Below are 72,089 nucleotides of genomic sequence, written 5' to 3' on the forward strand. Positions count from 1 at the left end.
TTCTGTTGTGACTTGTGGTTTCAAAGATTCTGCAGAGAGGTTTTGATCTCCACTACATGGATTAGAAAAGTTTTCTGTAAATAAATAATTCTTTGTAGACGGAGTCCTTTCAATTCAATCTATACAGCCAATGTATACTGAGGGTGGGCCTGACTTCTCCTCTGGCTGGACTAGGCTCCTTCTCAAAATTAAATGTTGATGAGATAGTTTCTTGAAGATACAGATTGTCCAGTACAAGCATTTGGCAAATAAAATAATGTGAAGGACCTGGCAGAAGAGCAGAAGAGAGAAACCCCTGAGTCAGATCACCTGCCACCACCTCCGCCCATCATATCTGCAGCAGGTGGATACATTAAAGCTCATAGTTTGTCTTAAAATTTCCTTTACATTGGCAGACGTTACAAAAAGGCAAAATAGGAAGTGAACATATTGTCAATACTCAAAGCTTCCTTGATATTACAGAATTTCTAGAATGGAAATCTCACAGTCTTATTTATAACTTTCCAATGGAAAGATAATTTCAAAAATCACCGACTAAAAGAAGAAAGATTTTGGAAGGAAAAAATCACTAAGTTTTAGTGTTTCCTTCAGTTGTAATGAAAGGGAGAGAAATAGTACACAAATAAAAAGTAATTATTTAATTTAAAATAGTAATGTTTCCCAGTATGTTACACAAAAAATTGTTTAATTGAAAATGAATTATTTTATTGTTTTAATTTCAGATTGAAACTTGTGTTACAAGTCTTGTTGTTAAAATAAATATTCATTTTTTAGTAAGAGATATTTTCCAAGGAAAATATATCCACAACAAACGTCATGCAAGTAAAGAACACAAGTGTGTTACCATATTCTTTGAAGCATCCCATCACTGGACGTAGCTATCTTTAATGTTTGCTTGCAGCCATGGAAACAACACGTTTCTCCTTTTGGCACTGTAATGACTTTATCAAGACTCTAAAATCAGGGAACTTCAGTGTTTAAAAAAACAAAAAGGAATTCAGCAGCTCTTGTGAGTCTTTTGTGTTATCTCTGAAACTAACTCTCTTCAGAGAGGTTAAAGCATTGACATCTTTCCAATAATCCCTGAAATGTAGTGAGTTCATGGAGACACAGGTATCACCCATGTTGCAGGAGAGGCGATGGAGATGGAGATAGATGGAGATGGAGATGGAGATGGAGATGGATGGCAATAAGGACAAGGGAGTAGTGAGAGATCCCATATTTTCTTAGACTTGCTTGTACACATGGAAAGAAACCAAAAATTCCCCATCTAGGTTTTGAAGCGCTCAGAACCAAAAAGAAGAAAATACCAGTACTGACAAGCCTCATCTCACAGGTGGACCCTGCTTTGGTAAGTGTGGGAAATACCTGAGCATTTGCAAAGCGGCTGGAAGCCTGAGTTGGCCAAAGCCTGCATAAGTGGGAGAGAAGTTTCTAATAGGAGAGAGATGACTGAGAGAAAACATCTCATCTTTTGCTAAAAGAAAGGACGGAGAGGTTTTTGTATTTTCTTTCTGGGTTGTGCACCACAAAATGACATTCCACATTTTGGACATAAATCCAGATTAGCAGGATTTAAGTTGGTTGTTGTTAATCTCCCTCTGAGATGATTCATCTCAGTGGATAGCTGTTTTTTGAACTTCATGAAAGGGCAGTTGCTTTGACTGACACTTAGAGAGGGGCTGGACGATTTCTTGTTGAAGTTGTTAGAGGGTTAACATCAATAAAGAAAATGTCAGCATTACGATTAAGATCCAGATTCCATAATTGAGGCTTCCAATTGCCATTTTTGTGATACCAGCTTCCATCCAGCAGCTACTACCAAGATCAGTTTGCCTTGGGCTTTTGCTGCAGTCAGATCACCAGTAATTTTGTCAGTGTGAGCAATCCTGATAATACAGCATTGCAACCTGTTGCAGCAGGTACTGGAAAATTCAGATGTGGAAACAGAAATCCGCAGTCCTTGTGCCATTGTGCCATACCAGCTCCTGCCTTTGGTGCACACAGCTGCTCCCAAACCCACCCAGAGGAAATAGATTGCCTGTGTGGCAGCTTCCCAGCTGCATCCTGATTATTCCATCCTCTCAGGACCTTCATCCAAGGGCAGTGCAAAGATACTGGTGCTGATGCAGTGGCAGGCAGCTGAAGCAAAGCTACAAAGCCCATTTCATCCATCAGGGGTTGTGCCAGCTCCTGGTGTACAGCACTCTTCCTAGCACGGAAAGCAGGGAGCAGTACCCCCCTGCTGCCCTTCATCCTGCTTTTTCAGGCAGAGCTGAACAGTCAGCAATGTGACATGTCCAAGGCCACCCAGAACGAGCATAGCATAGAGCTTGGAATAGGATCCATGTCTCCTCACTCCCAAGCTCAAGGGGGGCGATTTTGGCTTTTTTTTTTTTTTTTTTTTTTTTTTTTTTGAGAACAAGACCTTCCTTCCTGTAGGTTGCTGAGCTCCCTGGCACCGGCCATTGCAAACAGCCCCAGCTTCAGCTCTGTACAAGAATGGAGTGGGCACAACTTCCAAGTGATCCAAAGTCTGTCTGCTGGGACACAGGGAGAGAGCCTTCCAATCCAAACAATGCAGGGAAAGAGTTATGCAAAATCGCTTCTCCATCCCCTTCCTTCCCACTCTTTCTCTTTGCATCTTGTTGACAGAGGATGTTTCTCCTGGCTGTGGCCTGGCTTCTGCTGCACTCTCTGTGTGGAACTCTGCAGCCCCCCGGGGGAGACGTGCTGTTTCATAGAAAGGTTCAACATTTCATAAATTGCCCTAATTTCCCATAGGTGTGAAACCCAGCCTTCTCTTAAATGTTCCATAAAGGAATCTTGCCCAGCCCATGAAAATAGATAGAGAAAGAAACAGGGAATTAATTAAATAAATATTTTTTTTCTTTGGCAATTCCAAGTTAGTTTGCTTCAAGGAAATGGCTTTTGTTTTTCTCTCAGATATTGAGTGCTTTTACAGGATCTGGGTGTGGGTGACAGAGTTGGAGGGAAATACCCACCTGCTCCAGCACTACTCCACCAGCTGTGTGGTGGGGATGCCACAGTCAGCTTGATAACAAAGTGTGTGGCACAGGAAGAGAAAATTTAAATCCAAAGTTACATTCGAAATAAAAACCAAAAAAATATTTCAATATGTCAAAATAGCATATTTTGACACTGTCAGAACTTTGCTTTGCTTTTTCATATGGTTGAGAAAAAGTTTTCAGTTAAGGTGACATTTTAATATCTGAGATGGCCTCCCTCAAAGCTTTTTCAAATAGTCCCAGAGGACATGATTCATTTTCTAATGAAATCCATTTTCTAATGGATTAAATACTATTCTCTCAGTTTTTAAAACACAGGAGGAGAACTAAGGAAAATAAACAACTCCAAGTGCACACAGGCCTGAATCTTGGTAACAGCTTTGCCACTTGGTCTGTTGTACTTGAAAATGTTCCTTGGCACAGCCACTTTTTCCTGTTAAAAACAACAGAAAAACCTTTTGCAAGAACCTGTTTATGGCGCTGACAGGAAGCACCAGGTTAACCAAAAATACATGTGTGCTGAATGGGATCAGTGCACCTCAACCCTTTGCTGCGTCTGCAGTTGTGCTTGGCAGAGCGTGGTCAAAGGCTTCGCTCTGCTTTTCTACCACGTTTATTTTTTCTAAATCAGAGAGCATTATGACTAGGCATACTAGGGTCTTGAGATGCACAAAAGATATTTGACTTTTTGCAAGTGCTGTGCACCTGATCTCAAAAATCAGGCCCTCCTCCAGGGTTTGAAATTTGGTATTGAAAGAGCAGACCACCGTAAATCATTAGTCACTTCTGGAAGTCTCAGCCAATTCTTCACAAAATGAGAAAACCTTCCGCTGAAAGTTAAAAGAACAGTCCATAAGTGGTTTTAGCAGCTACTGTGCGTCCCTGCTGTACTAAGTTATTTAACCTGAGAATAAGTTTCTTCCCAGGCTCCTAGCCCAACATGGCATGTTTTCTCTGCTGGAGATTCAGTTCTTGTACATCATCTAGTAAATATAAAAAAGGAGGTTTACAGCCCAGTGAATAGAGAAATCTCTTTCCAGGTCAATGCAAGAAATTACAGAGCATTGGAAAGCCCTAGTTTTATCTCCTGCCAAAGGAGGGATTAAGCTACAATGATTCCCAGGCCCATGGTCTTTTTTTTTTTTCCTTTGCCTCTGCCTTCTTTGAGTGCAAATTGACAGAGACGAGTTTTCACTCCAAACAGCTGTCTGTTATTTGAATGGAGTCAGTTCCTAATCCCACACATGACTGCCATCAGAGGCTGCTGTAGTGGAAATGTTTCTAGTATCAAAACAAAGCCTCTGGCACAAAGATCTGTTTGAGAGGGCTCTGTGTGTAACCTCTGCTTTCAAATGCTATCTTTTCTCTGAAGGCACTTCTCTGCTGGCTACCAGACCAGTCATTACCCATTTAATGGGTAGACTGTGGGGCAGTTCGTGCAGGAGGGTGTGCAGGGAAGTGCTGGAGCCCTGCCAGCTCCACAGGGAGCCATGGAACCCACCGGGCAGCAAGCACTGCACCCATCAGGACAACTGAGGCAGCTGCTTAGGCAGAGCTCTGGTGGGGACACGGTGTCACCAGGGAGCTGGGCTGCAGGGAGGGCCAGCAGCAGCGGGCACACCTGGGGGAGGAACTCCTCCACTCAGTGAAAGAGTAAGAAACAGAGTGTTCATGCTCTCTGGGCAGACTTTAGTAAAGCCTTTGGCATTGTTTCCCACATTATTCTCCTGGAATAATGGCTGCTCATGGCTTGGACAGGTGCACTGCTCACTGGGCAGAAAACTGGCTGGATGGCTGAGCCCAGAGAGTGGTGGGGAATGGAGTTACATTCAGCTGGGGCCATCACCAGTGATGTCCCCCAGGGCTCAGTGTTTGGGCCAGCCCTGTTTAATATCTTTATTGGTGATCTGGACATGGGGATTGAGTGCATACTCAATCATTGAGTGCATACTCAGTTCACAGATGACACCAGAGGGATCTGGACAGGCTGGATCAATGGGCCAAGGCCAGTGCTGTGAGGTTCACCAAGGCCAAGTGCCAGGTCCTGCCCCTGGGTCACAACAACCCCCGCAGTGCCACAGGCTGGGGCAGAGTGGCTGCAAAACTCCCAGCAGAAAAGGACCTGGGGGTGCTGGTTGACAGTGGCTGAACACGAGCCAGGTGTGCCCAGGTGGCCAAGAAGGCCAATGGCACCTGGCCTGGATCAGCAGTGGTGTGGCCAGCAGGACCTGGGCACTGATCAACCCTCTGCACTTGGTGCTGGAGAGGCCTCACCTTGAATCCTGTGTTCAGTTCTGGGCCCCTCACTCTAAGAAAGACATTGAGGGGCTGGATTGCATCCAGAGAAGGACAGTGGAGCTGATGAAAGGTCTGGAGCATAAGTCAGATAAGTCAGAGGAGCAGCTGAGGGAGCCTGGAGGAAAAGAGGCTCAGAGGAGACCTTATCGTTCTCTACAGCACACTGAGAGGAGGTTGCAGTCAGCTCGGAGTCGGCCTCTTCCCACAAGCAACAAATGACAAAACATGAGGAAATGGCCCCAAATTGTGCCAGGGGAGGTTTAGATTGGATTTTAGGAAAAAACTTATTTGTGGAATGGGCTGTCAAACATTGGGACAGGTTTTCAAAGGCAGAAGTGGAGCCACCAAACCTGGAGGTTTTTAAAAGATGTAGATGTTGCACTTGGGGACATAGTCTAGGAGAGAACTTGGCAGTGCTGGGTTAATGTTTGGAGTCAATGAGATTCTATGACTCTATGAATTAAGGAAAGATACACTCTATATTGCATAATTATAAAGGAGAAAAATCAATATAAGATGCTCAAATGAAAATCAGTTGTTGGAATCCTTCTATTTACTTTTTCTTTTAATGTGTGTTTTTCCTCTTTCAATTTTCATTTGGAAATTGGAGCTTCAAGTGAAGTGGGCTGAAATAATGAATGGGATTGTTCTGAGAATTGTAATTCCCAAAGATCAGTTGCTGGAAATGCTCATACCAACCATTAATACTAAAATGTCTAGGAGTTTAGGTAAAATAAACACTCTTGGTATTTCTCTAGTTACTTGCCAATCCATACTTGTTTTTCAAAAATTCAAAATATTGAATTGAAAATGCTGATCTACACAGCATTCGATTCCAAAATATTGTTGCCTTTGCTTGCCTCAAGTTAGGCAGGAATATCCCAGATGATGACTCTTGCTCTAAGATGTCATGAAAGAGCTACGTTCTCTTTACTGCTCGTGATGACAATTTCCTTCCTGAATTTTGGCAAAAGACTTCCTGTTTGCCTCATGCCCTATTTGTTAGACCATGGTAGCAACACTTCAGCTGTTAAAAATTCTGTCCACTGATTCCATCAGGACCTGCTTCTCAGTATGTGCTCACACAGCAGCGAGGACACTGCACCTTGTCTTGGTCACACTGATAAAAAAAAAGACTTGTCATTGAGTTAAAAAGACACAGAAGGAGACTGACCTTTCATTGGTGCTGCAGAAGACCAGCATGCCATGTGCCTTAATAGATGCTGAAAGCGAGACTGAACTAGGTCAAATTTAAGTATTCGAAACTGTACATTTTTGGCTAGGAGAGAGGATGAAAATTGCATCACAACATCACAGATCAGGGCTCAGGGAACTCAAGTGACTCGCTAAGAGCTGCACTGAAACTACAGATCAGAAGTAGGGACATGCCTGGACTCCAAATATGAGGCTGTCATTTCTGCTAGAAAGCACAGAAAGAGGAGATGCATCCTCCAATGCCAGAACGACTCTGCTGGGCTGCAGTGCCTTCTCCTTCCTCAGAACATCCTTCACATCAAATACAGTAGCATGACTCCCACCTCTCCCACAGCCAGACTTGCTTTGGTTCAGAGTGGATCAGGAAAATATTCACTGTAGCCTCAGCCATACTCTTTGAACGATCAAGATATTTCCCAGTCCTTGCTGGGGTTGTTGGAATTAAATGATCTTCAAGGTCCTTCCAACCCAAACCATTTTAGAATTCTATGCAAGCAAGAATGCTAGATAGGCACTGCAAGGGAAAAGAGACCAGTGTGGGGAAAATGGTACCTGAATTGGCAAAGCAGACACAGTGGGAAGGGCTGGAGCTTGATGGGCCTTGACAGTGCTAGCACAAAGGCATGTCGAGCGCTTTAGATAATGAAAAGCTCAGTGCTGAAGCATGTCTCTCTAATTAATTACTGTGTTTGGCAGAGTAATCCCTCTCAAATTGACTTAATGCTCAGTTCAAGAAGCTTTGGAAATTCTGGCAGGGTCGTCTCGCCCCGCTGGTGGCTGCTTTTGGGACTCTCCAAGGTGCCTGGCTGGCTGTCCCTGCCTCCTGAGGGCACACGGTGGCTGGGGCCAGTTGTACTTCCATGGTGGAAGGGAGGGCCTGCCAAAGCAAAAAAGCATGGAGAGGCAGCTTGGAGAGGCTGGTAAATAGACACTGGCTTGCTGCTGTGGAGCACCCTTGGTTAAAAGGAACAATCCCTCCCCTCCTTCATCTGCAGCTCTCAAACACACTGAACTCCTATTGGTAATAACATATCCCTTGTGGGGAAGCACCAACTAGAAACACTTTTCAATCCAAGCTGAAAAGCTGCTGTCAGGAGCCCTACAACAGCTAATGAGGAGCAATCTGGACGAACCCCTTGGCAGGGGTCCTGCAGGAGGTTGCAGCTGGATCAGAACCACAGCTCCTGGGAGCTGCTGTGCCGAGGGAAGGGCAGCAGTGTGAGGGTAGATGGAGATGAGGGGCTCCAGAGTCTGTCCTGGGGCCAAGCCCTCAGTTGCACCAATCCAATGATCTGTGACACAAATCCAAGGAGAAAAGCCTTTCAGGGTTGGTGGAACACAAAGGTGAGATGGAGGGATGAGGAGGGCTGTCTTCCGCACAGTCAGCACAGTCTTTCCTTTGGCTTTGTGCAGAGGCAGAGAGGCAACAAAACCAGAAATGTATGTTTGGATGTTTGTTCTTGTAGGCAAATGGAAATTTCCCTTTTTTGTTGCTGAAATAACCAGCCACCTGGAGACATGATCCATGCTGCTTTCAAAACCAGCGAGGTGACTTCAGTCCAAAAACCATCAAGTCCTTTGTATGGGAGAAAGAAAATTTTGCTCAGATCTCTGTCCTGCATGACCTGAAGCATCTGTCCTGACACACGAGGAGCAATGCTTAATGGTAGCACATGGGCAAGAACAAGTGGGATTTCTGGAAAATAGGGACATCTCAAGCCAACCTCTCCACCACACCCAGGATTTTTTAAAACCATCCTTTAGCTATTTTTTAGTTTAGGGGATTCTTCAACTTCCTGTGTAAAGTGCAAATTAAACCCTTCTGCATGTGGCAGATTCTGTCTGAAGGGAGGTATTGATGTCTACTGATCAATTCAATTGCCTCAGCAGGTCACACCATCTGGAAAAGATTATTTACATCTTCATTTTCTCACAGTTTGGGACAAGGTGATAGTTATGGGAGAGCATCCATGGAAGTCAATGGAAACTTCAGACTTTACTCACTATCACAACAGTAGAAGTGGGACATTATCTCGAACAAATGCTTTTTTAATTGACAGGAAGTTCTTCTTCCCAAGTAAGCAGCAATGTTCACTATGATGGCTTACTTGGGAGGAACGTTTCGGCAATTTTAATTTTTAACATTTTTCAGAATTTTATAGAGACATTTTATTTAACATGGCAAAAATGTTTGAAGAAATAATATAAATGAAAAATCACTTCTGGACGATACTCCAGCTCCTCTAGCAGAGGAGATCTATCCACTCTGTTTCCATGTCAGAAATTGATTGTCCTTTTGTATCACTTAAAATAAGAGAAAATAGTCAAAGGCTCTTTGTAGAGTGGGTAGGAAGAGAAAAACTGATCTATACTGTTTGGAATCTAAATTTCACTGTTGTAAGACAGGGAAGAAACTTGTCCTATTCATCCTAGTGGTAGACTGAAAGATTGGCTTATATTTTTATCTCCTTCCCAAGCAGCTTTGCTGGTCTGTAAACCTTTACAAATCATGTTCAAAATTGCTGTAACTGATATGCAGTTTGTGAGGCATCCCACAGGCTGACTACACTGCCATTATTTTGGGGCCATTTGCCTTTCCTGGGCCTTGCCAGGAACAGATAAGTGGTGATGGAGGGGATAGCATGAAATGCTTTAAACAAATGCTTGCACTAATGCACATCCCACAAGCCACAAATGCTCCAGGGGACCTTTGCCAAGGGTTGCTTAAAAGTTTTTTTTCTAAGAAACAACTCATTTTCACCAGCATCCTGGCCCCTCACAGCCCAGCAGAGGGTTTAGGGTGGCCTGGAAGGGACTGTGCTCTTGAGGGCATTGGACAAGAGGAAAATAAGGGATGGGTGGTCATGCATGACCACAGAGAGGTGGGAAGACCCCTGCCCTCTCTGGGTGTGTTGTGTGTGCACACAGAGAGGGAAATGTGTGGGGCTTCCAGAAGGGACATGCAGGAAAAAAACAGGTTGCTGCAAGTAGGAACCTTCAGATAAGGATGTCCCAGCTCTGTTTTCATCCATGACCATCAACCCACTTCTCATCTGTGAGCCTCTCCCTTGCTTTCCCTGCCACAAAACAAAAGGTCTGTTCAAGAAATGCCAAAGTGCAAGTGGATAAAAATGAAAAAAAACCCCATCATGTTTCCCTCTGCTCCTCTTAGGTTGTCTGGAAGGGCATGCTCAACATGCAAAAAAAAACCTGCTGACTTCACACTCTGCTGGAGAAAGTGATTTGAAACCAACAAAAATAATTGTCACTGTGTTTAGCCAGAGTCAATAAAAGCACTAAGGGCCTGGCAGCGTCAAACCTAGGAGAAAATAAATTGCCAGTTCATGAGCACTCCCTACAATGTATCCTGAAAAGAAGTTTTCTTTTCTTTCTCCTCAGAAGAAAAGGGAGGGAGAGAAGTGATTTGGGAGAGGGCCTGGCAACGTATATTTCATGTCTAATGATATTGTTTTAGTGGTGAGCAATAAAATGTGGGGTCTTGAATGATGGCATAGGAAAGAATGAATAAAAATCCTGCTCACACTGATTGCCTGTTGGATCACATAGTAAATCTGAGGTAAGGTGTCTTATTTCTAGGGACGGGCAAAAAAGTTGCAAAAGCAAAGCAGTGACACGATCTGTATTTTCTAAAATATCTATAGTTTTGGATGCCCACCCTGAGACACAGTCAGGCCTGACTTCAGAAGGGGGAAGACCTCAGCAAATTCTCCAAATTGCAAACATGTCTTAGCCCTGAAAAATGAAGGTGCCTAGTGCTACACCTAGAGGGGATCAGACCTGGGGGAATCAGACTCTGTCTCCATAATCATGCCTGGCTTTACTCCCTAGCTCCACCAATCTCTCTAATAACCTTGGCCCCCACCTACAGAAATGTTGCCTCATCTAAAGCCACCAGCCACTTTTAAAAACCAAAGCCAAAACCAGAGTTCTAATAGTTTCCAGAGATCATAAAAGCATGAGGAAAAGCCGTGTTCAAGAGATTTTTTTTACTGAATGTTTTAACAAAATCAAACAGATTATGGTAGAATGTAGAGATTAAAAAGTCAGGTGGAAAATACAGTGCTATTTGTGCTTCCTTTTCTGTGTTGTTTACCCTGACAATGGTAACCTCCTGACTGAGCCCTGTTTGTCTCAGCACTGTTAGGTGCACAAAATGAGGGACTTCATTTTCACCTCAAAGCTGTGCCTTGGGTGTTGTTAGACATCCATGCAGACCTTAAACATCTGTGGTATTTATGGGCCCACAACTGCTCAGTGTACAAAAACATCTTCTCTATGAAGAAGGACACACTGCCCCAGTGCTATTTACATGTCATATTTTAATTGTTTTAAGCAAAAAAAAATGTTCATTCAGTGAGTTCAGAGTGATCTGATGAGCATGAAGGCAGCAGTTAACCCAGACAGATGAGGAAAATTGGCAACACACAGGAGTGAGGATGGGGTTGAAATGATCAGCCAGTGATCACTTTTTCTTTGGAAATATCCAAATGGATGAAAGAGCTAGCTAGCAAGCATGGAGGGGAGAAGGGTTTATGTGTCTCTGTGGCCCACCTACCACAGAGACCTGGGAAGGGAGAAATGTCCCCACTAAACAGACAGAAGTAGAAAGCAAACTTTTCTCTCCCAGGGTAAGAAGCTTAGACAAGGTGACCACCATTTTCACCCTTGAGGCTGGACATGTCCTGAAGATTGAATCAAAAAGCAGGTTGTTTTTTTCCTGTTCATGCCTGCCATCCCTTGGCTGCAAACCCAGCTGGATTTCACAATGGCAAAATGAGTTTTCATAGAGAAAGGCAGAGTGCTGAACATACAGCTGCCCATCACTGGAAAATACTCGCTGCTGCATGCAAAACCTCGCATCACATTTTTAATTAGATGTGACAGCTCGTGGCTCAAGCATGTGAGGAATTCCAGGCTGGATGAAAAGGGACCAGGCAGAGATCAATAGGGATAAAGAAGCAGCGATAAGGAGAAGGACCTGCTTAATCTTGTTTTTATCTCTGTTTATTTATTGTCTGTCAGTGGTGCTCTCCTGATCAAACACCCAGGCATGTAGAACCCAGTGCACTTACTCCTTACGACATGACAATAACAACAGAGCTGGCGCTCACATCCCCATCCCCTCCATGCCTTGGCAAGGAGGGTTGTCTGCTGGCTGACACAGCCCTCACTGCCGTGCTTGCTGCCCGGCACTTATCGCCTCGCCAAGGCACTCAGCTCCAGCCTGGCTCCTTTCCCTGCCCTCCCAGTGATAACGAGTGTCGCTGCTCTCCCACACCTTCCCTCTTGACAACTTGGGGAGTGCCTGGGCTGGAGATCAGCGAGGCTGATCCGGGAGGTGTCAGAGAACAGAGGTGTTTGGGCCCCGTCTCCTATTTTTACTCTGCAACTCATTTAATAATTTTAAGGTGTATAAATAATAGTTTTCATTGCCCTTCAAAAAAAGTCTCTCTGCAGTTGAGAGGGTGAGGTCCTGGTGGAGCTCAACAGGGGAGCGCTGCATTGCAAGTCAAGACAGGGCTGGGCACTTATTCATTAGACGTCATTGTCAGGGTTAAGTGGGGATTTCATCTCTGATTTACACTCTTTCTGATGGCTCTGCTCTATTTCAACTCCAAATTTGGACCCAAAATATATTTCTCTGCTCTTGGGGTTTCACCAGCCTATTTATACAAAGCAGGGTTGCTGGGCAGCCTCTTCAGTGGACAGACATGCAGGAAAACATGGCTGGGATTTTCGTGGGAAGTGGGGCCCAATATCGTTGTCTGTACCAGTGCCCTTTTCACTGTCTGAGTACATAAGCAAACCAAGCCCCAGGGTAATTGCTTGATTTAGAGCAGCTGAGGGTAGAGCTGGATTTTTGGAGAGCACACATGCTGTGATTTCAGAGGAGAAATAAGTCTGTAAAGAACAGAATATATGGCTGCCCATATGTAGCCATATATCCTCTGAGCTATCCCCAACCCTCCAGGCTTGTTGAATAAACCTAAATCAAGCAAGGCTATTTTAAATATCATTGTATCTATTTCCAGGATGATTTCTCTGCCAAAAGTGTGATATGCCTTGCTTTCCATTCAAGGGTTTTCCTACTTCAACATTGCACAAGGTAAAATATTTCTAGTATTGTCCTAATTCCCATCGATCCCTACCTGCAAATTAGCTATTCCTGGTAAGGCACTAGGAGACATTAATCATCATAAACACTGGCACATCACAGTTTTAGCTTCCAGTCTAGGTCAAAGTAAAGTGAAGATTTTGATGACATATTTAAGCACTTGCATTGGCAGTGACATTGCCAAAAAGTGAATACAGCAGTTTCACAAACCCAGATTAATTTCTTCCATACCTAGATATTTCATTGGAATACCCAAGCTGAACTTACTCAGTTTAGGCTGCTGCTGTAGTGTGCAGAGGCTGCCCAGACTGAGCCAGTCTGCCTCGCATCTGTTGGTGGTGCCTCATTCTTTCTGCTATCTAAGGAGAAGACCTTGAGTGATTGTGTCCCTTGTTTAAATAGCAGCATTGGCAACATATAAATCAGGCCAAGGCATTTTTACAAATTACTTTTAACTTCCCTGGCATCTTTGAGATAAGTAAAGGTTTCACAGGTGTTCCATAGCAAGAGAGAAATGCTGTTTACTTTACAGTCTCCCAGTGCTCTGGGGACAGTCAGAATTTTGGTCATCCATTCAAAATGGATCAAAAAATCTCCTATCAGGATCACCAGCCAACAAACAGCAACATGTTTAAAATATATAGAACTTCTAGGGCTGCTTTCATAGATGAGGCTTGCAGTGGATTATGAACTTCCTGTGGTCTGGATGCACTGGGAAGGAGCTGGGGGATTTATGCCTGGACTGTTCCTTACCAACCTACCTCTCCTATCCCTCCAAAAATTCAAATTAAGTGACTTTTAGCATTATTTAGCCCTTGTCAGATGAGAAATACAAGAATCAGATCTGACATTTAACCCCAGCATACAGGTTGAAATCTGGCCTGTGCTCTCCCACAGTCTGAGCACGTTGTCATTCAGAGTCCCCTGCTCAAAAAACAGAAGCAAGTGGTGAAATATGGATTGGAATTCAGGTTCAGATCCAGAACTCTTGGTGTATTCAAAATCCAGGAGATGCAGATACTAGGGGAAGAAGAAAACAGAGTGAGGGAAAATGATGAAAAGTAAAGTGAAGACAAAAAAGTAGGGGAAAAAGTCTTTTCTACTTCCTGAAGTAGAAAAGTACTTTATTAAAAATTAGTTTTGGTTGAATGTTTCTTTTGGCTTTATCTTCTAACACCTATTCCTGTGATATCCCTTTGTTCAATCTAGCAATCTCTTAATCTGCTAAAGAAATACAGCTTCACAATAGTCTTTACATCTAATGTACAGCAAGAAATGCCTGCCAACTCTTTTTGCCCTCCCCAGGGGCTGCAGTCTGGGTTCCTGTTGGCATGTTCTCCTCTTGGGTGTTCATCCATGGCTGATATCTGTGAATGTGCCAAGTGAGAGAAAAGTGTATTTTTGGTTGCCCTCATACAGTGGCACTTCTTGTCCCAGACACTCTGTGGCCACTTCTATTTTCTGATCTGGCATCTCTTCTCATCCTCTGGCCAGTGTGGAGCAGGCAACAGCTTTTCATTACAAGTGAGTGGTGGTACAACATGTTCAGTGCAGACCAAAGCTGTACTGACAGAACAGGCAAGGGTGTACACGATCATCTCTCCTGCAGAACTGGAGCCAGACAGGGACTGAGAAGGTCTTTTAATAAGTATGTTTGTATTACTGATGACCTTTTAGAAGAAATGCCTCTCCTGTCCCATTTCTTCAACCAAATTTGGCCTGCCTTGATGAGTGTGCAGCTGGGGTGATTGCTTTGCATCCAACGGCAAGAGAAGCCTGACTCCACAGTGGAATATGGTATTTGGAGAACTAATTTCCTTCTTTTCCTGAGAGGTCATTTTCTTTCCAATTCTGCCTGTGCAAAAGGAGGAAGGATTTTTTTTTTTTTTAAGTCTGCTCTACTCACCTGATGCCCTCAATGAACTCAAAGTTTTATCAGCTGGTTTCTGAAAATCAGACCTACTGATTTCCCATCAAGACTGAATTCACCTGCAGCAAGCAAAATGCCTCTAAGCACTATTTCCATACTAGAAAGGGACTGTCCAACTTCACACTTGTGTGGATGATGCACAGGTGGTCCCACATGGGAAAGGTGAGGAGTTTGTGTGTAAACGTGGTATTTTCATTTTAACACCCACCAGAAGAAGCATCCTAAAGAAAGTTTATATTAATATTTTGATGTTTGTCCTAGATAAAGCAGAGCTGAAAGAAGGAGCTTTCATTCCTAGTCTTATGGGTGCTCTGAATATCGACCCTGTTGCAGAGCACCTTAAATTAAACTGGTTTGGGGTTTAAAAGACCTGATTCTTCACTTTTCACGACCTTCCCACTATGTACATCTGGGAGTGTTGCCCCAAGACAGCCCCCTCAAGCCCAGCTCCTGGACATGCCAGTGTACTGTCTGGTGCTTCTTGCACAGAGATATGACCCTATGGCAGAAGTCTTTCATGAGAAGAAAAAATAATACCTCAATGAGCATGGTTCACCTGCTGTCATGTGAGCATTTTTAAAAAATGCTCCAGAGCTCTTCAAAAACCATATATCAAGCCAAAGATGGGTAAGTGCTAATTAGGTGCAGGTATTTCTAATGCAGATGTCTAAGGGAAAGTGAGATTTTTTTGCCTCCTGAGCCCATCATTGTTACTCTGATTAACTACCTGATAATATCCAGATTTAAAATTTTCAAGATAGGGGTGGCAGATGTGTTCCGTATCTATTTAAGATCAGCTTATGACACGGATAAAATATCTGTATGAGGATGCTAGACACAGATTACACAGTATAAAGACTAAATAAAAGTATTGTTCAGGCTGGTTGATTTTGGATTTTTTTTTAATTACTTTCTTTATTTTGAGGTACTTCCAAAATCAGCAAAATACCTTTGCTTCTCTTGTCCTGTCTCTGAAACGGAAGGAAGTATTTGAAAATACTGAAATTGAGGAGCTAGGCTACCCCAACATGTAAACTGGGCAGCGATGCCCCGGTGAGCAGACTGATCTTGAGAAAGTGAACTGATTAAGAATGAGCTTAAGAACTTTACAGTAGAAATAAAGAGGGATCTTTACATTATTCAATAAATCTTAGACTCCTGGTGATCCAGATGTGGCCCCTTTGCTCTTTTACTGATGTGTGACCATTACCAGAGATGTGTAGCCCATCAGTAAATCAACCTAAATACTTTGTTATAATAGTCCTCATTACAGAACATTGATAGATTAACTGTGCTCCATTTCAGTTTATGAGCAAAGCGCTTTGCTCTCCTTGGCAGTGTGATTAATGTGAGGTTCACATACTTAACATTAGAGACCAGTATTTATGGCCTTAAAAACATCAAGAAAAAAGCAAAATGTTTGCTGTGACAGCATATATAGTACAAGTGTCAAATCTTATCAAGGATACTCTCATCCATTATAGCTTCAAGAGGTGCTATCATTTACCAAGCTGACCCGGCAGACCTCGGAGCCTCATTGTAACATTCTCTGTATGGTAATCCAGTTAAGAGCAGAATGCAGCCTAAGTGAGACATAGCTTAACACTTTCATATGATCAATAAAAACATTACTGGGAAAGAAATCATCAGCAAGCCAGATAAAGTCATCATTTTCAAGGGGGAAGAATGGAGTAAAACTTAGCCAAGTAAAGTGATTTTCTACCTCCCTTGTGGTAGCAACAAATTGAAGGCAGTGGTGCTGCTAGAGATGTGGGGGTGATGCAAATTTGAGGGTGAGGTTGAGGCATGGTCCAGGCCAAGCCACCACAACAACCTTTGCAATGACTAGAGTTGTTTTCAGTGTTGCTATTCTTTAATCAAGGAGGCTGAAATTTAGCCAGGGGCTTACAAAATAGTTATAATGTGTTTGCAATGCAGCTTGAAAGCTTCAAGGAGGACAATACCATTTATGCTGAACTAATTCCTCTTGTAGGACTAAGAATACAAAACCTTGAGTGAGAGAAACAGATTAATCTCAAGTTTGTACGTCTTGTTTCAAAGTCAAACTTCTCAGAAAGCCCTGGAATGTTCTTCACCTCCCACGTATCAGGGATGTGCCTGTAATAGTCAGGACCTGCTTGAGGAGCTGCACTCTCAGTGGTTGCCATCACAACATGCTTCATAGATGAGCTCAGAGACAGCTTGACCAGGCTGATTTATTATTTGTCCAGTAGTAGGACAGGTGTTACTGAATGACTAATGCTGGCCCTATTCAAGCCATCAGTTAAGCCCTCAAAGGCACTTAAATATGCACATAATCACAGCTACACCTCAGTATCACTGACTTCAAGGAGACACCAATGTGCAGTCAGAGCCAAGCACACACTTAAGTACCTTCATGAATCAGGGCCATTATTTGACCAAACGACTTTCAGTATTTGTGAAAATACTGACAGATTGCAAAAGCTTCATTGACACAAGGCTGAGTGATTTGAAGGACGTCACCCAGCTTTCTCTCTTTGTCTGAACTGGTTCAAGAGGCATCTCCCTCATGTGCTGAAGGTGAGAAGCTGCAAAGTTCCCCAGTGTGCCTTGGTTTCAGTGTACATTTCAGTGGGTTTAAGGCATACAGTGACAGAGAAGTTCAGGAATTGTCATTTCTGGACATGTTTTGCCATGTCTAAACCCAAAGAAACTATGTGCAGGATCAGGTTGTGAACCAATAAAGAACAAACAGCAGATAGGACCAAGCTTGGAAGGAACCCAACACGCCTTTGAAAATTTAACCAGCTTTTTCCACAGGCCTGTACACCAAATGAACCGTCTGTTTCCCAAAGGAGAGACTTTAACTGGCATCATACTACACTACCCAACTTCCATCCAACAGCACATCCCCATGCCAGAGCCTGCAGGCAGTGCTGTTTCACATCAGCCCCATAATTTGAGGGTTAAAATGCTATCTACAACTAGCTGGGAAAAGGGTTTGGATGCTTTCTGGTTTGGAAAAGTTTCTTTTTGATGATAAAGAGCTCTCAAATTCAGCTGTGAGTTGTACTTAAATCACTGCCACTAAGTGCCTGGAGTCAGTGGCAGCTTTCCTGAGCTGTGTGGAGATGGGAGCTTACAAAATGTCTCCATTTGACGTAAGGGGGAGGGATTGCTGAGGAGCACACATTTACCCAGAGATTTATTGGGGGAGAGGGCAGGCTTGTGCCAGACTTGAAAGAGAACATGCTTCTGTGAGATAAATTCATTTTCATGTTTATTTATCTAGAGTAGAAAAACGGTCCTGCCTAGTAGAGCATATGCTGGGCATAATGAAAGACAAACGTCAGCTTTTGAAGGAAAACACCCATTCATCAAAGGGCACAGAAGAACAAACAACTTGTTCATTAAAACACAATTGAAAGGTGGTTTCTCCTCTCCACTCCACCTGCTTTCCCAAGTTGGGGGCTGCATGGGAGACTGCTGCTCTCTTTTTACTCTTTCTACTTACTCTCTGTCTTGGAGCAGATGGAAAGCTTTTCCCATCTTGGAGATGGGGGAAAAAAACCCACTATTTAGGCCCACAGTACTTCACCAGCTTTTTCTTCACTCTTTTGAAGAAGGCCACTTCTTCATTCAGCTCAAGTCTGTTGAGACTGACCCTGGCTGAAGGACTCTGTACCTGGGCCAAATTCTGGTCAGCACTCTGCTCTCTGTGAGTTCTTGTGGTGGGTGCTGGAAGCTGGTAAAATGATATACATCCCTCTGAATAGGAGGAAGCAATCAAAACCTTCTACATTTTCCCAGGGTGGGAAAGCAATTTCCTCCTCCAGCTGTAAGACTGGGGCAGATTGAAAGGTCTCAGGGAAAGTAATTATGCCCTTTGATGAGTCTATCAGGAAGCTGAGAGTGGCTCATTGGTGTGAATAAACTTTTTGTCTTTGACCTAAGTGTCTATACAAACCAACAAAAGGAAATCTTAGTGTGTCTAGTGTCTATATTCCTGCATGTGAGGTTGATTTCTTTTATGAAACATCATCCATATATATGGACATAAATAAATAATAAGGAAAAGAATAAGGACAATAGCCAACCCATGTGATAGGTATCCCAGATAAATCCACCAGTGTTTGAGCTCTGGATGATTTAAATCTTTTGCCACTGCTCTGTTTATTTTCTGTGATTTTTTTTTTTTGGCCAGTCATCAACGAAACTTTTGATTGTATCTGTCATAATATCATTCATCTTCATCTCTGGAAGCCACAATTAATTAATTAATTAATTTCTGTAAAATCATGATAGAGAAATACAAGCTGTCCCTTCAGACCGACTTTTATTACTGCACGTGAAAGCTTGAGAACAGAAAATTACTGAGTCGCTGGTTGATTTTTGCACACTTTTAATGTGAAGTCACAGTTCAGTTGAGTCTTTTAAAAACAAGTCAGTTGAGCGCAAAAGATTCTGTTTGCAGTTCCCACTTGTCAGCAATGACTTGCTGCTTAAAAAAAACAGGAGACTTTGAGGATCCTTTTAAAGAATAGATTCGATATAAAAAGAAATGAGTGGAAGAAAGAAATTCTGTTTTGCACTTGTAATCTGCAAACTGGACCTGAAAAGAAACAATACAGCTCCAATCTGGGAACACCTTGTAAAGCCAAAGTCTAGAAAAATGTGTGTAAAATTACTCACCATCCCGATTGCAAAACATCAGTGTTGACATTTCTTTGGATGTAACTGGAAGCTTAACAACGATGATCCACTTTAGCTGGGGATTTTCTTAACCTATAAAGTTCAAGTAGCTGTTTCTTCTCCCCAGACCACTGATCTGGCTTTGCCGACTCTGAGACTAAATAGGCGCCTTGTGCGAGTGACCTTATGTACAACGCCTGGCACACAAGCTTCATTTTCAAAAAGTGAGCAAGCAGACACCCAGGTTTAACTTGTGACCTATTAATACATCTAGAGGGGACACAGCAGGGGCCACAGGCATCTCAAATGGTGCATTGGTTTGTTTGAACAGCATACTGCTCTGTGCCCATGCACAATCCAAGCCTGAGACCTGTGGGCCAGGAGGGAGCAGCAGTGTAAGATGAACTGCCTGGGAGAGAGCTGGGGCAGGAAGAGGCAGGCTCCTCTCTTTTTTCTGTATTTTTTTTTCTTTTACTCTCTTTTTATTTAGCTCTTTTTTCTGGTTCTCAATCTGGGGAAGAATAACCTGCATGAACTCTCCAGCTGCTCAGCTGTACTGGTCATTGTGTGTATGGGGTCACAAGCTCATCCCATTATACATGGATGGAAAGGAGTAGCAGCACCTTCCACACCTCTCCTTCCACTTCTCTTCAGCTCATCTACTGATCACCCAGGGTGCTGTTAAGGAGAGGGGAGAAATAACAACTCGTTTGTAGTTTATAGTGAGTGTGTATAAGCAAGAAAAAAGCACTTCCACTCACCTGTTCCTTCCACAACCTATGGCAGTTGCAGAGGATTCATACTGGAGGGTACTCCAGTCTGCTTTCATGCTGCTCACAAGTGTGCTGCCTTACATGTCTGAGGTCTTATAATGCCAATTCATGTAGTGACAGAGTGGGAGACATCAGGCCTGGCTCTAAGCATGACCAGGCTTGCTCTTTGGTCTAACAAAGTTCCTATAATCAATGGAAGCAAAGACATTTTCCAGTGTACAGTAATGCCCATCTATCTCAGCAGAGGATGACAAGTGCCTCATTGCCCTTTACTGAATAGAAAAATCCAGAAATCATTAACCTCCAAAGAGCAGAGGTTGCTTTGTTTTGTGTTTTACTGACAAGCACATCAGACTGAGCTGTGCTGGTAGATAACATCCTCTGTCACAGAGGCTGCCTGGGGTAACCCCAGCCCCATTTGCAGAGCAGTTCACATGGATGACCTGTTGACAACCTCTAGGAAAATAAGCTGAGGTGACTGATTCAGCCTTTTCAAATATTGGGCTCAGCTAACAGGGCTGAACTTGTTGAAGTGCCATAGACCAAACTTGCATGCTCTGATTTGCTGGAAGACACTAGGGCATGGCAATGGAGCAGAGATAGAGGAATGATCAGCTGGGGATTGGAACCTCTTCCAAACGTACAGCTGGGGCCAGGAAGGTGTGTACCCAGTAGCCAAAGAGGCTAAAAAACTTCCAGCTTTTTCTCCAGTTGATCAGAAACAAAAGCCATTACAAGATTCTAGAGCTAAAGCTTGTCTGTTTCAGTAATTTTGCTCTGTTTTTCTTGTGCCAAGCAAAATGAAAATGGCAATCCTAAAGATAACCAAGCAGTCAAATTATTGTGGCTTGGGGATTTATGCATATAGACACATATCTAGTTTTTAAAGAAAGCCAGGAAGTTCCACTCCTTGGAAAAAAGATTAGGGATATGTCAGGCAGAGCAGACAGAGTGCTGGAAACAGCCACTTAAAGGCAAATAAATGAATGAGAAATGGCCCAGGTAGAAGATAACACACACAAAAAAAATTAATTGCAAAGGAAGGGATATCAGAGGTCACTGTGTTTCTGCTAGTTGTCAGGAGTGCTGCCCATGGAGCAAAGCACATGGTGCTGACATAGCTGAGGGGTCCTGGCACTGCAGTGGGGCTGGATCCAGCTCTAGCACAAACCCAGGTTCCTGCTTAATTCCTTGGGGTGAAGCTGCACATGCTGAGCAACAGAACCAGTACCAGAAGTGCCTTTCCACTCCCATGCACAGCCACCCATCCCCTCTCTCCTCTTACCACAAGTTGCCATCCTCTCTCTCATGACTGTTTGGTTGTTATCCAAGATCTGATCTAGGTCAGTAAAGTCCAAAAGAATGAGGAATGGATATCTTACACAAGCACAACATGATTTTTGGAGGAAAAATTCTGATTAACATTTCCCTCTCTGACCCTCTTCCCCCCGTTCCCTTGCTCCCTACATGCCAACAGGAGAGGGAACATTGTGATATATTTCTCAAGCCACATGGGGCAGAGACAAAAAATGGGAAATTTCACAAAAAATTTTGGATCAGGTTCCACCACTCAACTGCTGAGATCTGGCCAGTACAGATGAAGAAGCAAATCTCCAAGGATTTTTTTGGTGATTTGGCAAGATAAGATTATCTTGTCTTAAGAGGAGTGCTGTGTGAGAGTGTTTAGGTCACTTGGCAATACGTGGCACATCCCCAGCTGCTTCTGCTCCATAGAAGAGATGACATGCTCCCACTGAACATGATGCCTTCAGAGCATGGCTTTGGTGCTGTGATTCAGAGCTGTAGGCTCCCAGGGCAGCGATGGACAAGGATAAGCTCATTGCATTGTGGGCACGAGGCTGATTGAACCAGGCTCATTCCTATGGGATGCAGATGCTCCTCCACTGGATAACTCACAGGACTCAGGATTCCTGGCTGATCATCTGTTTAACACTTTGGGTGTTCACAGACCCAAATATCTGTTAGTATTTTTATGTAAAACTGGGTTATCACTTTAGAGTTTCTTCCTCCAGATGGTAGAAGCAGCACCACAGTCAGAGCAAAAATACAGCATGAGAGCAATGAGGATGGCTTTTTATTTTACTGTTTCATGTGTGGGTACCTCCAGCTACTTCACAGGTCTCCAGAACAACTGTCCTTGCTCATCACTATCAGCACAGCAGTAATGAGATGTGAGGATTTATCCTATGGGAAATGGATGATGAAACAAGGTTAGAGACAAGGCCATTGCAAGGCCCAATCTGCTCCTTAGCCTTCTTGTTTTGTATCACAATGTCCACACACACAAAGACATCCTCTCTGCAATAACCCTTTGGCTACTGATAAGCAATCTTCTCTGTGCTTCCCATCATGGCAACCTAGAGCCAACTTTCCTGGAGTAGGAACTAAACCTGTTTCCTCCCACTCAAAATGCTGGGGTTTGCTTTGTGAGCCCAAAGAAAGGTTCAACTCAGTATTTTATATAAAATTTAATATACACAACTGGCCTGAGTTCGTAACAAAAAATGTGTGGAATGAAACAAGAACCATTTCAAAAACGTGAAAAATACACATTCAATTAGAGGTGGATCAAGATGATTTATTTGTGCAGCAGTGTTGGAGAATATTGCAGTACAGTTCATCTTACTGCTAGAGGTGAATCTGAGTCACTGTGCCTGGAACTCAGAGCGAAATTTCCCAGAATTTAAGAGGAAGCCTTTAGATCTTACCAGGGAGCTTTAACTTCAGTTTGTAAAGCTGCTTTTGTTGGTGGTGTGGCTTTTTAAAAAAAAATAAGTCTGCTACCTGGAAACACCATAGACTTGTCCATGCCATCTCCTGCAGCAGGATCCAGCTGGTGCAGGAATGTTTCTCCTCTCTCTTTGTCCAGTTGTGCCAGAAAAGGATGGGAGAAGATGGAAGTGGCTGTTTGTCCAAAGTAGAGAAGACTCAAGTCTCTGTCCCCTCTCTCTCTCACTTACCATTAGCACACAGGACCTGTGAGATCTTCTCACCATCCTGATCTTTGCTGGTGGCAGTGATCCTTCAAGATGCGGAGCAAGAGGGAATTTATCTCTTCTGAATTGACAACCCAGGTATTCACACCCTCTCACCAGATTCCTCAGCTAAGCCAAACACATCCCTGTCTGCAGATACAGACTTGGCTGTTTGGTGCATTCTCCAACCAGCCCTGTCTTCCCTGAGTGAAGCCATTTCACCATCTCCCATTTTCCAGGTTGGACTGTGCAACCTATTAATTTCAAAGCCACCTTCAAACGGTGTAAAGCGAGTTTCTCTTCTCATTTCCAGCTTCCAGACATTTCATCCATCAGATAGCTACCATGAAAAATTAGACATCAGTTAACACTTGTTTTGGTTTAATATGTGTATATTCAAATGTTAAAATCTCAGCTTATACTTCATTTTAACCTGTTTTGTCATTTGTCCATAACTCCCTCTGACATGTTTCATAGCAGATATTTTAGGACTCTAGGAAAAAAAAGCAAATTGATGCTGTTCAGGATGTGACCTTTAGCATGATAGGCATGTGAGCATGAGGGTCTGGACCAAGTTTCTGAAGTAAGGTCTGTGTTATGTGTGTACTGATTCAGTAGAGAATATGTGAAATCCCATGAGAACACACCATTCATAGTTTCTTCTCAGCCAGTGTGGTGTCAAGATCAAACTGGTGTTTGGAGATAATCTTGGATGTTGAGCCAGGGGGTTGGACTCAATGATCTTTACAGGACGTTCCAACTCAAGGTACTCTGACTCTATGGCTCTATGCCTTACAAAGACTCATTGACCAAGAGATTCCAGCAAGACTTTACCATTTAATAGAACATGCCCCACATCAGGATGAACAAGAGATCACTCAGAGCAGCTAGAAGCAGCATTTTAGCTGCAGAATAAGCCTTAGCCTGGCATAGGAACACTGTCATGGGATGCAGGATCCCAGTGAACAAACTCTGCAAATATTTTTATTTAAACTGTACTTTTGCAAGATGTGGACTATTGTTGCTGGATTATGGTTTGCTGTGTTTTCTTCCTCTTTTAAATGTGGAGTGGTGTTCCAAAGAAAGCAGCTTTCTGTCTTATAAGCATGGGGAATAGCAAAAATTTTAAAGGAAGGAAATTAAAATAAGACAAAAGTAATTTCAATTTCCTAGCCATGGTGGCACAATAATCATTATATCAAAATTATGTCATTGCTTTAATAATTGTTACTAGAATTAGAAAATCCTGAGCTATTTTAAAGAAGATTATTGGCACCATTACTCATGTTTATAAGGCAGAGTAGCTGAGGCAGAGGAGAAGGATGTGACTTGTCCCACTCTGTCCCCCAGTGACAGCTAGCAGCAGAGCCTGAGCCTTTTGAGGCTCACTCTAAGAATTTCCTTGCCCTAGCAAGGAGTGGATGTGACCATTTGGTGCCAAGGACTCAACATCCACGCTGCTCCATGTTTGAGGGATTCACTCTGGAGTAGCTCCAGTCCCTGTCTGAGGACAGAGCTTTCCTTGGCTGCTGGAGCACATGAGGTGCACTCCTGACCCACAATTTGCCAAGCCATGCCCAGCATTTAGATGGAAAGCAGCTCATGGCCAGGACTGCTTCAGGGTTGCTGTGATATATCAAGCCTGAGGCAGCATTTTGCACTGTCTCCAATGCAGTAGTTCCTTTTTTGCTTTTTTTTTTAATTTTTTTTTTTTTTTTTTTGCATTTCTGTTCCATTTTGGTTCTTTGTGTTTCTTGGAAGCCCTGCTGATGGATCATGACAAGTGCCACAGAAATTTGTAATTTGGAGGCAGAGAGAGTTTCTGGGAAGCTGTGACTTGGTCGTGGATGCTGGGCAATGTCCTTTAGGCTGTCAGGCTCAGCAATGCTCCTGTGGCAAAGGAAGGTCAGGAATTTTCCTCACAAAATCCAAAGGATGCTGATCCAGCTGTGAAAAACAGCTCTTTCTCTTGGATGCTGGTAAACATTGTATAGAAAATGACTGTTGAATGTGGTCTGAGCATTTTTCACTGCTTTTTCAATAACTGCAGTATGTGAAGTTGCAATCTCAGCTACCCAAGCACAGGTGAAAAATGCCTACCCTGTAAATAATCGATTTAACTAAACCCAGCCATGATATACACAGCAAAGACCAGTCCTTAGAGCTTTCTACACGCTGCCATAACTTCAGGCTAAACAAGTCTGAACCAAGAAGTGTTTTGTCCCAAGACTGTATATTTTATGGGAAGTTGATGCTTATTTTCCATGGGAAGCTAATTTTTCCAAAGGATAGTTTCAGCCTGGCAGCTCAGCGCAGTGCTGCTGTGACAAGCTGCTCTTTTAGCAGCACTGACAGATTTTTTTGAGAAATATTTATTTTTTCAGCTAAGTCATGAGGCCAGTGACAGGTACATCGTGGAATGAAATAGAATGCATGGAAGCACACAAAAAAGCATGGAAGTTGGAGCACAGCCTTTTTCACCAACATAGGACACATGTTGAAACCACACTTGTGCAGTTCAGTAGAAAGACATTAATTATGACCTAGTCCAAGTTTGCTGACCAAAATAAAGATCCTGAGTGGAAAGGTTTGTATCAGAGGTTATTTTTTGGGGAGATTTTTTTACCAATATGTAAGATGTAAATGATTTTGCTTGATCCAGACCTGCATTTTTTAGGCTAAAAATACATATACCAAGGGAAAAATACCTTCCACCTCCAATCCTGACCTTTGGGAGAGAGAAAAGTTTTATGCCAGTGAAAAAAAGCCCTGTTCAGCTTTTAACCAGGCTGATACATCTGAAGGCTAAATGCATCTCAAAATAGAGAACTGAGTTGAAAACCATTCAAAAGGCTGAAAGGTACAGTCACACAAATTAAATATCTTCTGGAACTAGTGCCTTTCAAAGTGTCTTATTCTAGCAAGTATGAAATGAGATATCTGAGCTTGAACAGTTACTCAAAATAAAATAAAATTACTGTCTAATAAAATGGATTTCTCAGATGAATCAGGCCATAAACATCTCATAATGCATTGCCTGGTATTTTGATTTCTCCTTCTTCTGTTTCCCCACGTACCATGAGGCCTCAGCCAGTGCCAACTGCAGTGGGAAATGATGTCAAGAAATAACCTTGTGACTGCACATCCCAGAGGACTTTTTTGAAGGTACCTTCCAAGTGAATGGATATCAGTCACTGAGAGATGCCCAGAACCAACAGATAAATGATACAAAGTGTACCCAGTCACAAAGATCAGCTTCAGAACACCAGCTCATCCCAAATCCCTTCCCATAAACTGCCAGTGACTCCGACCATTAGTCTCCCACAAAATTTTGTCATATGCTTTCTACTTCTTGGTTTTGTTGCTGAATATGGCCAATTCATCCACAAAATTCTCTGTGGGCATAATAAATTAATTGCCTCCAATGTTATAGTCCCCTCATGTACTGCAGATTATTTCAGTACTGGTAAAAGTTTATGCATAACCACAAATTCTCAGGGAACAGAATTCAAGAGATCCCCAATAATCATAGATCTCTAGAAACTCATCTGGATTTTGAATCACTGGCTTGTAAGAAGACCATCTCTTTAATGAAAAAAAAGGAAACTTTCAAAAAATTAATGTGAACGAATATTTATAAAAACTTCCCTCTAGTCTCCTAATCATAAATTTCTGTAAATGTATAGCAGTATTGCAAAAACTTACATACCAAAATGGGCCACCAGCTGAATTTAGGACTGTATACCCTGTGAGGGCTGAAAATTGTAACACATAAAGGGCTGTTTGTAGCTGCTGAATTGGTTCATACCCCACTGTATTGATTTCACACAGCTGTTACTTGGAAAATCATTCAGGCACATTGGAAAAGCAATGAAGTCAATGGTTAAACACGATGCAGGTTTTACAGGACACAATTGATGAGGTAATTCCAGTGGTTGCTCTGTCCATGAGGCACCAGAAAGCAGCTGAGTTCATGAACAGGTGAACACATTCCTCACCACTCAGGAAACCTGATGTGCCCAGCATGATCAAATCTTTATATCTGTTGGTACAGGTATAAAAGTGGTGGCAAGTGGGGTCCTGTGCCTTTCCATTTGTGCCATCCTGCAGAGAGGACCTTTCTCTCTGACCCATGGCTATGCCCATACTGGTAGTTAAGTGAAATATAACCATTCACCCCGTAAAGTCACCTAAATGGTCCTTTGTGCAGTTTCACCCTATGCCAATTACAACTTTCCCAGGTGATGCCCTAGTATGACAGGACAGGTAGAGCACTCCAGGAGCTATTGCCAGCAGGCAGCTGGTCCTGGGGCCAGGGACATCCCCAGGGTCGTTTCCTTTACCGGTACAGGCACAGCTTCAGCATAGAGATTTCCAAATGGTGTAGAAATGTCATGCTGGGGCCTGCAGGATCCTGGAACTGTAAAATGATACATTTTCTTCAGAATGACTTCTATTCATTCTCCAGGCTCATCAGATTGTACCAGGAATGTGGCAGGTTGTCCCAACAGAACATAATATTACTGTTGCAGTGACCCCTTGAAAGCCCTGAAGTGCAAAATACTTTGCAAACGTATTGCTATAAGAATGTTCCCACCTCTAAAATATTTATAATATAAGCAGGACAAGAACCAACATGGGGAGAGATGGATAGGAAGCAATGAGATTATCTTGGAAGGCACTTCAGGAAAGCTGAACTTACTGCTCAGCTGTAAGCACTGCCACATTTTTTGTGGCATGACAGGTGTTTTTTCTCCAAAACATGGAGAGATGTTTTCATGTCTGAGCAAGGCTGTCATGATGCCTGTAGATCAATCCTCACCCGTTTTCTCAAATAAAGCAAAGCATGCTGAGATGCAGAAAGGAAGAACCATTGATGCAAAACCCTGCTCTCCCCTAAGCAGCAAATGTCAGGACACTCCTGGGACTCCATGTTCTTGGTCTCTCCCTACATTTTGTAGCAAATGCTTTACATTCACACATTTTTTTTCCTTCTCCTGGCAGCCCTGCCCACTCCCTGCTGTGTTCTATTCCTCTTTTGCCTCATCACCACCAGTGGTGGAGGCCAAACACTCTTCATTATGTGCAACCTCACGATGTCCAGATGTAGTCCTTGCTGACATTTTTGCAGCTCCATTACTTCAGATGGGCTTAGACAAGTCCAGAAAACATAACTGCCTCTGAGTATGCAATCATGACTCAGTGTTTGAGAAGACAGCAGAACTCAGAGTGGAAACAGCTCTTGGAAACATGTAATGAGATCACTTTTTTAAGTATAACCCTAACTCTCACTTTTGCAAAGTAAGGCAAACCTTTCAGTTTCAATCTTTAATTTCTTCAAAGCCAACTTTATAATAGTTGATACCCAACTCTGAGTTTTTTATAGGTAAATACAAATTTGTGAACCCTTGAAGTTGTAAATTATATTGGTATGTCTGTCCCAGAAATCATCTCAAAAATCCTTCTGACTTAACTCTAGTATAGCTAGTCACCCTCAGCTTGTTTTATGCTCCATGGAGAAAAATAGGAGCTTCAACAGCTTGGGTCATTAAATTCAACTGGTGCTTTAGCAAAATTAATTGCATCCTAGAAAAGTCTTTTGCTTTCCATGAGGAGAACCAGGGGCAACTCACCATGTAGTCTGCACCTAAAGTTAGGTGAAATTCAGTTTATTCAAGAAGTAGCATGACTGAGTTTGGTTATTAAATTTCATGTTTATTCCTTTAAAGAGCATCCCATTTTTGCTGACTAGACACATGACTATCCTGGTCACACTTGTGAGCACAGATGAGTGGTTTGATATCTTGTTGATATCTTGATACTTCTCCCTTTCTGCAGTTGTGCTCTTCATACCAAAGTATTCCTTCCTTTTTCCCATTCCCTTTTGCTTTTTCTGCTAAAAAACAAGAGTTTGTGATATTGCTTATGCTGGTTAAGCCAGGAATAACCTCATACACAGCTTTCCAAAAGATTTATACTGGTTTTCTCCACGCCTTATTTGAACTCTCAATGAATTCAGCAAACTCTCAGGAGCTAAGAGAGTGAGATAGTTCTGGGCAAGTAGGAGCTGTGAAGACAGGTAAAAATTCAAAAAAATCCCATGATTAATGCTCTTTATGGAAGGGGTTAGCTCCTCCGACATGCACGTGGTTTCCCTCTCCTTCAGGGGTCAACATGGATCAAAGACTGTAGCTCAATCTCTTATTGAACCACGAGGGAAAAGACAAGCAGTGAAAGTCATTGCAGTGAGCAGTGACACAATGGAAGGTGTGAAGATCTGCCTTTGGGATAGCTCTTGAAACCTTCTCACACTCTTCCTAGACAGCCATCAGTGATGGCACCTGGGGAAAATGAAAGAAAACCAGATGAACCACAACAAATCAGTGCCACCAGTGCATGAGCCAGATGAGAAGGAATTGCTCTCCCTCCAAGCATGATGGATTTCTGGCCTCTGTGGTGTCTGACCTCACATTGGACATTTGCACAGTGGTGCACTGCCATGGTATTTAGAGTCCCTTGCTTCAGCCATGGATAGGCCCTGCTGTGCTGACCCAAATCACTGGGAAATATAATACAGGAACACAACCACGTCCTGCTGAAATACTCCTTGATTTGAAGGTCACCTATTCTTTACTTGAGATTCCATAAAAAGTTGGCCTGAACAACTTGATAAATAACTTCAAATCACAATTGCGGTTTCATAATAAAAATGCATGTGGTCAGGAGATGAAAAAAGAACTGGAAGCTTAGATATGTTCTATGCTGAATTGTACAAATAAAAGTGCATTTTGTAATTAACTTTTTTTAAAATATCCATCCTACTTTTATTCTCAAATATTTTTCTAAGTGACATATTTCATGTGTAGTAATACATATAGACTTTCTTATGAATTTAAGCCAGGATGCAGGATGCCTTCATTTGGTTTCCTCCCTAAACTGCCTTAAAGCCCAATAAATCTGTGACTATTTCCTTTCTGAAGCCTCAGAGGATATAGAATTACTTCACAATTCCTCAAGCCCAGAGCCTTCAGTGTGCCTGATGGAGAGCCAAGATCAAAATGGAATTGCTGTAATTGGAAAGTGAAACAAAAATAGTCCCCTGGAAAGGAGGAAAGCACAATGACAAAAGCAAGTCCCATTTGGAATTGCAGCATGATGGCTATCAGACATCATGGTGAAGTGTGTGCTTGCCTCAACAAACTGTTCAAATAGTAGTGACTGTCATATGGCTCCTGTCATAACCCATCACTGACAAAGCTCTGTAACAGTACTTGATGTAGTCAGGGCCCAATGCAGTTTAGTTTTCTCGTTCTACAGTCAACAGTTCCTTACTTTTCCAGAAAAGGGATAAATTATGTTTCAACTTTAATTTTATGTAGTCACTTGTCCTCCCCACGTGGCTGTTTTACTGTGTGATTCGTGTCATATTAAGCTCCCTGCCTGGCATAACTTTTATTGAGCATTACATTACTGCTGGCTTTGAAGGACAATTTCCTCTGCATGTACAGGTTCAGTTTAAAGGAAGCAAGGAATTGTTCTGGCCACTGCCCACCCTTGCATGGATCTGTGACTGCAGTACACAGCCCAGTGTGCACAGTTTCAGTTTCCAACACCGAAATAACAGGTTTTTGTTGCATTCCCCCACCCCTTTCTAACTATGGAGAAATAAAAGCAGAGGGTTTGGCCACTCTTTCGTTTGTGTTCACATGAGGATCAAAGTACACGTGCATAAATCCAATGTCCCTGCAAAGACCACCTGATCCTGCTCTCCCATGCAGGGAATTTCCAAGGGTAGAGTCTGTTAATTTTAGATTGTTCTGTGCATAGCAACAGAGATGGTAAAGTGTTCAGGAGAAGTCCCCATATATAAAACCTCAAATATGTGCCTTAATGATCCAGGGTTTTTACAGCTTATTGCCGTGTATCTAGACAGACTACTAGCAGAATTTTGAGGAAATAAGGTTTTTGTGATATGTTAAACAGGTTGATGTTAGAAAGAAATTAAGATTATCTTTCTTCATCAAGATCGTAATGTCATAGTGGTGCTCAGGGAGATCTCTGGTGTTGCAGAAATGAAGGTAATGAATCCATCACTGTGAGAATCTACCCCAGGACTCCACCATTCCTGATTATCCTGATCCACCACCCAGATCTATGGTTATGTCTTAGGGTCTTTTCAGGCATTTCAAGGCCTCACTGCACACCCGGACGATGCTGCACAGATACTTTGCATATCACTGTCCTCCTCACTGCCTCTACAGCTCTTCCTCTAAACAGAAGGAAGGAAAATTACTCGGTTTGAGAGTGCCTTTATCAAATTCACTTTGCTTAACATCCTTTTAGATTCAAAGCAAGATCTGTAGGCATATCACTGAGGTTAAAAATCCCTCTCCTTTCTGCTGTACGCTCCAAGCTTTACAGAAGCTAAACCATTAAAATATGTGTTTCTCTCACAGCATGGACACTTGGCTCTAAGCATTACTTAAAGGACATGGGTAAACACAGGAAAAGATGTCCCAGCAGGAGGGAAGTGATTATGGGGACAGTATGTTCTGACAGCAATTCAGTTACAGAGGAGGTAGTGGCAGATAATGAGTTGTTTTATTTAAATAGTCAGCAGGTTTCAGTCCAGAGAACAATGGAGTCTGCTCCCACAGTGCTGCTGTACACATGCAGGGAGCTTCATTTGGTCAAGCCAACAGAGACAAGAAAAAGGCGGATAACATCTCTGAGAGAGGCACCAGGCTGAGAGATTGACTCTCATTCTCCTTTTGCCCACAGTGCAGAAGTCACTTAAGGTGAGTGGCAATACTCCATGGCAAAGCTGGAAAGCAGTGAGGCAAGTTTGGGCTTTTCCAGCCTCAGGGTAGTTCTTATTTTTCATTTAAACACCTGTGAGGTTCTCAGGCCAAGACCCATAACCATGCTGGGTTGGGAGGGAGGCACGGCACAGGAACTGGAAAGGGCAGTGAAGCACCCAAATCTTGATGGGGATCCAGCCCTTGGCTGTGCAGAGGTATGAAAAGGGGTTCAGCAGCAGATGGACAAGAAGATTCCTAGGAATGGGACTATTCTCTTCCAAACAGACTTTTTTCTTGCTGCCTTTTTATTTCTCTCTTGATCCCACCTTTCCTTTCTTTCCATATCTGTCTCTATCTCCAGCCTCACATCCATCTGCATGCCCTCTGGGCAGCCCACAGTCTCTGCCCACACTCTTCCCTGCCTTCTTGAAGCAGCTTCCAGCATCACTGGCTCTGCCCAAGCCATAGGCAGGTGTGCCCTGCACACCTGAGCTTGGACTTTGATTGCTGGTACACCTTTGGCATCAGCACATCCCACCCACTGAAGTTCCATGGACTTCAGTCCTCCTCTGTGAAGAATGAGGATTTGGAAGAGGATTAATTTACCCATTGACTATTCTTTTAAGAAAAGCAGGTACACTGATGGACACAGAGATACTCTTTCAGGTCTTGAGGAAACTTAGCAGCTCATTTCAAAACTAAGCAGGGGCTCAGAGCAATTTCTGTCTTCTTCCATCCAGTTTAGCTTAGCTAGAGGAAAGGGTTTGAGAGAAAAAGGTGTGGTCTTTTCCAAGTGAGGCAGGAACTTCATAAGCCCTTGTGAGGCAAACAAGATCACCTGTGAATCCAAGAAAATAATCTGGAGAAGAATTAGAGGGAAAAGTGAAGTATATCAAAGAGATACCATGAAATCTGTGATTTTCAGTATCCAGCTGAGTAGTTATTGTACTTTACATAAATGAACTCCCATTCTGAATACATTTGCTCATAGCAGTGTCCCAACCCTACCTATTTTCTAGGAAGATATTTTACTTGCAGGAAGAGTGTGGCAAGTCATTTCCCATCATTGGTTGGGAATCCCTCTGACTGAGAGAACACTCCTTAAGAAAAGCAATAAGCCATTCTCCATGTTTCCCTGGGGACAAGAAGAGGAGGGTTGACCTGCAAGTATAAAGATTCCAGATAGGTATTAGGAGAAAGGTCAGTGGCTGAGTTTGGGCAAGGCATGCAGTGAGATTTTAAAAATGTGATCAGAGAAATCTCTGTAAGAAATTGGCCAGGTGTAACTGATCTTGCCTTGGGGCAGGGAAAATGAAATGCTTTCTGAAGCTCTCTTCCAGCCTTGTTTTCAATTTCTCCACCAACAAAACACTTTCAAATGGCTGTGATATCTTTCTTTCTTCTGTTCCCTCAAGAAGCAGTTGGGAAGCTGTCTGTCCACTCAGCAGAAAGCTGCCTTTCAAGCCCTTGAACACAGGACCTGGCTGCCATGCACTGGTACTCTCAAAGAGGAGATGGGTGACTCGCAGTCCCATGAGACTACCAGCCAGCAGGGGTGTCCTTGGATGTGGGGGAGCGTGCTCTTCTCTTGGGGAGTGAGAAATGTTTGTGTATTTCACAGATACCACCAAAAAAACGACCCTGGGGAACAATTATGGGTGATGTTTATGATCAACAAAATTGAGTGGGATAGTTCTCAGAGAGGCAAATCCAAGATGAAAGATTCCATATCATATTACCAACCACCCAACCCAATTGTGCCAACACTGACAGACACCCTTTGGAAACGCATAGAATTCAATTATTTTGGCTAAATTACCACATCCATGGCAAATTATAGGCTGTCTATTGGAAAATATCTCCTCTCAATCCTGCTATTTTTTGTTCTCCAGTTATGTTTATGTTCCCAGCATTTTCCCTTCCTGGCAAAGGCCCAGTGTTTTTTGGGAAGGACTAAAGATAGGCTTTATCTCCACAGAATGCTATTTAGTGGTTGGACAAGGTTGCAATTAGACAGTGTGGTCTTCGATTCCACTGCAGACCTGTGATATCAAGCTTTCAGCATGACCTACAATATTGGATCCAGATCTGAGCCTTGCCAGACCAAAGCAGTGCAGAAAATCTGACTGCTGTTGGAGGCAAGTGATAAGTGCTGTGCGGTTGCAGGCTATCAGAAGCTGCTCCTTATCTGGAGTGTCTTCAAGGGGCTTGGAGAGGGATGGAGGAATTCACTGACTTTAAACTCTAATGGACAGGAGAATCCATTTCTGCCCATAAATGCACAAGAAGACCTGGGTGAGAAGTCTGAAAGTGAAGTGAAGTGAAGTGAAGTGAAGTGAAGTGAAGTGAAGTGAAGTGGTCATACTTTCCTGAAAACAGGGAAGCTCTGCCCAGAGGCACCAGGTTGGCTGTCAAAAGCTGTGCATGTGTGTTAGCCCAGCACACAGCAACCCTCCTCAGGCAAGAAAAAAGGGGGTTTAAAATTCTCCAGCCTTTCCAAACAGTGTAGAGAGACTAGCGATGGAGCCAAAAATTTTAAGCAGAGATGTAAGTACCTGCTTCTTTTCTCATTACTCTTGCACATTTGAGACTTGATTTCTGTGTTTGATTCTGCAATGTCTTCATTCTTGATGGGCACAGAAGAGGTCACTTAAAACCCGTGCTCACCATGGTACACGTCCCACAGCAAACATTTCACAGCCTGGAGAGGTGAGCTGGGAGCTCACACTCACATTTAGAAATCACTGACCTTCTTGGGCAGAACAGGAACATCTCAGAGTAGGTGCTGTCCCACTAACTCATGCCTCTGCTGCTGCACTGGGACCTGTCCTGTGCCTTGTGGGGAGGGGCAAACACACCTCTCCCAGTACTGTACTGTCTAATCATTTCTAGCTTTTGATGTGTTTATCATCACATCACTCTGATATGGAGTTAGAGGTGAGAAATTGAGGCACAAAGTCTTAGATTAGGTTTTGAAAATATTATGAATGGATAGACACCTTGTCTCCATTTTAAAAATCCTGTCCCACAGGAATTACCCAAGAAGGTTACAATAGAACAGGGATTTTTGCTCCCAAAATCCTCTCTAAAGGCACAGCACTACTCCTGAATTTTGAAGGTTTTTTCATCATTTTAATTTAGGGGAATTACTGTCCTAGACTTAGAAAAATCTAAAAAAAAAAAAAATTTCTGAACCAAATGACACCCACAATTAAAATAAATGGAGTTTTCTAAGGTTTCCTTAGCACACATGTCATATGATATGTGTCTCTCACTGCATAAGAAAAGATCTGAGAGGGAAAAAGAGAATATAGTGAAAACCAGACAAATTAAACAAGAGTCATAGAATTATTCTGGCAGTATCTAAACTATTTAAACTCAATATTACCTAATGAGATACTGCTCCATTTATTTCTTTTTTTCCACAAGTATCCATGTTTTCTAAATCATAACTCTGATTCCCTCTAAATAATCATAGCTCTCTTTAACAAAACATGTAAAAAAAGTAAGGGGAAAAAAAGGATTGAACAAAGTTATTAAGAAAGGTAAACTTCTTAATCCATAATCTGTGCAGGCTGTATTATTTCTTGATGGCCACAGGCTTGTCTGAAAGCATACAGAGGGGATGAATGAAACCCATAGAAAAGTTTCAGTTCAATCAGTTCAGCTTTCAAAGCCAGATGAAACCTTAAAAAGTTTCATTTTCTTCAGGGAATTTGTGAAGAGAGAGATTCTCACCAAAGACAGCGATTTTACATTAACCTTTAGGTCAGACTAATGTTGCATTATTAGCATTATTTAATTAACAAAATTCATGCTTTGAAACTTTAAATATTTGCAAATTCACCCCCTATAATGACTTTCATTCATTATTATTTATCTAGGGCTGGAGTCAGCCTGTGGCAGCTCTTATTTCCCGCCACAGGAACAGCTGGGGGAGACAATCCAGTCACTTTCTTTAGGGGTTTAAATGGGAGCAGAGCTCCTCCAGAAACCTGGCTCCAATTATGAGCACTATATGCTTTGAAAATCTGACCCTCGCCTTCAGTGTCAGCGAGACGTTTCCCAAACCAGCCTGATGATAAAGCAGAGTCATCCAGGCAGAGCTGTCCTGGCACACACAGCACCCTGGGCTGGCATCACACCTCTCCACGCCACCAGCCAGCGGGGGCCGGCAGCACAGCCACAGCAACCAGCCAAGGACCCCCAGCTGGCCACCAGATCCAGCCAATTTGCCACTAAAAATGGCAAATTTGTCATGAAAAACTCAGGGTTGTGTTGGGACAGAATGGGCATTCACTTCTGCTGATTATTTTTTTAAAAAATCAAAAATTTTTACTTAAATTTTCGAGAAATGCTGATTTTTTTTTTTTCAGATTCATCTGCCATCCTTTGGTATTTTCTGTTTTGTATTATTATTATTATTTTGTATTTTAAAATTTGTTTTATATTACAATTTTATATTATAATTTTGAAAAAAACCACACTTAAAGTATGTCATTTAAAGTATTTTTGTTATTCATTTGCAAGTGACTCCTTCACCTTTGTCCCCATTCCTTTGGATGGCCTGAAGGAAAACACTTTACCTCTCTCCAGCTCTATTCTGTTGATGGTTAAAAGGGAAAGTGATGCTGATATGCTTTACAAGTGCTTGGAGATGAAAATGCTTCTGACAGATGGAGAGAGTCTGTGGGTTTGTACACAGGAACTAATAAAGCTTTCAGTACTGCACCGTGCCACCCTGTACCTGCAATACTTGGGAAAATATACACTGATGGTTTTTTGAAGCTGTGTTTCTCATACCAATCCATCTACCTGATGAGTCTTCATGACCATGGGGAAGTAACTGAAACGTGCATGACTGGTTCCTGTGAGTACAGCAGCAGCAGGAAATTAATCTGGGTAATGACATCTCATAAATACTTGTTCTAAGCTCAAAAATCACCATTTTGCTGTCCCTTTCCTCTGCCTCTTCCTCCTACATCAGAATCACATGGCAAATCTGGAGGTGAGTTTCATCCCCCTTCCTGGTATGAGTGGGACCAAGTTTTAGGGTGAAGCAGAGAAGGGCAGCAGAAGGTTTGGCTCATCATTGTGCCACAACACAGGGGCAAAAGCAGTGCCAGGAAGGGGCTAGTGAGTTTTGCATAGACTGAGTGTGAGAAATGACCATTAAATGAGGTGGCAAACAGAGAGATGGGTGCATGCACTTTCTCTGGAAAAAACATGTTTCTCCTGTGAGTTTTGATAAAGCCCTTCTAGAGTTGGCACCCCAGAGATGGGGCTGTGACTTTCTCCTGCCAGTCACAGAGCTTTCAGGGAGGTCTGCATGGATGTGCACCTACACGCACCAGTCCTGCCTTGGGGTGCCAGTGTGGGCACACACTCTGATGTCCCTTTGCTGTGCAGGCTGTTCCTGCATCCATCCTCGCCATCCAGCCTCTGGAATCCCCCTCATCTGCTTCCAAGAGCCAGCAGTGCTGGCATTTTGGTGGAAAGTACAAGAAACCCTCTAGTGGACACTTAGAGGGAGCGAGTTTGGGTTCTGAAGTGTGAATGTTTTTATTGCTTTTTGGATTTTATGCCATTTTGATCTTGAAAACATTGTTCTTCTCTAGGGAGACACCTAAATCCTTATCACATGGGTTTTTTTTTTGCTTTCAGCCACAACTCAAGCCAATGTCCTGAGCTGGGCACAGATACTTGTCTCACCAGGGTTGGAAGCTGTGCCATGGGTAGTGAAGGCCAAGAATCATAGAAACACAGAATCATTAAGGTTGGAAAAGAATTCTACCATCATCAAGTCCAAACATTAACTGAGCACCAGCATGTTCACCACTGAACCATGTCCCCCTAGTGCCCCATCCATACACACTTTCTGAGCACTTCCACAGATGGCAATTCCAACACTTCCCTGGGGAGCCTTTCAGTTCCACCCTTTCAGTGAAGAAACTTTTTCTAATATCTGATCTAAACCTCTCCTGCTGCAATCTGAGGCCATTTCCTCTTTTCTTATTTCCTGTCATTTGGGGAAAGAGGCCAACCCCCACCTCACTAGAACTTCCTGTCAGGGAGTTGTAGAGAGCAAGAAGGTCCCCATGCGCCTCCTCTCCTCCAGGCTGAGCACCTCCGGATCCCTCAGCCACTCCTCATAAAACCTGTGCTCCAGACCCTTCCCCAGCTCCATTCCTTACTTGGAACATGCTCCAGGACCTCCACGTCCTTCTTGTTGTGCAGGGCACAAAATTGGACAGAGAATTTGAGGTGCAGCCAGGGGCCAATATCCAGGTGGCAATGTGGAGACCCGGGCTGCTTTCTGCTAGCTGTAGACGAAACAGGAGATTTTTAGAGCTACTCAGGCATGTTACTACATAAGTACCTAAGACTTCCCCTCTGCATCCCTTCAAATCCAAATACTTTCAAGATTTTCCTGAAAACCTTTTAGTAGTTTAAGAGTCTTTATAGCTTATTCAGCATTAGGTAAGAGCCTTGCCAGGGTCCCAGGCTGAAGAATTATCTCTCAGGCCAATGGTAAGAGCTGGATAGGATAAGGATTTCATCAAATGAAGTTTCTAGTGTCACAAAGCCCAGCCTTTCCTGGTCATTTGAATTCCTGCAGATTTTATTTTTGGTTGAGCAGGATATCCTTTACTATGAGATACATTTGTCTGAGCTGCTGCTTCCTCAGTCTAAAGCCCTCCTAGAAAAGCCAAGACTATCAGGGTGCCTTCACACTGAGAGCAAATGCAAAATCTGCAAGGCTGTGTGACTCTCTCTTGTCAGCAGGGAGCTGGTAATGAGCAGCACCACAGCTCAGCCCTCTTATCCTGCAGAGGGGATGCTGCAAGGGCCACTGCTTTGGACACTGCAGGGGCTGAGGCCTGCACAGAGATGCCAGGTCAGTTTTAGCTTGATCTCTCAGAGAGTCGCACACCATTCTCATGTCACCACACCTCCTCTGTTCCAGGAGCAAATGAAGAGCTGGAAGTTTCCTTGGTTGTACTTGTCTGTGATACACAATACACAGTCCTTGAAGCAAAAAACAGCTGGAGGTGTCCAGACAGGAGTGTCACTGGTAGAGCCTCGGCAGGGCCCAGAGGTGCTGGAACAGTGTGCTGGGGGTGCTGCTGAAGGAAGGAGAGGTTGAAGCAGAAGATAATGAATGCTCCAAGCGCAGCTTTAAGATTTGGCACTTCCTGGTAACCTCAATACCCTTCTCTGTTCTGTGCCCATTCCAGAGCTGGCCATGGGTGCCAGACTAGCTCAGCAAAGGGCTCTTGGCTTGATGCTCCCCAGGGAGATGGAGCTGTGCCTCCTGATGTGCAGAACCTCATTCCTCTTGGTGCCCATTAAACCAGACTCACAAAGCACAGCTGGGAGCACATCCTCTGCATGGCCACCCTTCCCTCTTGCTGCCCATCCTTTGTCCATCACCTGAACTCTTTGTCAGGAGTTGAGACACCCACGGTCCTTTGACTTAGAGAGTGCCAACGTTCCTTTTTCCATCTCTGGGGGTACTTCTGCCTCCCCAGGCTATGTGAAGGGACAAGTGCCTATTTCAACTCTTTTGAATACAACTGCTCCAGTGTGGGCAAATTATTTAAACTGCATTGCAGTAGTGAGTCAGACAGTGCAGCACCACACCTCTGTGTTCTATGGCTGGGGCTCCTCTAGAGGAAGCAAAAGGTGTTTTTTCCTCTTTGAGTTTGTTCCTGAATTTTATCCTATTCCTATTTTAAGCAAATACATATGCTTGCCCAAGTAGGTACAGCAGTCTGCTGCACCAGAGCAGACTTAACAGGGGTCTCTTAGTTTTGCAAAGGCATTAAGGTGGCAAGTGAGCTGCTATGGCTCAGTGAGAACCTTAGAAAGGATACTTGTCAAGTATAAAATAATGTTAACAAATTAGAGCAATTAAATTTAGGATGTGGCATGTCAGAAACCAAAGAAAAATGCAGCTGCTGGCATCACACTGGGGTGCATTTGTCACATAATGTCAAGGGGAATCCCTATAGATAGAGGGATCTTTCACTGTGCACAGAAAATGAAACTTTCATGGCTCTCACAGGTTATAAATGGGACCGTTGTTGACTTTCTTCATGCAAAGCTGCCTATTCCCCAACAAAATCTCAACAATCCCAGAAAAAATTTCACTCAAGTAGATTTTTTCCCCATTGAGACTCACTTTCAGGCACAGCCATGTTCTCTCCCAGCCTGTGCTGCAGTCAAAGTGCCTTTTGTACGTCCCTCCAAAATAGTTTATTCTTCTCTAGCAAACAACATCATTTAGCACTAGCTGGAGGAGTTGAGCGGTCTCAAGTTAGGAAAACCAGATGTATTTGAATCATCTGTCAAAATCAGAGGCCAACACTTGATCTATGGCAAGGTAATGAAAAGAGTCACTCATTCATTAATAGTGTGGAGCCGTAGGAGCGCTGCAAATCACGGAGTGGGATATTGTATGAGTGTGTCAATGTTACTGATATCCAGGGGCCCGTTACTGAAACATGCACTGATGAAAGGCTTCATGTGTGCACCCAGAAACAAGCCAATAAAGTCCTGCTCCTTGCAGAAAAACAAAAACAAGATCTGAAAAGGCAGCACAGAGCTAGAACAACAGTCTCCTGTTACCCTTTTTCCTATCACTGGAGCAAGACACTGGACTTGAGAGACCATTTTTTTTATTATTTTTCTAAACATTTTTTATAGACTTAACAGCCTACCTCCAAGGTCATGCCATCAAGAGGCCGAAGTGATGACTCAGATGCCATCAGTGAGTTTAACACCCTGTCTTGTGCTGTTATTTATAGCTGGTTTTATTGCCATGTTTTTGAGGCCCCAGCTGAGGCAGAACCTCCATGCATGAAGTCTTATACAAACACACAGGGAGGACTGCCCTGGCCAAGGGCTCACAGTCTGTAAAAGGGGGCTGCAAAGTGCCTCAGGTGTATGGCCAGTGGCATACAGAACATTTCCAGGAGACACAAAAAATCATCTCTGCAGTCTGGAGGAGACACTTCCTTGTGCAGCCAAGAAATCACCACCACAATGACAAATGGGGGTGCCAGTGAAAGGGAATGTACAGGGGAAACACTTGCAGGCATCAGCCAGAAGTCTGCACTCAGAGGCAGATTAGACACAGTCCTGTGTTTGTGCAATGGATCGTCTTAACTGAGGGCATTTTCTGCCCTATCTGGTGAGCTCAAGTTTGATTTCCCTGGTCTGAATGCTGTGACCAATGGTGAGAAAGGTGATGAAGGACATGTTCAAGGTCACACTGAATTAAAGGTTCAGACAGGACTAAAACCCAGACCTCCTCAGCCCCATCTAGATGCCAAGGCAAATAGTGCTGGAGGATGCAGATGGCCATTAATAAACACACTCATGATATTCTTACAGGATTTGAATGAAAAAGATTAGAAAATGTACAGAATCAGATCTGTAGCTAGCACCCATCATACAAGCCAGCTTCTCTGAATTTAGCTGTCAAAATTCAACACCAGCCTACACCAACTGAGGATTTGGCCCACTATTCTTGGGAAGTTATTTACAGTGAAAGAATGTGCATACACTTAGGCAGCTTGCTCTTTTTTATTTTAAGATTAAGATTCATTCCAGATTGGTAATTAAGTTTAGCTCTTTCGGTGACAGGAACTGCTCTGACAGTTGTAAATCATAATAATATGCATTTGTGTACATTTGTGCCTACATGCTTGTGCATTTTTGCTGTTTTAGCTAAGAATACAGTCAGTGACTTATGTACATTATGCTGTATCTTTAAATTGTTTTTGCAAACAGACAGTGGTGGCATAGTGAAAAGGGCTGTGCTCTGCTAAAGACATCTTCAACTTCCTCACAGAAAACATTGTCCAGATACAAACATCTCCACCAAGGATGTTGGTCAGATCAGGCCTAACGTTAGCCCAGGGCTACAAACCCAAAATTAAGTGGTTGTTTCCCCTGTCATGCTGCCTTCATGCTGCAGGGCATGCCCACACTGCTCTGGGGGAGTTAGTTCCAGCAAACTGAGGCTATTCTCCTGGATGTAGGCATGGAGGCTGGGGAAGGCATGAAAGAGTTATTAGGAGCTGAGAAATGCAGTCCAAATCTTGCCGGGAGTGGTGGCAGATTGTTAAGTGAAAGCAAAAGAAACACTGTAGGCAATGCATCCTGCTGGGGCAGCTTGTCCCAGCTGGCAGCACCAGCTAACCAGGACTGTGTTCTCAGTGGGGAAAAGGAAAAGGCTGGGAGCAGCTCCTGAGCTGGGGCTTGTGCTAGCCCCAGTGTGAGGACATGCCTGAAAGAGCCCACCCACCTTCTCAAACATGTGCTGCAAGGCTTACACTTGTGTTTGGATTCTGATCACAAGTAGAAATGCCATCAAAATGTTGCTTTAGCTCTGGAAATTCAGCGTAATTCAAAGACAGTTTTATGATGCTGCCAGCCCCAATTCCATTGATGGAAATCAAAGCTTCCCCAAAAACCGAACACGAGTGACAGCGTGCCAGCTCTAGTCCTCCTAGGTGGTGGCACTGCTTGCTGAGTCTAATATGTGGGCATGCAGCAGAAATTCTCCACAGCTTCCTATTTGGCTCTAGGCACTGATGGCCACATCCTTGAACCCCACACAACCCAGTCTGCTCGTCTCTGATAGATCCACATGATAAAATTCAGCTTTGGTGGGATTTATTTTCATCCCTCTAATGAAAGTGTTTTGATTCAGTTTGCAGCATGGTTTAGAGAGCAGGAAATTTAAAACCAGCTCAATGTGCTGTCAACTTGAATGCAGTGATTTGCTGTCAGCCCACCCAAATGGGGTGCAGGCTGGTGAGTGATGGAAAAGGCAGTTTGGGGGCTTCAGAAACATTTTCCTCACTATAGCAGTGATTCCTTCTTAAAGAGCAGTCATCTAAAGTACCTCTCCCTTGCTGTGGCTGAAAGCCTGTCAAGCAATTCAGTATTCCCAAAAACTTGACTGAGATACTACTGCAGGCTCAAAAAGTACAAGTAAATGCAGCACGATTGCTTGAATAGGAAAAAAAGCAACATTTACAATATTTATCAAACAGATTGGTATTTTAAAAAACTTTTATCATTTAATGTGTTGATCAGGCCTCTCTATTCAGGCTATACATGTTGCTCTTAAAGGGTTGGCCTCAGCAAGTCATAGAGTTGGGGACATGGAGTTGAGTCACAGAGCTGAGTTGTGGTAGGTGAAGGTGGATGTGTAGGACCTGAGTCTCCAAAAACACTTTTAGAATGCATGGGACATGGCCATGGTTGCTGGTGCTGGACCATTGGAAAGCTAAGTCCAGACTGCTTGAAGAATAAGGGCTTCTAACCTGGGAAATATTTTCTGAACATATCCTGCTAGACCTGATGGAGCACAGCTAGAGAAGAGAGACAAGAATGCCCCAAACTTGCTTGGTCACAGACAAGTAGGAAAGCACAGCACAAATCCTGCTCTGCATCTGCCAGAAGAGGGATCTGAATCTGAGTCTAAAACTCTGGGAAGCACCAGGCTGTTATATGTAAAGTGAGGTCACCTGGTAGGGAACACACCCTCCTGCTTCTGCTGGGGTGAAAAAGGACATACTCAGGCTTCCCCTCACAAGCATCTGCTGTGGATTTCAGCCCCTATCAGGTGTCTCCCTCCAGCCCAGAATTAAGCACTTTGTCTCCCTGAGTAGCACAGAGGTGGCGTCACACCACGACCACCAGCTTTTGGCTGGCCTAGGCAGATCCCTGGCCAGCAGAATTTCACCATGGCCCTAGTTTCAAGGTGCCTGTGGCTACCAGTGCCCTGCAGTTTTTCTGGGTCAAACACATCCCTTGGTTCATCATGGGCAGGGGGAAGGTGGTATGAGTGTGCCTGACCCCCCTATCCTTCGCCCACATCTTCCAGCCAGTTGTCACCACTGTTAAATGTGAAATATCTTATGAAATCCTTTTTTTTTTTTTTTCCTTTTCAGAACATCAGCTAAATTTGGATGGAGTTTAGGAAGCTAACAGGAGCACTGGTTTTAATTTTAGGGGAGGAAAAACAAGCCTCCTAAGCTTGAATTTGTTTTCCAACTTCCACGACAGCAACCACATCCTCCCTGTTTTACTGCTTCTCCTTATCTGAGAGCCAGGGTCATGCTGCAGGGATAAAACAATATATATTCAACACAGAGGCCTCACATGTTTATGGGGAACAGCTCCATCTCTGGCCTCTTCAACGTGATTTTGAAAACAACTTTTTACTTTAGCATTTCTTTGATGGTTGCTATTGGGGTTGGGTCCCTCACTTCTTCAGAGAAAAGTGACCTTTAAGTCTCCAATTTTGAAAGCTGTTCCAAACCATGGAGCCTGGAGTGCCAAAACCTTTTCACATTCAAATCTCTTTCAAGCAGAACAGGGATAGGAAGACCAGAGTTAGTGCACTCAAATGACCTCATTTGCCACATCAGAGCACAGAGCATTTATTCTATAAAGACCATCAGTATGTGTGCAGCATACAGGATGTCTTGTTAGCCAGGTTTTTTTTTTTGATATTACTATTTGTAAGCCAGCTTTTATATGGTATGGTTTGGCTGAGAACAAATGCATAAATTCTGCAACATGCAAAATTTTGAGGTTCTGATCAGCAAAGCCACATTAGCACAAGTGTAATTTTAAGTTCACAAATATGGAGAGCATCAAAACTTTCCACAAAAGATGTTTTCCAGTGAAAAAATTAGCTGTCAGGAATTTTAGGGTGAGAGGTCATTTTTTTTCTTCTTCAGAATTAATTTATTAGTGAAAGTTTTGCTTTTTGAGGAAAATGCCAAGTATTCCTTCATAATTCAAATACTTACTTTGAAAATAAAATGTTTAAATTCATCTTGCTTTCCACAACAAATGGTGAAAGTTTCAGATGCCTTTATATTCCCGTTTTCTTTTATGGGCTTGGCCAAATATTATCTCCCAGAGCACAACCAGTTTTTCACATCATGAGAGAAGGCTGTGGTGTGTCATAGGAAAGAAGATCTGAGAGAGTGTGGTCAGTTGAGGCAAATGTAAGTATAAGGCACTTAAATGGCAATTCCTGCAGGGCAGCACATTAGCATTTCTAACTTAAAAGAAAAAAGAAAAAAGATAAAAAAAACCAGCTTTCAACAGCAGAAAAGCTCACCCTTTATTGAGAAAAGCTTAAACTTTTGTCTGGAAAATACTAATGAAAACAGCAGTGCTTTCATTTTTGTTAGGAGACCCAAGGGAAAATAGAAAGCATTTCTGAAAAATTTCTGAAGAAGTAACTTCTGAAGAAAGTCAAATTGGGTCAAAGAAAAGGGGTTCTTTCTGGGTAACTCAAAATAATAAATTTTCAAATTACATGTCAAGCAGCAGCTTTGTCTCACAAAGTCCTGCTAGCAGAAGCATCTCACAAGAAATAGGCACTGTTCTAATCTCTGAGCTGTGCAAGTTCACTGACAAGAGTGTCAGTTTAATGACAAAGGTTTGACTGTATGGGAGAGCAGCAATTCCTCACAAAATAATGTGTCGTGTGCTTTGGGACCGTCGTGCTCATGGCTCTGAGGCTTCAGAAACAGACATGGATGGAGATGCTTTTCCTGTAGAGATGCATTTATGGGTCTGCACTGAGCCAAGCACGGGCAGCAGCCCACGTTGCCTCTGAGGAAGGGACAGGGCAGATGGCAAACATTTCCCTGAAGGGACAGATGACAGCCTGGCCACCCCTCACCCTTAATGCAGGGCTTTCTGTGCATTTGAGAATTTATGGCACTTTGTCCGTGCTTCTACCAACTCAGGATGTAGCAAGTGGGTACAATAGAAAATTATGGCACCAAAGTCTGGTCTTACACAGTCAGCAAGTTGGGTGCAGATTGTTCTAGGGGAAGAAAGTACAGCTGAAAAAAATTTTCCTTTAATGTAGGAACATCTTAATCCCAGGACATTCTTCAAGGTGCTCAACACTGCCCAAGTTACCTGGGCAGGTGGGCAGCCAGTGTATCTGATATTAAGTGAAAAGGACAGGATTCAGCACTACCCGCATGAATAATGCAGCATTTTGCCTTTTTTTTTTTTGCTTTTTTTTTTTTTTCCCTTCATGTTTTAGGTTGGGAAAAAAAAAATCCCTTTTCCAAATAACTATCAAAATTTGGAGCCTGCAGCCCTGCAACCAGACTCACTGTACTACAGCTTCCAGCTCTTCTGCAGTGAGCAGGTTTGCAGCAGGAGACTGAATTTTCTGGAATAGCTATTCATCTCATCCCAAGCAATGCTCTGCTCTCCTCTAAAACTCTAGGACACTTTACCCAGCCCAAAGTCCCACTCTATGGGAGCACAGGACACAGTGCTGCCCTTTACTGGTTGTGTCTTACTTTGCTGTGAGCTCTCTCTGAGTACGTGGTGTAGTAATCTCTGCACCTCTTTCTGCTGCAGCTACTGTGCTGGCACCAAAGCCTTGATTTAACCACATGGTGAAACACAGATGTGTGTAACACAGGAGCGATGGGAACAGCAGACAAAACCCTTCAGATCTCAGACTGCCTCCTTCCCCCCTTGGAGATATGTGAAAAAGTCCTCAAAAAACTAAAACCAGAGTGTCAGGGCCAAAACTACCCCACACCTCATTCCCATGGTGTACAATGTACCTAACAAGTAGATCTTTCAGAGCACAACCATTAAAATAAAAAGCCCTCATTAGCTTTGCTGGCAGAGAACACAATGTTTTCCAGGTATTGCTGATAGCTGGCTGACATTCTAGCTCTCTGTGCTTCTGAGAGAGGAAACAGTGGAGTCTTTTTTATTTTAATTGGAAGTGCTGAAAGTTTGTTTTGTTGTTGTTATCACTTTCTGCTAGGTGTTGAGCAAAAGGACAGGGAGCCAAGCAGAAGAGCTCCTGGAGAGAAGTGAGGATGCCAAATACCTTCCTCCTCTTCTGCTTTGGTTCAAACTGAGCTGGTGGAGGTAGAAGCTGGCGAGATTACTAAACTGGATCATCCCCTAAAGCTTTCTTTCCTTCTTTGCCTATGTCGGGAGACCTATACAGGGGACAGCTGCAGGCCTGAGATGCTCCCAGGGAAAAAGCTTCTCACTCTCTCTCATGAAATGCACTTTCAGAAGAAAAAGTGGTATTTTACTCAATTCCTTTATCAATCTTCTGTCTCAGCCTCATCTGGGACCATCCTCAAAGGTGTGTGACTGTAGGTGAAAGGCACAGGGACATTATCACTGATAAGGGAACCTGACACATTAACAGGGGCAGGGGGAGGAGTGGGATAGAAACAGAGAACAGATTATTAGCATTAGGGCACATAAACAAAATATCTAAGAAAAATAGTTTATTTCCACAGAGAGAAGATTTACTTTTGCTTTTGAAATTAATTTTAATGTAACATGTGTTCACTTCTTTATTTACTACAACAGTTAGCAGTCTTGGGTTAAAGATCTCCAGTGTTATCCAGGGTTTGGATTTGCACAAATTTTTTTATCGATACTTTTCTCAGAATCAGCATGATGTAGTAAGCAGTACTAATTTTTTTTCTTTAATTTATTTTAAAAGGAGGCATCTCTTAGGACAAAATTATTTACTGAGCAAGGAGATGAAAAAGAGCTTTAGGGATTGCATTTTTCTCTCAAGGACAAAACAAGGAGAGAGTCTGAATAGGATTGAAACAAACAATTAAGACTGCAAAGAAATCCTTCATCTCTGTACTCTGGAAGGTCCCAATTCAGCGAAGTACTGCAGTATGTGCTGGATTTTTAGGAACAATTTCAGTGCTTCAAGTCTGGCGTAAACCTCAGTGTCCTAACAAATGGATTTTCCATGGAGGTTGAATGGTCTTTCCAAAGATTCTTTAGTTCACATTTTCGTAGTGTTCATTTCTGTGGTCCAAAAGAATAGCACACAAACATGCACACACAAAAACACAAGGAGTCACCAGGTTAAATTCTCAGACCTGTTTTAGATGGGAGATCAGTTCACTACCTTCTGGAGATGCCTTCCTTTCTCCATCTGCTCCATGGGGAGCGCAGGTTGGGTTTCTTTCTCTTTTTTAAGTAGCAAACAATGAAAACAAAAAAGACCACCATGACCTGCTGGAAATCTTGCAATATCGCCTGTTCCCCAGCTCGTAGGTGGGAGTTCCCATTAGGGCTGGATTAAGCTAAATCAGATTATGCACCACAGACAATGGTGTCTGCAAGCTACGGACAAAAGGTGTCAGGGCAAATCTCTCCTCAAACCCACTAATATTGTCCTGCAACAGGGCTGTGAAACGAGCCCCCGAAATCAATGCTCCTATTGTGGGCAGGCTGTGGTGTAACATATCAGATGCAAGCTGGGAGTATTTTGTGTTAATTGAAATAACATTTGCCAATACACCTACATCTGTACCAGGGGGGAAATGAAGGGCAAGTGCCAGCTCTACCAATCAGCATCTTTCCCTGGATTCTTTTCCTGTACTCCTTTATTTTGTTAATTCTTCCTTCTGTTGGCAGCCACAGAGCAAAGCTGCAGTGCAAACACACATTTTTTTGGTGAAAGTACTAAATTTGGTCAATCCTAAACAATACTAACCCCAGGCTTTCCAGTCTCATGAGACTGGCACTGCCAGTGCCAGGTTTAGATTGGATATTAGGAAAAATTTATTCACTGAAATAGGAATAGGTGTCGGAGAAGGCTCCCCAGGGAAAGGATGGAAACAACATTCCTGGAAGTGTTAAAAAAATGTGCAGATGTGGCCCTGGGGACATGATTTAGGGGTGGATCTGATAGTGCTGGGTTCACAGTTGGACTCAATGACCTTAAAAATTTTTTCCAACCTTGATAATTATATGAATTATTATAATGCCTGGATGTGCAAGAGCAATGCAGGAGAAACATTTCAGGCTTCCCTTCTATGAAGGGCTCTGTGGCGTTTGGTGACATGGCACCAGTTGGAAACACCTGTAAGATATATTCCTGGAGAAACACCTGGAGATATATTCCATGTGCTTGTGTGTATGAGTGTGTGTGCACTGCATGCATGAAGTCTTCTTTCTGGAGCTCCTCAGATAATTGCAGAAAATATGAAACTGCAGGCCTTGATGAATCAAAGCTTCTATTTTTTTTCCCTTTTTAAAGCACATTTTTTGGTTTTGCAATTTACAGTTTCACATTAAGATAGCCATGAACAGTTTGGGCCGTTTTTTCTGACTAAAGCCAAGTTCTCCACTTCAAATCTTCTTCCCCAAACAAATGGTGCTCCTGAAACAGCATGGGCTACTAGATGAGGAAGTTGAAAACTGTGGACTTTAGCAGTGCCTTGGATAGAAAATCCCACTTGATTTAAGTGCTTACAGTTGCCTAGTCATAACGGTTAGCATAAGAGAAGTCACTTCAGACTAACCCTCTCTTTAAAAAGAAGATGCCCTTATTAAGGCATTTGGAAGCCAGCACAGTCTTTTCTGTCCTCTCTCAGATTTTACACAGCTGAATCCTGGCCTACATTACGTCACCTAACCTTGAATTTGATGTAGAGCAGGGTGAAAGCTGGCTTATGGCCTGTCTTATAAACAAGGAAGGCCTGAGAGCATTTCCCCCCTCAGACCTGGGCTGATGTCACTCTGTTGTGTGTGTATTACTCATGTCAGAGACTTCTGCAAAGAAATGTGATGCCCAAGACTGGAAGGCAGAATATACCAGCTACTGAACCTATCCTTTTGCTGGAGAGTACTAACAAATGGAGAGACCATCAGTACCACAGGGAAATCAATACTCAGTGCAGAATTTCTTCTCCCTCTTGGATTCTTGGATTATTAAAAAAAACCCAAAAGAATCAACGCAATCTTTAGCAGTAGAACAACTTTGTATATTCCAGACCAAATGCAGTACATAAAATATACTTCTCTTAACAGATGTCAGAATTTGGTTGTATCTGGAATAATGATGAGATATGACTTACTCTTCAGTGGCAAAACAGTTGTGAACAAAAATTATGAAGTACTTTGTGAAGTTTTCTTCACTCATTCTGAGATGGTAAATACACCACAGAGGTCAGGGCATGGTCCTGCAAAGCTCCTGTTTTCCTGGAAATGCCCACACACAAAAGGCCAATGGGTGACATGGCATCAGAAGTGGCTGAAAAAGCATTTATCACAAATTTCGCTAGAAATTCATGCAAATGCTTTAGGCATCACCGAGAGGACACCATGGCAATGTCCATGCTGAGGAATTATCTGACCCATTGACTACTCCCTCTGGAAATAGGTGGGAGGTTTGCAGGAATAGAATGGAAAGCTCAATGTGAAGAAACTTCCAATCTCTCCCAGGTAGTCAGAATAGTACTGTTGAAGAATTAGATGAATATTAGATGTTAGGAAGAAATTCTTTATTCAGAGTGTGAACAAATTGCCCAGAGCAGCTGGGGCTGCTCCATCTCTGAAAGTGTTCAAGGCCAGGTTGGACAGGGGCCTGAACAACCTGGTCTGATGAAAGGTGCCCATAGCAGAGGGAATTTGAACCAGGAGATTTCAAAGGTCCCTTCACTCCCAAATAATTCTGTGATTCTATGATTTTAAGAAGGATATGGGCTAAAACCAAAATATAACCAAGCAAAACCATTTATGTCCCAGTCCAGCAAAATTACGTTTCTAATTTCATTTCTGAAGAAGGCTTTCCTAGTAAGCACAGCTGTACCTCTGTCCACACAGCCTGTGACACTCGGGGCTGTGCCCTTCCACCCCAGTGTGGGGCAGAAGCAAAAGGCCTCATCTGAAGAGCAAAATGAGGGCTGCTGCCAGCCCACTGCCTCTTCTCTCTAAGCTGGTGCTGAACCTTTTGAGTTCCTCTGAAGCAGCCTCATCACCTACTCTCCCTGACCCGGGTCCTCCCAGTTTGGACATTCCCACCACAGGAGGCCTCTGTGCATTAGTGCAGAGTACTGCACTTTGGCAAACAGACCACCACATCTTTTTCATCATTATTCACTCTGAAAAATGTGCTTTGGCAAAGGCATCCCCTTTATTTCTGTGAAACCCAACTGAAGAAACAAAAGATAAATGAGTATGTCTAATACTGCAGCACAGTTTAGAAATAAGGTCCAGTCCACCCCCTGATGCAAGAGTGCACCATTTTTAAACCTTGGCTAGAGACGCTATATTGTCAAATACATACACACAGAGGTCAGTAGAGTTCAGTCTGATTTTTTTTTTCCTCTTTAGCCACTATTTAGATTGCTGCTCAAAAAATTTACTGCTTTATGCTCAAATTATATTTACATTTGAGCATAGAATTTCAGCAAGGGCAGGGGAGGAGAGCGTATTTTCTTCATTGCCAGCTGTCGATGGTTTTTCAAAATGCTTATTTCTCAGAAATTTTCCACAAACTTTCCATTTTGATCAAGGGACACTTATCTCAAACCACTTAGAAATTGACAGGACTGCACAGTGGGTCACTCTGACCACATAAAAATATTTAGCCAGGAAGAATGAGGGGAAGGATTATGACTCTGTCTTTGGTACTCCTGACATGCCAGCCACTGTACAATGTGTCCTTCATAGTATTTACATTCCTGAAAATAAAGGCAGTTTAAGATGTGTTTTAAGCAATTTGTTGGAATCTAGTAAAAGAAAAATCATTTAACAGATTCACTGCAGTAATTCTTATTTATTTATCTTCTATTTTATTATTTTGCACAATTGTGAATGTTGATGCTGAGATAGAAACAAGACTTTATTGGCACTGCCAGTGGTTCAAAGATGAAAAGGCCTCGAGAGGCCTTTTGTTATCAAATTCCACTTACCCTCCGTACTGTAACTTTCATCACAGCTGAAGGGATGGTGCCAAAATCTGACTTCACCTCAGAAAGTGCCAGGAGACACCACTGGCATTGCAACAGAAGAAAGAGACGGGGAAGGAGACAAACTTCTATGCTGTCTGTGGACTGGGAGAAGGGGAAATGGCTGAGGGAGAAAGAAAATGGCTTGGTGTTGCTTCCCAAATCTTCCCTGAAGTTGCTAAGCAGGTGGGGGAGATGAAGCCAGAGCCACGCTTTCCAAGAAGTGCTTTTCAGACCGTTTCCCTGCCAAATGGGGAAAACGAAGAGTTCCCACCAAATGACTGCAAAGTCTGCCTCGTTTTTCTACCAGCTCCTTCCTCTTGTCTAAAGCAGATGAGAAAATCCAGCCCAAGAGCAGCTGAGCCAGCAGCACACTGCTGCTTCCCTGAGTGTCTCAGAATGGACAATTTTCTTTGCCTCAGTTTCTGCCCAGTGTCTCTTGCGTGATTATGTATTGCTGTCTGAAAAATAAGCTTTTGGGGTCAGGCACCAGTCTGCCATAGGTTTGAAAAGTGTGTAAGGAACGAGAACCCCCAAAATCTATATTTTCATGAATCAATAATGATGTTAAAAATAATATCTTCATGACCAGAGCCACCATCTTCAGGACTGACAAGAAAGTTTTGTTGCATCCAGTCTTGGGTACAAACAGAGGACCTTTTAGAGGGTCTGTTTTCCAAGTTTAGATGTTGACCATTATCTTAAGTTCAGTCTCTTCTTGCTCTGCATTTAGGTTTTGATCAAAATGGAAAATCTCAGATTGTTAATCATTTTAGAATATCATGCCTTATTGTGTTTGTTCCTCAGTTTCTCATGATTGTGCAATGGAAATAAGGCTGCTTACTCCACTGTGATTTCTCAAAGCACTTTTAGTGACTCCAGAAAAAGCCATTTGTGTGCTAAAACTTTATTAATATTGTGAAATGATGAATAATCAGTATGTGCCAGCAGTTAGCACACAAACTTGTGTCCTTGGGCCCCTTTTTACTTGACAGGTCTGTCATGTTAAAGGTGAGGTAAATTCAAGAGAGCAATAGTTGTTGAATAACCCATAGATGAAGACTCTTATTTGGTAAAAAGAGAGACATTTTAGGCTAATCCACCAACAGAAGATCCTGGTAAATTGGGAATAAAAATGTCCACACATGGAGTTACTCAGGGACAGTTATTTCAGGAACAACTACTGCTTCGGGGTTATTCTGGAACAGCTTCTTGTCTACAGCAGGGGGAAGCTCCTGAGTAATGTCAGAGACAACAGCACAGAGCATCCAGAAAACAGCTATCTTTCAGGCACAAAGCCAGCATTGTGCTCCATTTCATTAAAAGTAAAGCTATTCTTCTTTTCTATTGAAAAATTATGGGCAATTTTGCAAGAAGTTTTCTGCTTCTATTTTGGATTCTGTAAGAATGGAGATAGAAGATATGGGCAGCTTGCCTGGTGTCCTTCAGAGGTGGTCAGGAGCAGATACCGAGAGACAAAGCCTGAGGCAAATGAGCAGACACCTCCTGTGGCACTTGCCTGAAGCTCAGGGATGTCCTGCTTTCCTGAAGACTTTTTTGCATCTGTATGTTTACTAGCTCTTGAAGAAGTTGTCCTTCGGACTTCTGTCTAAACACTTTTGAATAAGTTTATACTTTTGGCATAACACCTCGTGGCAGTGAGAACCGCATTTGTGGCATCACTTCACTTGATGTCCACTGCTTCATAGATGGTGGAGACTGGGCAAAAATGCCCAGTTTTCTCCTCAAACCACTCAGGTAGACAACACCTTTCTTATTACATTCACTGGGGTTTGAATCGTGGTCTAAAGCTGATCACAGATTCCCTCAGGCCCTACAGGAAAACCTCTGCCTCATCCTCAAGTGTTCAAGCTTTAGGACTTAGCTGGAAATGGAATCAGTTTTCCTCTGACCCACACTTGTAATCACTGGGAATCTACTGCACTTTAAAGCAAGCTTTTACCTGCTAACAGCACTTTCCCCGCTGAGTGTATGGAATTAGCCATACAATTTGTCAGGGAACAAAAATAGTAAGACATATTTGGTGTCTAAAATGAGTTTATATTCCACGCTCTCCTCCTGCTCCCTGCTGCAAAATTCACGTGCTACTTCGTATTTCAGTACCTGACAGGCTGGGCTGGTTTAAGCCAGCACCCAGAGAGAGAGACAAACATCTTTTGTTTGGTGCTTATCTTCTTCGCTCCTGCCCTCTCTCCACCCCTCTCTCTTGCTTGAGATAAGTTCACAGCTAATCATGAGAGATGTCAGATAAACTTACTGTGAATTGAAATCCTGCAAGGCTGAAAGGAGCACTGTTGTTCCTTTCTCAAGCAGGTATTGTATTTATACAGCCAAGCGAACAGGAGATGCAAAAAAGATAATTCCCTCAAAACTTGGCTGGTGAACTCTTCAGAGAAAGATAAATGATATTTAATTTTTTTTTCTCTTGATGTAGAGCCAGCAGCATGCCACTGGTGCAAAGCAGTTACTATAATCTTCCCTGCTCTCGCAAATGCTTCGGGTTTTGGTCTGAAGCATCCAGGCATCCCCAGTGCACCAGCTGGTTACCACAGAGCCTCTGAGAATGACCCGTGGGATGGCGATGGCCATCCTGGCCCTTATCTTGACTTATCTTAAACAAATGCGTGCCCAACTTTAACCATGATGTAGTAACCCACTTCTATACTACTCTGGGAATGAAATATATCCCAGTATTTTCTTTAACTTCTCCTAGGGACACAAAGCAGTTAAAGATAATGCTGCTAATGTTTTACTCATCGATGCCTCTATAAACAGTCCCTCTCCACTGTAATGGATGAGTTTTGATATTATTGTTTGGTGTACAACAATGATCTCTAGTTAATTAGTAATGCATGTTTTTTTCCCCCCACCTGTTTGTTCAGTTGGCCTGAACACTGAGGACTATTTAAAGCAGAGACAACAAGATGAAAGACAGCCTTGCTTTCGTGGGAACCCGTGGGTCTTCCAGCTGCAATTTTGTGTCTGTAATGAATAGTGACAGGGTGTTATTACACCTAAGTCCTCCCTGTACCAGCCAGTGCACACAGGAACACAGACAAGGGCTGTGACTCAGACCCACATGGTCAATGAGCAGAACTGTGTGGGAAAAGCAGAAATGCCAGGAGAAAGGTAAAACTCAGATTTGCTGGCATTTGCTCCAGGTTTGCTGCACTACCAGTGCAGTGCCCAGCTCCATGGCTTTGCATGTTGCCTGGCCATTTCTCCACGGCCCTGTCTGCCTTTCAGCAGCCACTTTGCAATGCCAAATCCCTACAAGCCTTACTGAAGACAGAGTAGGTTTTTCCAGCCATAAAATGATGCCAAGTCTCTACTCAGCTACAGACACAGATTCAGACCCTTGCTGATTTTTAGCCGTCCTTATCTCAGTACTTCTCCAAGTGTTGGAAAAAGCTCCAGGCTGTCCTTCTCTAAGGGTAGATGGAGCTAGTGCCCAGCCAAATACTATCTCCAGCCTGCATTACAAGGCTTCTCTGAGATCAAAGTGAACAGCAGGACTGAAAATATAAATATGGTCATATTAAGCAATGTGAGGAAAGACTGCTGAGATCAAATCTAGTCCTGTAGTGAGCACGAAGCCTGCCCAGTTCAGGGGTTGTGGGATTTCACACAGGTACTCCACTTGCTGCTGGCTGCTGCTTGTGTCTCCAACAGGGCTGGAGCTGAAGGCACTCTGTGAGCAGAGGCTGCGTGGGCTGAGCACAGAATGTTCCTTAGGAGCCACTCCCTGATGATCTGAAAGCAGCAATTTCAACTTGGACCAGCCATCCATAATAACCACGGCATAGGTGCATCCTGGAGCTTCCCTGCTATGTCTTTTTATTTAGGATGTGGTTGCACAGCTAAGTGAGAGAGGAGGGTGGAAAAGTGATGCTTATTTTGATCCTTCTGGAAAATACCCTCTCAGTACACAAACTTGCTCTTCCCAGCTGATACAGGGTGATGGGGTGAGGCTCTGGGGATAAAATACTCAGATTGAGTTGGAATGTGGAATTTGTTCAAGTAACCTACTTGAAAATTATCTTTAGTAGTTATTTCCTGTTAGGTGTTCTGCATGGAGGCTCTGAGCACCCCGAAGGGAGCAGACCCCCTCTTGTCCCTGGGTGTACGCCCCACCAACTGAAGCTAGCCTAAATCTGCCCCTAGATTTCAATGCCAACATGTTTCCCACCAAGCGTTACTCATTAAAAGCTCATCCCTTCTCTTTTTGACCGCACTTGAGACACAGAGCTAACAGAGAGAAAAGGATCCTATTTATAACACAACATATCATATGGTTAATTTAAAAATGGCATTTGTCAGCAAAATCAGTAATTTTTTCAAGATGCTCACACAGGGCTCATGAACAAATAACCCCCAAAATTACAGGCCTATAAACCTCACTTTGACTCAAGTAACTTGACAATGTTCACTGCAGAACTATTTGGGGATGGCTATTTAAACACAGCAAGCAGTTCATTATCATTTGTGTTTTCCTGCTAAGCTTTCACTCTTTTGTTAAACCCACTTCAGTCCCCGATTGAGACATTCACAAACCTGCCAGGTCACTCCTGCTTATCTTTCCCATGACACCCCCTGTCTCCCAACGAGCCCAGGGCCATGTCAGTGCATTTCCACATAAAGCAATTCTTCTGGCTGAGCGGAGGCATTTCCCCCGCGCCTCCTTTCAGGGATGGTCGGCCCGGTTTCAGCGCAGACAGTGTGACAGATGCAGGGTGCATTTCCCAAGCAGAAAAGAGGTGGAAGCTGCGGGATGAATGTTAAATGTACCATACGCCCAACATAAAAACAGACCAAACGTGCTTACGAGATTTATACTAACGCTTTACTTTCCCCACTGGTCAAAGGTTCAGGCACTTGTAATAGTTTCCCAAGACATGTTGACTGTGACAGATTTTAAAGAAGAGACTCCTGAAGGAGTTCAAGGCGTAAATTGAATTACAGTATGCTTGGCCTGCGGTTGCTAGGGAGATCCCAGATCTGAGGAGAAAGTTCCTGGTGATTTTTCACTGTTGTTTGAAGGCTGTGAAATTAAGGCTTTGTGCGGCACTCACCAAGACAAGGCTGTGGTTGGCGTTCACCATTGACATCAAGCGGGATTGGCCTGGAGGGGGCAAATTTTTATGAAACAGATATGACAAAGCAGCATTTTGATCAAGTCATCGCTCTCCTTTAAAAGGGCCACTTTCACTTTTATTCACATTGAGTGATGGACATTCCTATTTAAACACTTTCAGCTGCAGAGGCCTGAAGCTCAGACCAGGAGCCCAGGCTGCCCTGAGCTCTGGGAAGGTTAGGGAGTGGGATCAGGGCTTCATAGCTAATCCTGTTACCTCTGGCATGGGTGGAAGCGAATTCTCAGCATTGAATATACCAAACTTTGAGAGAATCCATGTCTGGCACTGTGTTTTGTAGACAGAGTATATTTTCAGCTCATTTCATGGGCTTGAGCTTTTGCAGAATTCAGGAGGAATGAATTTCAGCTCTTTGAGGTTACACAGGCAGGACAGAGCCCTCAGAGAAGACAAGGATTTATTTCCCGGGGAGCTGGAGGCCAAAAGCTTGTGCAGAGCCACCTGCAATGCCATGAACACTCTCTTGTGCTTGCACTCAGCCACACATGACCATCAGCTGTGCTTAGACAAGTTTTCCATGGCCTGTGCTGCCAACAGCATTATCAAAGACCACCTTTGGCAGGCAGCTTTAGTTGTGCTTGCAGAGCAGGTGCTGAAGACAAATCAAAGCTAAACAAGTGAGAGGCTGAGATCCCAGGGCCACTCCCAACAAGCCAAAATGTCCTGTGTCCAGCAGGACATCCTGAAGATTTCCCAGCTGTAAATGCAAAGCGGAATGTTGTCGAATCATGGATTCCAAGATCCTTTCCTGTGACCCTCTCAAAAGAAGGTGACAAAGAGAAAAGGATAAAAATGGAATAGGAGACTTGCAGAGCCGAGCCTGCTTCTCCTGCTCTCATGGGAGGGATGCTATTTGGGAGAAGGAATGACTGTCCACAGACATCAGACTTGCTCTTCCCCTTTTCTTCCCAGCCAGCTTTGTGTCTTTGCATGGCCCTGCATTGTTCCTGGAGCCAAGAGACCCTTTCCAAGCTGTGGAACACCAAGAGCCTTTTCCTTGGAGAGGAGTCACTTTAGCTGGGAAAGAGTGCCTCCTTAGGGTAAGGTGGTGCCACCCACAGCCACACCTGGCTGATAAGGAGTGGCCTGGTAAGGCAGTTCCCAGCACTGTGAACCCATCAGACCAGTTACAATGTCAGATGACTTTGCCCAGCTTAAGCAGCACCAGCCAGTATAGTAGATAGCAGCTACAAATCCTGGGAAAAAAGTTAGGGTGAAAATTAAACAGCAGAATTAAAGTAAATGAGGAATAATTTTAATAAATCCTAGCTGGAAAGTTTATTTGCTCCAATTTCCCCTAAATCACTTTGTCTCCATGCTCTGACCCCATCCCAGAGGGACTGATGCTGCCCCTTAGCTAACAACTATTTGGCATGTTGGTTAGTATTTGAAGCCCAGACGGACTTGTCTTCATTTTATAAAATAGTAGGGGAACTTTGTAAACACAAAAACCCTCCCAGAATGAGGCCCTCTACTTCTTTTGTGCCTGCTGTGCACAAAAATGTCATCTCTGTTTGCAAAGAGGAGTTAAGTGAGTTAAGTATGGACGGCGAGAGCTTACGTTCACTCCAGCACTGTTTGCTCCAAAACATTGTGCACTGCAGATTAATGTCTTAGCACAAGAGAGTTCAGATGAGATCCTGTGATTATGCCTTCTCAAAAAGAAAAATTTAAAAAATTTAAAAACAAATAAAAAACCCCACTGAACAAAAAAATCAAAGAAGGAATCTAGTATGAGAGGGAAAACCCTCCCCCCACCCCAAAAAAAAAAAAAAAATCCACCATTTGAGAAGTTGAACCTGAGGCAAAAGGAAGGAGGCTTAGTGGAACTGAAGGCAGTAGACAGAGATCTTTCTCAGAGTTAAATCACAGTAGCACACAGGGAAGCTGCCTCCTGTACACACTCAGGGAAGGCAGAGTTTGGGTTTCACTGAGGTCCTGGTTTGTCAGCACCCATAGTCCTGCCATGTTCCTTGTTGCAGTCATTAGTATCTCCAACAGGATTCAATAGACAGAATGAAGCAGGCATTGTTCTTGACCAAAAGTCCAGACTCTCCTGCAGATGTCAGCCCTTGGAGCTTGCTGAGGCAAAAGCAGGTGAGCCTCTTCAAATACTGCTTTTGAAAAAAAACTTCAGCAGGTCTTCCAGAGAACTCCCCATTTCTGCCTTTCAAGATGCTTCAAATGTAGAGAGTTCTTACCAGGATACACTGAAATTGATAATGGGAATTTCACCAGCAAATCCATAATCACCATTTGATTTTTCATCTTTCCATGGCTGTATTGCAGCCTCTGGCTGCAATGTCTCTGTCAGCACCAAACCCTGTCAAGCTGTCTTACACTGCTTCTGAGTTTGCTCCTGGGCCAAACCCCCTCAGCACTGGTTGCAAGTTGTCTGCTGCAGATCTTAAAAGTAAGGGTACCTTAAGACCTGTGAGTGGTTAAAACTTTCCTGTGGAAGCATACATAATGATGTTTTTCTAGGCAAATATATATACATATATATTTATGTTTGTATCTCTATGTGTGTATGTTTAAAGTTTTAATAATTGAAAATGTTTTACTTCTTTTTGTTTCTAATCAAAAACCCATAAAAATGCAGCAAACTTTTCTGGGGAAAGTCCTTCCCCGGTCTAACATCTCTACTAATGAGCAGTTCCCAGCCACAGCAGATTCCTCACTCCAGTGGAGGAAGCCAGCACAGGCAGAGGACAAAGGCAGGAGCTGCAGTGTATGGCCAAGAGCCTCCCTGGCACCTCAGCCCCCAGTCCTTGCTCTGTCAGAGCAAGATCTTTCCCCTGAGTGTCACAGACTGCTCCAGACATGGTGACCTCCACTGGTTGCTGCTCCTGTAATATCAAGTCTTTGGAAGTGAAGTGCTGCCCACCTCGCTGCTGCAAACCTCCAGCAAACCTCTGCTTTTGGCCTCCCCCTGGCACAGGTGGAGAGGGATCCCATTACCTGCCTCTGGGAACGGCTTGTGGCGGAGTTTCTCAGTGGTGCAACACTTTTATCTCTGTTCCATTAATTTCTAATCTATCCCTTTCCACCCTCTGCTCCCCCTCCCCCCAGTATAACTCTGGATAGAGAAACAGCTGCAAATAAAGAAGGGATTTGCTCTTGTCTCTTAGAAGACAACTTCTCATTTAGATCCTCTTTTAGTTGTGGTGCTGTTGGTAAATGAGACAGATGCCACCTATTTGTATTTTCTGATCCAAGGCATACTGGGGAAAAAGGAATCATTTCCATTCATTTCCGTACACGCTGGACAAGTGGCAATACCTACAACTTCATCTCTTTACACACTGCTTAATTCACATAATTTCTTTTTCCAAATCACTGAGCAAACAAACAAAGAAAAACAAACAAACAAAAAAAAAAACCAACAACAAAAAAAAACCAAAACAAAAAAAAAAAAGTGATTAATATACAATGCACCAGGGTTTCTATATTTTCCCTTTGGGCATCTTTATCTAGAATTTAAAAGCCATTATTAAGTAATGCTTTCATTTTATTTTATGTTTTAAAATAATGAAGGCTAATAAAATTGATTTCCAAAACCATTCACTTTTAAATGTAATAAATCAAGCTGTAGAGATACTTTGAGTGCATGTCTGCATATGCCAAATGCAACTCAAATTAATACATTGATGTTTTACACTGTTATAAAATGTGGTTTTATATTTTTTTTAATGCCAGCTTGATTAATTGGTCCCCTAACTGAACATTCAGGCTGCTATTGTGACAAAATGTTTTGTGGGTTGACTGGGCGATGGATTATTGTAAAGAGCTGAGTAATTAACTCTATTGGGAGTCTTATATCAGGCACTGGGGTTCAAACCAAGCCATGGTGACTTGCTGTTAGAAATGAACCAAATGCCAGGGGGTAAATTCATACCTGGTGTAATCCACTACTCAGCCCACTGGAGTTCCTGCAGGAAGGGGTTTTACTTGTGCCTTATGTTTTCACTTGCAGGGTGCAAAGGTTAAGGCTGTCAGGCCATGCTGTTTGAAAGCTTAATGAGTAAGTATTATCACTGTTTGCAGAGTCATTCTTCAAATGTTTTCAACATAAAACAGTTTATTAAATGTCTGGCAGACTTTCACTGAGAAATGCCAAGATGTGAATTCTCCCCTTCCTCACTGTTATTTTAATACTTAGCACCTCTGCAAGCAAGGGGAGAGAAAGAGAAGGAAATATCCAAAATAAACAAAGCCAGATATGCAAAATGCAGCTACTCAGAACTGCATGAGGGATCCAGGCCCCATCATGGAGGTTTGGGAAGGGCTGTGTAGACCAGGAGTCAGTTGGTGCCACCAGCCTGGAAGAGTCACAGAGGCTCCACATAAGGCACCCTCCCTCCTTCAGATAACCACTGTGAGCTCTGCAGTGGGTCATTCTCCTTCCCATTACCTTTCTTGGCATTTCCCTGATGTATTTTAAGCTTAAGGACATCTCTGGCCTGTGTGATGCATTGCCTGGCCCACCACCTTGAGCTGAGGGCACCAATGAAACCAGCCTTGTCTCCACCATGTGATGGGGCTGCTGCATTCTGTACCCAGCATTGCCAAAAAGGCCTTCACAATGATTTCTAATACTCTGAGATGCCAGCAACCTGAACTAGGTACTGGCCCCTCACTGGACAAAGAAAACAAATATTGTTTCCCAGCAACAAACAATGATTTAAACTTTTAAGAACTTGTGGAAGAGAAAGAAGATGCCTCTGTATCTCTAAATGATTCCCAGGAGGAGAGGAGTCCAAAAGAACTGTAATGGAGAACAGTGGGAAGAAATGAAAGAGACCTTGGAGAAGACTGAAATTTATTTCACAGATGTTGTTTTATTGTGTTGGAGAAGCATTTCTCCTAAAAAAAGAAGACAGAATAGCACAGAGAGATTTAAAGTTTATGACTGCAACAGAGTAAAGAACCTGGAACAGAAACTGCGCTCAAGTTAAGACATTGCTCCCAGTGCTGGGAACAAGAAAGGGAGAAAAAAGAGGTGGGATGGGTATTTTGGATACCTTGTGCATGCTGTGGAGTGGAACAACCTGCTCGTGATCTCCTGTATGGAGGAGAGGGGTGTTAGTAGGTGATTCCTAGGGAAAATGAGACCGCAGCAATGCTGGGGGCCAGCAGGCAGCAATGGGCAGTCAGGCAGAGCAAAGCAGGCAGCAGGTGCAGAACCCCCTCAGTGAGGCTCCCACACAATAAAAAACAACAAGATGAGACAGAGATTGGCTCTCTGTATCTGCAGCCCCACCACTGTGTCCTCTGGTGTCTCTAGCTCTCAGGATGAAAATCTCCACACAGAGATGCAAATAACTCTTCTGCTCAAGGAGAAGAGGCTTCTCCCTGGATAAGGGGTGCAGAGTGGCCTCATGCTTTGGCTGTTTACAGGTTTTTCTTTCATTTGCAATAAAACTTTGATTTCATGAGGACCTAACTCTCCAGGCTGAAGCTCAGCTCACCAAAGCACAGCTGACATCTGACACGCTGCTGCTTGCTGCAAACTGCCAGCCAAGGAGTGGCATTCTACTAGTGCAGGTATTTGCTACAATGCTTCAAGAATTTGGTCAGAACTCTAGCATTCAGACAATATGCTAACAAGCATCCTTCCTTTTTAAATGAGGAATATGAGATCGAAGGGTTTTTCTATATATTTGTCTTACAAGGATTTTGTCAGGACCACTCAGCAAAGAGGGCCAAGTGAGAGGCCCAGGGATTCAAATATTTGTTTCTTCTTAAAAAAACAAAAGAAAACAAAAACCCTTTCAAAATTAGGAAAAAACCTACCAGACATAGGAAAGAAGCAATATGGAACAACATACATTTCCAGATTTGTGATGTAGCTTCCACTTCTGCGTGGAGTACTGTGTGGCAGCTAGAGCCACACTTTGGAGTGAGTTCTCTTTAAAGGCAGCCAACTCTGTAGATTAAGACCCCCACCCAAACCACAAAACTTTACATAACAGCTTGCTGCAGGACATAAATAAAAATGTACAAGTGAAAGACTGGATGCTACAAGGAGAAGAGGTCATTGCTGGGCTCGTTGAGAACAGAGAGCTGGAGCCTTTACAGTAACTTTGTTGGATCCATCTGAGACAGATAAAAGAAAGCAATGATTTCTCTTCCAAAAGAGATGAGAAAAGGAAAAGATGTAAAGGGAGAGACACTTCATTTTTTCTCAGAAACATGCGTCATTAGGGAAATATCATCTTCCTCTGTTAGAATAAATTATTATGCAGTAAACATATGCTACTGCTTGTTGTACTGGAAAAAATAGAAAGCATCTACTGCTTTTTGTGGTTATCAAGTTAAAATGGATAAGGAAAATGAATCATCTTCATAGCCACTCTTCCAGTTATGTCCTGAAAGCAAAGATATCCATATGATGTTCACAAAATGAAAGAGAAATTTAATTTAGAGGGATTATTTAATAATTCTGCCAATGCCTAAGCAGGAAGAAAGAATGAAGAAGGTAGGATATTTGATTACTTGTCTAGCCTGCATCATGCCAGCTAGAATATTTTTCCCACAACCAGTCCCTGGGGTCAAAATCTATTGACTTACACTGATGTAAGTACAGAGTATGTCTGAGAGGTACATGGATTTTCTCCCAGTTTGTCCCATCCCTGGAAGTGTTCAAGGTTGGATGGGGCTCTGAGCATCATAATCTAAGGGGTGGTGTCCCTGCTCAGGGCAGGGAGACTGGAACTAGATGGTCTTTAAGGTCCCTTCCAACCCAAAACATTCTGTGATTCTGTGGCATCCACAGGACTGATAAAGATCACAGGGCACTCTGAATCACCATCAGGAATGCTGGGAGCCAAGAAAAACCTGGGGATTTGCCACATAAGGAGAGCATAATGCAACTTCTTTTCCTTTCAGTGGACCCCACAGATGCACTTTACTTTGAACAGATAAATTTTTCATTAAAATTTTCCTCAGATTGCAGAAAATACACTAATAATGGCCTCTCCTTTAATTTCCTTTCTCTACAGGTTAAAACTTTGAGGGAAAGAAGATATCTAGGAGGATTTATTTCAAATATTAGGGTAGGATGTCCACTTTAACTGAAAGACCCAAACCCCAAAAGTATTGCAGATGTTGCCATTAGGAAGGACACCTTATTCCTGAGGAGTTATGCACAGGCTGCTTGGGAAAGCCTGGGTTTCCTTGGCTATCAGACTGGTTATCTAAGCAGCATCCAGCCATCCTTTAGTAACAACTCAGACAGACCAAGGCACATAAAAGCTGATTGGTGTATCTCACATTTTGCCTTCATAATATGCAAATATCTGATATGCAAATATCAAATAAGCATTCATAGGTATACATACAAATTACTGTGAGTAACAAGCACAGATGTTTGACTTAGAGATTCACAGGTTGATATGATTATCTCATGTAAATGAACATAATTCAGAGTCTATTCTTCATCCCAAATATGAAGATTTACATTTGGAGTCACTCTTGTGAAACCAGGGGCCTTTCTCTTATTTACACCCCTGTAGTCATGATCAGAATCTGCCCCACCCATAGCAGAGGGGAGTGAAAAATGAGATGCAAATCCCAGCTCATTTCGCTGCAGTGTGGATGCAAATGCCACATGCTCTGTTATGTGGAGTTAAAGTGCCCCGACATCATCCTGCCTTATCAGAGCTCCTTACAAACGCTGGATTTATGAGCTGCACATTAAGCCCCATGATTTATGATGCTTTCTCTGCTCAGGTTTGCTGCTTTGCCCCAGGGACTATATCTGTGTCCGTAGGCACTTTCTAAGATTTCTATGCACTACCTAAACAAAATGCCCTTTCACGAGGCCAAATACATCACATCAGGAAAGCAACTGTATTTCTTTCACAACGGTTTAAGCTCCGTCAGCTCTCTGAGGCTCAGTAGCAGCTTCTGGAAAATACTTAGCCCTGTGTATACCAGAGTGATAAATTAATACAGAAATGCCCTTTTAATTTTGAACTGCCCATGTTTCTGTCACTGGCCATAGGGTATCCTGACAGGAGCACAAGGCCCCTCTGTTTGTGTCACCATCCTTAATGCAAAGTAGGTAAACTCTGACGCAGGCTCTTTTCCAGCAATGTAGAAGGTTTTTTCCTTTTATTCACTCCTGAAGTGGCATTTTGATGCACTCAATATGTGTTCAGTGCAGGTCCAGGAGAGAAAAAAATTCAAGGAAATACCAACTCCCACAGGTTCTTCTGTTTTCATGCAATAGCATGCTCTAAATGGACCTAAGAATTAATCAGCATCTGTAGGAGAACTGCACCTCACTTGAGTTTCCTTGGACAGAAATTAAATAGCTGGGAGAGAAAGGAACCTCTATCATATTTTCACCTACCACTATATGTAAAGTGGGATTTTATTGGCATGTGTGCTGCAGCTCAGACTTTGTTTCAACAAGGCAACTGGGAAATCAGCATTTTAACGTTAATAGCCATTACCATTGCTTTGAAATTGTATCTGCACTATGTGGGATGTGCATGCCATATCCAAAGATGGAAGAAACTCAGAAAAAAAATGTATGTGCAGCAGAAAAAAAGATAAGGATAAAGATGGGGGTTTTCTGTCACTAAGCACTGACACACCTTTTTGGTTGAAAGGGAGAAATACAAATAAATTTCTTCTAAAAAGTAATCATCGATCTGGGCACTAGCCCAGTTTTCCAGTGCCTTGTATTTATAGCCTGATTTACAAGCTATTTGCCTCTTTTTCATTACAAATGCCCCAGCTTCTGGGGGCCAAAACCTTGACTAATAAAAATAACAATGATGATAAAAAGTTAATGATGTGCTCATTTTATTTGTAGATTGCACCCCTACTCCCCTCCACTTGTTCTTTTTGGGCAGCATCCAGAATTGCACTCAGGGACCTAAAAAGAAGCTAAATAAGAGTTTCAGCTCCTATTGTGAGACGAACAATCCAAACCCAATCCTCTGAAAGGATTTAGTTACTTTAATGACCTTTATTTTTCTGATGAAAATATTCTTAAGCTGTTTTTTAAGGGAAAGGTGGGTCTAGAGATTGTGTTCTTCTATCTTCACTGACTGAGTGCTATAACTAATAGTAGTAACAAAAAGGTGAGCAGAGGAGAAAGGACCAAATATCTTTCCACAGAAAACAGGGATCCTGCTACCTGCACTGAAATCATTTGAACTTGGTGCTTGCCTAAAGAAAAATTTCAGAAACTGAACTCTTATTTCATGTAGGGAAAAAATGGTAGCCTTTAATTATGAACTACTTCTGGATTTAAAAAAGATTTTTTTTTTCCTTTCCATTGGCTCAGATATTCCCCTACCTACTCCCAGTGAACCTCTAGGCAGTAGAAATGCAGGGGCTCACTCAATATCCCATGTTTTATCATTTTCAGGTGTCAGAGCTCTAAATATCCAAATGCCTGCATTTCCTCTTTAGAAAGGCCTGCAGTAACAGAGACCTGTGAAGGTGAGGTCCAGCTCTGCTGCAGAAATCCCAGCCAGGTACAAGCCAGCCTGCACTGGGTTGAACTGTGACAAATAAATAAGCTTTTCCTTCTCTGACAGACAGAAAGCTTTTGTTCTAGTCCAGCAAGGACAAGGAATTCCCACCATTGTTTCATGGTTCCCCCTTCTTTCTTCTTTTTAAGTCCATTTTTCAAAAACTAATTTTGAAATGTTCTGGGAAATGTAGGGGGTAGTGGTGCTAATCTATCATCCTCTTCTGATAACATTTAATTAAAAACCACAGCTATTAGTCTTCTGTTACCCCACCACCAGGGCTGACCTGACAATATCCAAACACACTGGTGAAAGAAAAATTGAGAATATTTTTTTCATTTTATTTTATTGTACCAGCAGGGGAGCACAATATATAATTTAAGGGAGGGAAAAGGCAGATTCTTCTGCCAGTTTCTCAGGAGGTTAATCCAGCTTTTTTTTTTTTTTTTTTTTTTTTTTTTTTTTTTTTTTTTTTTTTTTTTTTTTTTTTTTTTAATGAGAGGTCTTTCTGCTGTTGTTTGTTAAATGTTGTTGGTTTAAAAAAAAATCCAAACCAGAAACAGCTACCATGGAAGAAAACTATTGTGTTACCAAAGCTGTCATCCTCCCAACAGAGCATCTATAACCAATATTTTCAGCCTCTGCAAGGGTTAGACTTTTCCCTCAATGGAATGGGAAGCCAGGAATCACCAGGTTTAATTCTAATAAAGAGTATTTCTGAGACCAAATTGCTAAGTTGCCCATGGACTGATGACATCTGGACTCAGCCTGGCCCATCTGCTCTTAAACCTGTCTCTTCAAATACTTGAAGATGCCTTTGCTAAACCAGACTCAAATTGCTAATGATGGAAACAGCTGAACCTTTGCAGACAGGCTCAGTGGTCCCCTCCCCTCTTGGTGCTGGAACTTGCCATTCCTGTCACCTATCCTGGTATGTGGGTCTAGTCTTTGAGACTGCTATAAAAAGAAATTCTAGTTTTACTTTTCTCACACAATTGCCAGACCAGCCCAGCATTCAGCTTTCAAGAAGAAGCAAAACCAGTCAGCAAAGTGTGGCCACAACCACACATCCCCTGGAAGACTCTCCCTGCAATAGCTGGAATGGGAATGGGGAGCCACCTACAATTACTTTTATTATGAGTCAAGCTTGGGTTCAGGCCACTAACTTGTAACCTATCATTAGGAGCAGATTTTACAGCCTGCACTGCCTAAGCTTTCAGTCCTTACAGAAACACAATGGAAGATCCTGACAGAGCAAAGCCCCTTGTTCTCAACACACTGCATAAAGGTACCAGGCTGAAGTGTGAGGCTTACCTGTATTTCCCAAATTGCCAGGGGAGCTTCATGAACAGCAGAACGTGGTTTCCTAAGTCTAGTCATCATATGAGCAGTGCATGCAAAAAAATATGAGCTCTGAGCAATTCCAGCCTTTCCTTCTCTCTCAGGAGGATTCCCTGATGTGTCCTAAAATTGTGTTCCTGCTACCAACTTCTCTTCTGATGAGATGATGATGAGGCTCTTCTCTACAGAAACATAATTTTTAAGGAAACTTCTAAGATCTTTATACGTTCACAAACATGTCAAGCATCAGCTGAAGCAGGCAAGAGGATTCAAAAGTTATTATTGATTAAAAGGTATTTAAAGAGGGCCAGTAAAAACAGATGAGCTAAATATTAAAAAAGTCATCAACAGACAGGGATGTAGTGACACTGCAGGATTTCCCAGGGCACCAGGAACAGTATATTTTTTTGTATCTCTATTTTGACCAAGCCTAAAATCACAGCAACAGACAGTTCAATTTGTGTGAGAGTAATTAACCCACAAACCAAAAAATGCTTTTCTTTCCTCTACTGATGCTGCTGAGAAAGGCAAGATTATAGCAAGAGCACACCATGCAAAGCTACCTCAGGGATGTGTCTCTGAGCTGGTGTCACATCTTTGGCTCCAGTGCAGACACATCTGAAAAGGATTTTGGAGCCTGAGGCTCTGTGGGGGCTAGTCCAGCCCATGGCATGAGGAGTGCAGGGCAAAGGCAATTCCTGCATCTCAAGCACATCACAACAGGGGACTTGGCTTTGTACCCTTTGGGACTCCAAACTCCTATGAAAACATTCCACCTGCAGCCCAAAGATTTTGCTTAAATGCAAAATACTAAGATTTGAATGTGCAAATTGTTTTCCTGTGTAGAAAAAGACATAATTACACACCCAGCATTTTCAATTTGCAGTCTTCAGTTGTAAGTGTATCAAACCTTTATGGTTTGATACCTTTAAGCTTGAAGTTCACAGATATCCTATTATGGCCACAATTCTACCAACATATTGGTTTTCAGAGATACTTCATTATTATTTAAGCAACTCCCAGTCTTAAATGGGAAAAAGGTGATGTTCTGTGTTTATTTCTCTTCTTCATTTGTTAGAGTGTGTGGTTTGGTTTGGTTATGAAAGTAGCTATAATGAGATGAGACCACAGACCACTGGTTAAAAAGCTAAGAATAATCATGTTAATGTTTTATTCATGTGGGAATGTTAATTCAGATGCAGCTGTAATTACAGTACCATCATCATCTAGTGGCCTAGAAGCACAAATGTTCTTCCTGACATGTGGAATAATGAAAACCAGCTCGGTACAAATGCTGCTAACCAATACCCAGACACAATCTACACTCATCTCAAGGCCCCTGGGGTGTTCTTCCAAAAGGCATCAGTCACTGCCACTCACACAAACTGCTGAAGACAGAACTGCATTTTTCTCCATCTCCAGGCTTAAAACAGATCACACAACATCCCAGGATGGAAAACAAATAAACAGGCAGCTAACCTCAAAGTCCTCACTGACACCACAACAAATGTTGGGAGCAAAAGTTGGATGTTGGGGAGGTTTCTTTGTGCCCACCTTTGCTTGGAGAGGATGTGGTGCTGACAAGGATGCTGGGCAGCAGGAGCTGTGCTTTCACAGCTGTATGCACTGTCCTGTGGGCAGCCCTGGCCATGGAATCCCTTCTGCTGGATGGCAGAGTTGATATTTGGCTGCACCTGGTATAACCTCTCCTCCCTTGAGAACAGCTCTGAGCAACACAACAGGCAGGAGCTGCTTGGCATCATTCCTCTTTCTCTGCAGCTGCTTTTTCATCAATAGCAAGAAAGCAAGGAGCAGAAAATCCTCTATTGTTTGCCCCTGTCTTGGCATTAAACTGAGAATTAAATTAAATTTTACATTAGCCTACAATGTTTTGGAGGATGTACTTCTGCTTTCCTAAAGACCTGGCTTAAACAGTGGCTGAAATCAAGAAGATTCTGTGTAATGAAGAATGTACCAAGCTCCAAAATCTCTGTGAAACTTCCTTTTCTCACTGGTGCTACAAAAGCTCCTGATGACCATCAGCTTTCTGTCAGGCTTATTTTGTTATAAACCATTTTGAACCAAAACTTTTTCATCTCTACACATTTACTCTCTGTATCTTAAAAATGCATGTAGATAATAACATTTCTGGTAGTGATTTTCTTTTAACTCCATGTCCATGATTCAGTAAAAATTATTCCATTCTTCAACAAAACATACTCACAGTGTTTCAGGGGGTGGAGGTCCAAGTTTTAAATGTTGTACATCACAAAAGCTGGGAGCCAGGCAGAGAGGTCAGGTTTACACTGGAACAGCTTTCAAGAGCTGGTTGAGACCCATCTGTAATTAAAGCACTCCCAGCTGTTTGGAAAAACATATTTTAATTCTGCTACAGTTGTCAACATATCTAAATTATGTTCTGCATGGAATGGAAATAATAATCAAAATACTAAAATAATAACAATAATCCCTAACCAGAATGTCATCTCAGGAGCATAAAAACACACAAACACACTCACAAAGAAAAGTCCTAAATACAAAAAAATAAAAGTTTTTGGATTTCTGAAAGTAAAACCAGCATTTTGCGGCAAGGGTAAGCCCCAAACAAATTTTTGTTCCTAATGCCACAATCCAGAAAACCTGCCCATGTTGTTTGAAATAGAGCTCCTGAAGAAAAACCTGTGTGCTCACAACACTCTCTAGTGTTTCCTCTACAAGAGCAGCCTGTCACTGCCCTGTGGTGCAGCAGGGATATTTTGATGAGAGGTGTTTCAGCCAGTTTGATGGAGTGCAAGGGAAGGACTCCTCTGTGTATTGGCAGCAAATTAGTGTTTGCTGGTCACCTGCTGGGCCCGGAGACTTTGTTCTTTGGGTGGACAGGAAAGCCACGGTCATTCGGTTGTCACTGCAGATTTCTTGCCCAACAGTTGCAGTGTTTAATTGTCTTAATTCCTCAGGAGTAGAGGGCCAATACTTAATACAAACAGTCAAAGGAAATAATTAGTATAGCACTTGTCAATCACAGGGTGTGTCAAATAGGAACTATCGCTCTCCTAAAACTGGTGATGTGGAGGGGAAGGCAGCAGCTCTGGTCTTTACTGCAAAAGAATTAACCACAATGGAGAACCTCTGAAACAGGTAAAAAAAATATTATATAACAGCATGATGTTTTGCTGGGTCCTTCTATGCAAAGGCAAACATTTTGACTGATTTCTTTTATGTGTGTATCCAATACATTATAATCCATGAGTAACATTTTTTTGGCACAACAAAACTTCTAATTGCGCTTTAGGCTATTTGTTTAGGTGGAGAACATAATCCTTCCTTACAGACTTCCAGGACACACTGAGATGTTGAGTTCTCCTTTCCTTTAGTGCTGCTGCCCTCATGTCTGTGCTGAAGGGGATGCACTTCCTTCCCACATTGCCTTGACCAATACACTGACTTCCAAAACAGCCTTCTCTACTTTGAGGAAATTCTGATTTCTATTAGACGACACCAAAGCCTTCAGGAGAATCATGCCCTTGGTTATTTCACAGAATCTCAGAATAGTCTGAGTTGGAACAGGCCTGGAAGGATCACCAATGCTATCCCAAGAGTGTAAAGAGACGCAGAAAGTGAGGGATGGTGTGGAGTAGCTGTTCCTGAAGGTAGGCCAGAAGGCAGCCCAGGCAAGGGAAATGCAGTTCTGCCTGGGCAGACAAATCCATAGCCTAAATTTTACCCAGATTTAATGTTTTCTGATTCTTTTGGCAGCTGGGGTGATTATTCTAATATTTTGAAGGAAGACATGCATGTGAGATCTTGGACCTGATGGTGAATGCTACACTGTGATCACACTGTGCTAAAAACCCAAAAAAAAACTCATCTCACCTGCCATCATGGGGAATTAACATTGTCAGGGCAGCTTGAGGGCGAAGAACAGCTCACAAAAGGCACCTGAATGTGAAGTATATCTAGTTCTCAGGAAAAGCAGTAGTTTCTATTAGCCAGATGTTGGGGAGAGCACATCTGGCATGCAGCATGGTTGGCCAGTGGAGGGGGAAGTGATCAGGGCACAGCATTGCTTGATAAAGAGCTTGATGCTTTAATGAATGCTGAATAATTTTTTCCCCCCATTTACCCTTTGGACTTGCAGACCCTGAAATCCTCTTGGTTGTGTTGGAGCTTTCCACAACAACCTTGACTGAACCAGCCAGCTTGGACCTTTCTCCTTCCAGAGGAATGTGGGACACCCATGCAAAGGCACAGGTAGCTGCTGGGTTACCAGCAAGTCATTAAGATTGGGAAAATCCAGATAACAGCTTGTCACAAACAGCTCCAGGAGTTCCATTTTTGCTCTTTGAATATACAATGCACTTATGTTGACCTTGCTGATCTAGTTAGAAGTGAAGGGAATTATTTTATTTTTTACTGAGTT

This window comes from Vidua chalybeata, chromosome 4 (assembly GCF_026979565.1).
Source record: "Vidua chalybeata isolate OUT-0048 chromosome 4, bVidCha1 merged haplotype, whole genome shotgun sequence".
NCBI lineage: Eukaryota > Metazoa > Chordata > Aves > Passeriformes > Viduidae > Vidua > Vidua chalybeata.